Source organism: Jaculus jaculus, chromosome 12, assembly GCF_020740685.1.
Source record: "Jaculus jaculus isolate mJacJac1 chromosome 12, mJacJac1.mat.Y.cur, whole genome shotgun sequence".
Lineage (NCBI taxonomy): Eukaryota > Metazoa > Chordata > Mammalia > Rodentia > Dipodidae > Jaculus > Jaculus jaculus.
In genome coordinates this window covers 14,282,690-14,353,948 of record NC_059113.1, presented here as the reverse complement: position 1 = coordinate 14,353,948, position 71,259 = coordinate 14,282,690, and the positions used below count along the sequence as shown (strand labels likewise).

The 71,259-nt window shown below is 47.7% G+C and overlaps 2 protein-coding genes across 2 annotated transcripts; both read left to right on the top strand.

Moving 5' to 3' along the window:
* The first annotated feature begins 23,633 nt into the window (after window positions 1–23,633).
* Window positions 23,634–48,327, top strand: Nkx2-6 (NK2 homeobox 6). Its single transcript, XM_045130543.1, has 3 exons — window positions 23,634–23,895; window positions 26,166–26,736; window positions 48,054–48,327. The coding sequence occupies exons 1-3, from the start codon at window positions 23,634–23,636 to the stop codon at window positions 48,325–48,327; spliced, it is 1,107 nt and encodes a 368-aa protein (XP_044986478.1).
* A 38-nt stretch (window positions 48,328–48,365) lies between these two features.
* Window positions 48,366–50,233, top strand: Nkx3-1 (NK3 homeobox 1). Its single transcript, XM_045131950.1, has 2 exons — window positions 48,366–48,600; window positions 49,495–50,233. Exons 1-2 carry the CDS (start codon window positions 48,366–48,368, stop codon window positions 49,905–49,907), a joined length of 648 nt encoding a protein of 215 aa, XP_044987885.1. The 3' UTR covers window positions 49,908–50,233.
* The last annotated feature ends 21,026 nt before the right edge of the window (window positions 50,234–71,259 follow it).

Below are 71,259 nucleotides of genomic sequence, written 5' to 3'. Positions count from 1 at the left end.
AAAAGAAAAGAAAACATAATGGGGCTAGGGATGTGGCTCAATGTTGGAGTGATTGCCTAGTATGTGTGAAATGAAAATCAGTAGCAATGGTAAAGAATTGGAGAGGTTTTTTATCCTCCGGCTATTCAATATTGACATTTAAGGAGTTTGTAAAATATAAGATAGAGGCTGTTGAAAAAGTGTGAAGATGCAAACAAGATACCACGGGAATTTTAGAGGGTCTTGCTGTGTCCCCCAGGCTGGTCTCCAGTTTGTAAGCTCACGAGATATTCACGCCTTGGCCGCAGTTGCTGAGACTATAGGTGACAGCCACCACATTGAACTTCTAATTCCTTTTTTTTTTTTTTTTACATTTTCCTCTTATTAACACATAGTTATTTGAAACACTAATGAGTTTGATTGACATTTACCTAAATGCATCTGTGGCAAATTAATCTTGCCCAACCTCCCTTCTAAGCTCTCTATCTTTCCTCTCCCTCCCCCATCCCCACCACTCCTCCCTGACCGGCCCACCTTCTCACTCCCTGACCGTCCCTCTTCGACCTTCAGATCATCTGCTTTTAAATTTTATTATTTATGAAAGAGACAGAAACAGAGACACGGAAAGATTTTGGGAACACTAGAGACTTGTGCTGCTCAAACAAACTCCAGACACATGCACCACGTTGTGCATCTGGCTTTCCATGGGTAGTGGGGAATCAAACCCTGGCTGTCAGGCTTTGCAACGGCCTTTTTACCCCTGAGCCAGCTCTCCTGACCAGTGTTTGTTATTGGTTTCTACATGTAATAAAACACAAACATAATTTGTCTGTCTGTGTCTGTCCTATTATACTTAATTTGATGCCCTCCAGCTCCATCCATCCATTTTCTTTCAAATGACAAAATTGCACTCTGTTTGAGCTGAATAATACTGGTTTATATAATTTATCATGTTTTCTTTATCTAGTCATGGGCTGATGAGCATATAGGCTAAGTCTCTGTGTGAGTGGCACAGAGAATGCTGCAGTAAACATGCATGTGCATGCATCTCTGCCGCATGCTGATGTCTGCTCCTTTGCATATATGCCCAGGAATTGTATAGCTGGAGCACACATAGTTCTGTGTTCAGTTTGTTGAGGCTAAAATAACTTGTATTCCCACCAACAAATGACATGGGCCCTTTCTTTTCTTCATCTTCATCATCATGCATTTATTTATTTATTTATTAGAGAGAGGTACATAGAGAGATAATGGGCATGCCAGGGCCTTCAGCCACTGCAAACGAACTCCAGAAACATGCACCACCTTGTGCATCTGGATTACATGGATCCTGGGGAAATGAACCTGGGTTCTTTGGCTTTGCAGGCTAGTGTCTTAACTGCTAAGCTGTTCTTCCAGGCCCATCATGCATTTTTTTTTTGTCATGCTAACTTGAGATGAAATCTCAATGTCAGTTTTGAATTGCATTTCCCTCATGGCGAAAGACATTGAACATTTTTCCATATACTTGTTGCCCGGCTGCATTTTGTTTTCTTTTAAGAAGTATCCAGATCTTTCCCCCAATTTCTACTGGACTCCTTATGGGGTTTGATTGTTATTAGTGGTTTTTGCCAATTTCTAACTTCTTAAGATGAATTCTTAATTCATTTACTTTCAACCATACATCTTTTCCACTATAAACATTTAGATATTAATTTTCTTCTATGTTTTATAGGTTCTGATATTTTGTTTGTTTGTTTGTTTTTCAAAGTAAGATTTCACTCTAGCTCAAGCTGACCTGCAACTCACTCTAACCCCATGCTGATCTTGAACTTACAGCCTCCTGAGTGCTGGGAGGCTCCTAATATGGAATATTTTTATGACAATCTAATCATACATATTTTCTCATTTTTATTTCAATGCATTTTTAAACCTATATTTCTATAAATCATGCTATTATATAATAATATCTGAACAATAATGAAAGAAGTATAACTGGCCTTAATCCAATTCTCTAGGGCTCCACCTTAAAAGCAAGCTATCTTGTGAGTAACCAGTCAAGTTTATTCCCAGCTAAGACCAGCAGCCTCATTTTATGTTGAAAAATAATCTTTCTTGGAGAGTAATATTATCGTCATCATTATTGTTGCAAGGGAGAATGCCGCCATGAATAGTTTAAAATCTGTGGGGAAAAAAATCCACTGTGATATATAAAACAGCCTTCCTGATTTTATCTGCCTTTAATTGCCATCGGATGATTTGTAATTCCATATTTGAAGATATATGACTTTGTCCATTAAAATGTAGATTAGTTTGGTCCACTTGAATGTTACTGATTACTGACCCATTTTGTATCTATTTCAATTCATATTAGCAACCTTTACCCTCATGTCTGCTTGTGCCTGCAGGTGCCTTTCAGTTGTCTTTGGAAGAATTTTTAATTTCTTACTGTCTTCTGCATTAGTTAATAAGTTAAATAAAAAGCTTAAATCAGCTGTAAGAGTTGTAATGTTTATTTAAATGTTTTACTCTGAACATGTACTTATCCATTTCCCCTTGTAGATACAGTCATTTTTTGTTCTATTTGTTTACAATTATTAGATATATCCAAGTATTATCCCTTCCTAGGAAACTTAAAGTTCTGTCTTGCTGTTCTATGACTGCTCACTTTCTCTAGAATACTTCCGGACTCAGTCCTCTCGACAGTGACAACTGTGAGCTCATGTGTGGTCACTTGCTCCTCCAGCCTTGACCGTCACACCGTTCAGGTGCCTTCTGATGTTTATACTTTAGATAGATGCATTGCTTGGTGAAAAATACACTTTGTAGCTAATGGAATTTTATTTTCATATACAGTTTGAACATATATCCTTTGATACAAACTGTGAATCACTTGCATTTATCCTATTTGTTGATGCATTTGCATTTATTATCTTTTCTTTTTTGAGAACTTCTGGGGTAGCCTATTCTCACCTCACACGGCAGCTCCTCCGTCTTCAGCCTCCTGAGTGCTAAGATTATAAGCATGCCAGGTGTGGTGGTGCGCACCTTGACTCCCAGAACTCCAGAGGCAGAGGTTGGAGGATCACCATGAATTTGAGGCCAGCCTGAGACTACATAGTGAATTCCAGGTCTGCCTGGGCTAGAGTGAGACCCGCCCTGGAAAAAAAATTTTTTTTAATTAAAAAAAATGATTATAGGCATGACCCACAACCTGTGGCTCACTTTTATGATATTGTTTTATGTTCCCTACTTGTTCAATCCTACTTTGTTTTTCTTTTTTATTCTCTTCTTCTCATTTTCCTTTTCCTCCTGCTCCTGTTTTGATTTGTTTACCTCTTTGCTTTCTTTGAGACAGGGCCCACACTATGTAGCCCAAGCTTGCTTAAGCCTCAAGGTTCCCCACCTCAGCCTCTCAAGTGAAGGAATAATAGGTGTGTGCCAGCATGCCCTGCTAATGTATTTGGGATTTCTTTTTTTTTAAAATATTCAGTGATTGGAAGTTCTTGAACCTCTGAATGTGAGAATGATGTCCCCATCATTTCAGGAACGTTGCCAGCCCCATCTCAAGTACTGCTCTGTACGTCTCGTTCTCTCTCCTCACCTCTGAGAACTTGTACCTCTGTGATAAAAATGTATGGTACTTTTGCTCTATGTCATCTTTCCTGTTTCCTTTTTTTGTCATACTAGGTCCATAATCAGTCATCTCTCTAGTGTCCAAGCTGCAATTAAACATGACATATGGATTTCTAGCCTTTTATTTATGCTTCTTTCTTTCTTAAGGTAGTCATGATTGAATCCAGAGCCTCATGCACGTTTATCAAGTGAGCTATATCCCCAGCCCTCTTTGTCTTCTGCTTTATAGACAGGGTCTCATTAGGTTACCCAACTGGCCTTGAACTCCCCTCTGTAGCACAAGCATACCTTGAACGTGAAATCCTCCCACCTCAGTTCCAAAGTAGCTAGATGTAAAGACCTGTGTCATCAAGCCTAGCTATACTCAGAGTAGTACCATTCATTTATTTATGAGAGAGAGAGGAGGCAAAGGGTGGGAATGGGCACACCAGGGCCTCCGGCGACTACAAACTAATTCCAGACACATGTGCTACCTCTTGCATCTGGCTTTATACGGGTACTGGGGAACTAAACCAGGGTCCATAGGCTTATGTAGGCAAGCACCTTACCTACTGAGCCATCTCTCCAGCCCCCTTTTTTTTTTAATTTTTTTATTTATTTATTTGAGAGCGACAGACACAGAGAGAAAGACAGATAGAGGGAGAGAGAGAGAATGGGCGCGCCAGGGCTTCCAGCCTCTATAAACGAACTCCAGACGCGTGCGCCCCCTTGTGCATCTGGCTAATGTGGGACCTAAGGAACAGAGCCTCGAACCGGGGTCCTTAGGCTTCACAGGCAAGCGCTTAACCGCTAAGCCATCTCTCCAGCCCCTTCCAGCCCCTTTTAATTATTTTTCAAAGAGACATTATCCATGCTGTCCAGGCAAAGACTACAGAAGACACACCTGTGGTAAAACAAGTTGAGTTTATCTCCCTTGCAGTGAGAGGGAGGCACAGTCTAGGGAAAAAGTAAAAAGATGGCTCAGTGGTTAAATGTGCTTGCTTGTAAAGCCTGCCGGCCTGGGAGTGATTCCCCAGGACTCACATAAAGCCATGTGGTGCATGAATCTGGAGTTCATTTGCAGTGGCAAGGGGTCCAGTACACCCACATTTTTTCCCTCTCTCCCTTTCTTCTCTCTCGCCTCCCTTACTCTCTCTCAATAAATAAATAAATATATATATATATATATGTATATATATATATATATATATTTGAGAGCGACAGACACAGTGAGAAAGGCAGATAGAGGGAGAGAGAGAGAATGGGCGCGCCAGGGCTTCCAGCCTCTGCAAACGAACTCCAGATGCGTGCGCCCCTTGTGCATCTGGCTAACGTGGGACCTGGGGAACCAAGCCTCAAACCGGGGTCCTTAGGCTTCACAGGCAAGCGCTTAACCGTTAAGCCATCTCTCCAGCCCACAATAAATATGTTTTTTTTTTTTTTTTAGATTTAACACTTTATTGGGTGCATAAAATATCACTGTTAATACAAAAATAAAATAAATATGTTTTTTAAAAATGTTAAATATGTGATTCCTTGGTTAAGTGACTTGGGGGAGTTAAAAAAGAAAAACTGGTAAAATGGCCGCATATGAGTCACACCAAACCAGCCTAGGGAGGGATTTAAGCAAAATCCACAACAAAATACACTTTTCTTCTGAAAAGTAAAGGTGTATAGATTTTCATCAGCCACAGCGGAGAAGCAGGAGAGACATCTATCAAAAAGGAGGAAACCAACCAGAATCCGCAGAGGCGCTTGCAGCCCATGTGGATTCGTGTGCCAGCCAGGCCTGGCGCCCAAAGAATAAACAAGGGGGTTCCCAACCTCATCAAAGAAGGGGAGACCACAGATCTCAGCTAAGGAGCTGCTAACCAGGATACAGGTGGGACGGGCTGAGCAGCGCCTGTACAGCTCCAGGCTTCCTGCAGTCTCCCATCCCCCAGCGGTCAGAAGCACAGCACAACGCAGAGGGATGGAGGTGGGCCCTGAGCATTGGGGAGATCTGAAGACACCCCAAAGGAAAGGAAGCTGACTGACAAAAAGCAGGTACCTGGGTCTACACTGGAAGTGCTAATCTCAGGGCTAATCTCTCCTTCCACGTCAGGGCAGGTTACGGGGTTACATATTTGTGCTTGGATTTACCATTTTGAATTCAGCTGTATTTAGGGGTTGACGATTGTTGCCTTTAATGCTTTCAGACTCTTAGGGCCTTCCGTCTTTTTCTTCTGTCATTATTGGGGGCAGGGTCTGATTCAGACCCAGGCTGACCTGGGACCCATTTTAGAACAGAAATCTCACCCTCCCAGCTGACAGGATTGAGGATGCAGATAGAGCAACACACACCCTTAGGAATTTTGGCTTTATAGGGTTATCTGTTTGTTCCAATCCCCACACTTGCACACTCTGTGCCGGTTTTTATTGAACATGTATGTTGATCAGTTGAATTTTGGAATGTTTACAGTACATTGCTCCACCCAGCCCACTAAAATGCAGGCAATCTCAACACCTAGGATTATGTCTGTGGTGGGACTGAAGTACAAGAGCTACACTCTTGTTACCTTAAACTCCTACTCTGAAGGTACCTAACGTTGGATTTCCAAGTCTAAGAGCACCGCAGATATTTAGCAAACTCAAGCATCAAATCAACCCAGGATGCAAAAATCGCTTCGTTACAATACAAGAGACACAAAGTATCAAGTTAAAAAAAAAAAAAATAGAGCCCCATGTTGGATGTATACAGGATGTGGGAATGATCTTAATGTCTGCATATCCTAACTCTAACCTAGAAGGACAGCAACTCACACTAGCCAAGACAGGCGCGCTCAGTGAGGGTTGCCTCTCTCACGTCTTGAAAGATGTGACCGAAATGAGGGGGCTCCATTCCAACAGGCCCGGGGCCTCTGAACACAAAGGGGAACGAAGAAGGCGAGCCGATTTAACCCAGCATCATCTCTGGGTGCGTTGCCTCCTGAGTGCAGACTGGCTGCAATCAGCCACTTGGCATTCCTGCCAGCACAATGGACTGGATTCGCTAAAAGAAACTCTGCATGCCAAAAATAAACCCTTCCTTCCTTAATTAAGTTACCTCTGTCAGGTGAGGTGGCTACATGATGGCCCTTGCAGCTGGGTGGCTCTACGGAGCAGAGTGGGAAACGTTTTGAACGGCCCTAGGCTAGCCAGGCTGTAAGATAAAACCCACCTCGGCCAGTCGAGGGGCTGCTAGCATCAAGGAGTAGCTTCATACGTGTGCCTACACCCTGGGTGTCCTGTCACAGAGGTGGGGTTCCCTGCCTCTCCCTGCCCCTCCAAAGCAGGTGAAACTCAGCTGCTCAGTCAGGGGCCTTGGACTTGGTGAGCCACTGTGACATCTTCCCTGGTTTCCTCGGGACCAGAACATGCCGGCTCCAAGGAACAGAGGCACCTCGTGTCCCTCGGCGGTAAAGGCAAAATCACGGGGCGCGCGTGCAGCTCCGGCGCGGGGTGAAGGCCATGAGAAGAGTCGTGCGGGAACATTTGTCCACCACGGCTCCAAGGCGATGCGTGTTTGGAGGCGAGGTACAGCGTAAGCGTGCGTGTGCCGCAGTGAATGCAGCCCACACAGCCTTCAAACATTTAATTTTTTAATTAATTTTCTCAAGATCCTCCGATCAACTCGAGTTATGCGTTAAATAATAGCAGGAAAATGCGGGGCACGGGAGGCCTGAACAACAGTGCCATTGAAGTGCCCAGCGAGGACGCTCGGTAAATGCCACCCTCGCCCTTTCCGAGCTGGAGAAGGTGGATGGGGACCCCCCCCCACACACACACACACACAGGCTGCCGCCGGTTATCTCTAAGTCTCCGTCTCGGGGGCGTCGTGGGCTCCACCCGCGCTGGCGCCCCCCGCGCGCCCCCACCCCCCGCCCCGGCTCCCGCGGGCCCAGCGCCGTCGGCTGCGCGAGGTGTCGGGTTGCGGCCGAGCGATCGGGCCACCCGGGGAGGCTCCGTCGGAATGACAATGACGGCCCCAGGACCAAAACAAACCAACCCTTCCTCCTGCGGCGCCCGGAGGCCCGGACCCCGGCCAGACTGACGACGCAAGTGCGGGCGCCGGGCGGGGATCCGAACTCGGGTCCCGGTGGGAAACCCGGGCTCAGCGGAGCTGCGGGAAGAGCGGCTTCCCCGCCGCGCCGGGCTTCCAAAGCTGTCCTTTACGCTTGCTCTAATCCATTAACTGGTTAGTTGATGGATTTAGAGACCGGGTCTCTATTGCTCACGTAGACCTGAAACTCACTAGGTAGCCGTCCCCAAATTTAAGGCAAAAATCCTCCGGCCTCAGCCGGAATGCTGAGGTCCCAAGTCTGAGCCACCACGCCCAGTTCCTAAAAGGGTTTTGTGCCCACTCCTCGGGCACAGCTTCCCCACCACTCCGTCCGCCCTCTGTCACGAAAAGACCACCCAGCTTCCAAATGTCTCCTAGACTTTTGCAGCCGCGCGGCAGAGAGGTGCCAAGCGGTGCCCTGTGCGTTGGGGACTCGGCCTGCTGCGTCCTCTCCTGGCCGGGCTTACACGAGCGCAGGTCGGTAAAGACCGGAGCAGCCACAGGCCCAGTCTACGGATCGTCGTTGCCACGTGCAGAACCAGAGTAAAGTTGGCAAAGAGAAAAGGAACCGTTTGTTTTGCAGGAGGTACGTATGGTATGCACGTTTCGTCGTAGAAGTTCAACCCTAACTGAGCATGCTTAAATGTCTGGCTGTAATTATATGACAGTATGCGATGATTCCGTTGAAATAAAAGAATGTAGTGTGTGAGATGCAAACGACATTGTTTTTATTTATTTTTTATTTTTGCCATAACAGCCACCAACTTTACATTTTAAGATTCCAGTCATCCAGCCAGTTCTGCCTTGCTGTGTGTGAGCCCGCCTCCTAATTGTTGATTCTCGGTGCACCCCTAATTTCAATACACAACTCTTTCCCGTTGGTCGCTCCATTCCCAGCAAGACGTGTGGTAGGCAGACCCCCTTCCTGGAGAGGCAGGGCCAGGAGCTGCGAGATCCAGCCCGAGCCCCTCCCCCGGGGGGTGTGGTGTAGAACGTGGGCGCATCTGGCTGTCAACTCTAAACCCTCCTGTTTTGGGGGGTAGGATCTTACATGAATCTTTCTGCCCCACCCTCCAACCACTGGGGCTGATGGGTCCTTTACTCTGTTGAGAAAAGTTTTGCTAAGAAAACAAACACAAATAGCTACATGGATACCGTCTCACCAGTAGTAGCTCACTTAGAGCAGAGATGCGGATTAGCTCCATCAGTGGCATCCCAGGCACTAATTCAGGCTGAGTCTTGCACTTACATTCCTGCCCAGTAAATAGAAGCTGAAGTGAAGTGAACCTTTTAGGATCTCTATTAGAAAATAATGTGATGCCATTGTTCTTATCGGAGCTCACTTAATGATAAATAGGTGAGAACAACAAAATTTCACTTCTCCGTCCTCTCACCAGAAAGCAGTGATGGCTCCCTTACACTCTGCCCTAAATAACCTATCACTTTAAAAAAAAAAAAACAAAAAAAAACCCTACCTGTATATAAAATACAGAAAACATCTAAAAACGTATAAAACGCCAATGCCACCCACGCAGCTCAGGAAATGTCAGAAACTCACACGCCACCTTGGGATCATAAACCTTCCTTTCCCTGTCTTGCTTTCTTGGTAGGAATGCCATCCTAGCCTTGATGGCGTTGAACTCGGCTTTCCTGTTTTGTCCTTTAATGGTTGCATTACCGAGACATCCCTGGGGGATGGGGAGGGGGCGTTCAGCACTGTGACTGCTGTTAACACTCCATGGCAAGGAAATCATCGACTATGTGTACTGATGCATTCTGTTCATCATTTTACCTTTAGCCACCCTGCTGTGATTATCCAGGATTCATTTATTTTGCCATTGCCTGCTTTTTACTTATTATTGCATACATATTCTTCTATGTCATTCCACTGTAACTGTGACATAGTTGATGCTTAACCCTTGAATTGTCTCTGCTTTGAGGTAATTATGAGAGATTCTACTGGGAGTGTGTGTGTGTGTGAGTGTGTCTTAGCACAAATGTTCACACACCAGGGGGGTTCAGCATGCATGGGATTGTTGGCTCATAGGATGATTACACTGCCAGCATTGTTAGACATTGTCGGACAGATTTCTTATGTTCTTGCTATGCAGGAGACTTAGGGAAGAAGGTCACACATCACTCCTGGGAGCATCTGTTTGAGAATCTCTGAGTCATTTCTATATATATACTTTTTTTTTTTCTAGCAGGATTCACCCAGCACACCTGGCTTCTCTGGAAGAATTGATGTCCTTCTTTCTCCTCCTCTCCCCCGCCTTTTATAAAGAAACAATTTTAGAAGCAAGAAAATTACGTATTATAGGAAATTATCAATGTTACCTATGAAAGGGAAAGCTTGACAGAAACCTAAGTATCGTACCAAATAATCTAGCTTTAAAAGTTCAACATAAGAGCTGGAGAGATGGCTTAGCGGTTAAGGTCTTGCCTGTGAAGCCTAAGGACCCCGGTTCGAGGCTCGGTTCCCCAGGACCCACGTTAGCCAGATGCACAAGGGGGCGCACGCGTCTGGAGTTTGTTTGCAGTGGCTGGAAGCCCTGGCATGCCCATTCTCCCCCCCCCCCTCTCTCTCTCTCTCTGTCACTCTCAAATAAACAAATAAAAATGAACAAATTTTTTTTTTAAAATTCAACATAAACACATGCTATTTCATGTTGTTATTTATATAGTCCTCAAAATGATGACAGGATTGAATTTTTGCGATTTTCTCATAACATTTAAAAGGCCAGCTAGAAAATTAGATAACCAATCCTTGTTGTTTTGAAATAAACTGATTATACATTGGTGCAAAAGCAGCACGCAGATAATATCAGCCTATCTCCGGTTGAACAAATCCACTCTGTGAAACACAAGCCAGTTCCACTGTTTGCTGCACGCAAGGTTGTTTGTACCGTGGTAACTCTGGCGACATTTCCTGATGCAATCCCCAGGCTCACTCCCACAACTCATCCTACATAAAGACTACAAGAGAAAGAGAGAAAGAGAGAGAGAGAGAGATCTTCCTGGGTGTGGAAGCCCTGCCTCTGAGGCAGTATGTCCATCCTTTGGGTTTAGCCAGCGGGGCGGTGGGGGGGGACAGTCCCTCCACTAGCAACCCAACTGCTCTGCCAAGATCACCAAGGCTTGTTCTACACAAGATTCTTTTTTTTTTTTTAAGATTTTTATTTATTTATTTGAGAGTGACAGAGAGAGAAAGAGGCAGATAGAGAGTGAGAGAGAGAATGGGCGCGCCAAGGCTTCCAGCCACTGCAAACAAACTCCAGATGCGTGCGCCCCCTTGTGCATCTGGCTAACGTGGGTCCTGGGGAACCGAGCCTCGAACCGGGGTCCTTAGGCTTCACAGGCAAGAGCTTAACAGCTACGCCATCTCTCCAGCCCTCTACACAAGATTCTGACTCACTCATCGTACGTCCCATCATTCTGATTCCTTCCTTCTTTATAAGCTTCCTTCACTGGGTTTCCAGGCCACCCACCACCCTCCCTGTCTTTCTGTGCCTCCCTACAATATCCTTTATCTTCTCTCAACCTTTTTTATTTCCTGTTTTTTAACTTGAAATTAAGCAAAAATAAAAGAAAAGTACAAGAAACACCTATATATCCTTCTACAAGTCACCTATTGCCATTTTCCCACACTACTTCTGCCTCTGGTCACCAAATTCTTCCAGTGAAATCACTCCACTATTACCAAACCTAAGAAAATTAACATTGATGCTCAGCTAACGCTTTCTCAGATCTCTCCAGGTGCTCCAAAAAAAAAGTATTTTTAAAATTGTTCATTTATTTATTTGTCCACGAGGAAGGCAGTGCCAGGATCTCTTGCAGCTGCAAAGGAACTCCACATGCTTGTTCCACGTTTTGTGCCCAGTTTATATGGGTGGCTTGGGAATTAAACCCAGGCCACCAGGCTTAGCAAGCTAGCACCTTTAAACTGAGCCACCTTCCCAGAACCTCCCTCCCAAAATGTCTTTGTGGCTACATTTTTAACCCGCTGTCCAGCATCCAATCCAGGTTCACAGTCCAAGGATCCTTTCCTCTTCTTTTTTTTTCTTTTGGTTTTCCAAAGTAGGGTCTCACTGCAGCCCAGGCTGATCTGGGACTCATAATGTAGTCTCAGGGTGGCCTTGAATTCTTGGCTATCCTCCTACCTCCTACCTCTGCCTCCCAAATTCTGGGATTAAAGGCGTGAGCCACACACCACACACAACCCTTTATGCTTTATTTTTAAAATTAAGATTTTATTTATTTACTAGAGACAGATGGGGGGAGAGTGAGAATGGGCACACCAAAGCCTCTAGCCATTGCAAATGAACTCCAGATGCATGTGCCACCATGTGCATCTGGCTTATGTGGGACCTGGAGAATCAAACCGGGGTCCTTAGGCTTCGCAGGCAAGCGCCCTAACTGCTAAGCAATCTCTCCAGCACCGCCCCCCACTCCTTTACACTCTTTAAACCTGACTTAGAACATGTTCTTGAACTCAGGCCTGTTGGCTTGTGAATGGCTTTTTTCAGAATCTCTGGCCTGTCAGCCTGCCTGAGAATTGGGTTTTGAACTTTTCTTCTTTCCTATTCACATTCAATGATTTCTGGGATAGTGGCTTTCAGTACACCTATATGCTGACAACCAACTCCCAAATGTTTATTTTCAGCCCAAACTAGTCTCCTACAAGCCCAGATCCCAAATGCTGACGATCTCCCGATAGCTCACAAACGCCTCACATCTTGAAACTGAATTCCTAGTATTTTCTCCAAAGCATTCCCTTTCTACAGTGCTTTCTTCCCCAGTTAATGGCAGCTGGCAAGGGTAATTTGCTCGGATCAAGAACTGTACAACGCTCCTTAACTGTCCTTGTCCTCCACTCCCTGTCAGTCTGTCTGGCAATCCCTTTTGCTCTCCTTTACAATGCCCCCTGAAGCTGAGCACGTTTGATCATCCTTGGTCTCCATCTGGGTGTGGTCCTCACCTACTGTTTAGACTATTCCAATAGCCTCCAATGAAGCCTCCTCCTGCAGCCGTCTACCCAGAAGAGCACAGGAATCAAGAATCTGTCCCAACACCTTCCGATACACTCAGCTTCCCACACAGGGAAGGACTAAAGCCCTTCACTAGCCTTACCTCCCTGATGGGATATCCTTACTACACCCTCCCCAGTCACTGCCCCACACCCATTCTCAATACATAAATGCTGCAAGCACCCCCTCACTTCAGGCCTTCCCCTAGCTGTTTGCACCTGCTCTGAACACCAGCATGGCTCACCCCCCTATGTTAGCTTCTTCGTTCATTGCTGTGACCAAATACATGATGGAAACAACTTAAGGAAGGAAGGAGTCATTGTGGCTCACAGTTTGAGGAGATACAGCCCATCATGGTGAGGGCGCGTGACAGAGTTCGGAGGAGCGTGAAGCTTAAATTCGTCGCCATGCCTCTGTGCACTTGGGAGCAGGTAGTTCCAGTGGAGCTGGGACAGGGCTACAACTCGTGAAGTCCCAGCCCCTAACAGCACGCATCCTCCACGTAGACTCCACCCCGCAAAGATTCCATAAGTCCCACAGACAGCACCACCAGCTGGGGAGCAAGTGTTCAAACGCATGAGCCTATGGGGAGCATTTCACGTTCAAACCAAAAGACTCTCTCGCTACCATAGGGCCTTTGCTCCAGAGGTATCTTGGCAAGGAGCTCGACTATAAAATATCCCCCACAGACCATGAGGTTGAATGTTTGGTGGCCAGTTTAGGAGGTTCTGGTAATTTAGAAGGCGGGGCTTAACTGGAGGAATTAGGTCACATGCATGCCTTTGAAGGTTATACTTAGTCCCATGTCCCACTCTTTCTGCTTCCTGCCTGCCGGGAGGTCAGTAGTATCTGCATATACTCTCACTACCATGACCCTGAGTCCAAGGACAATGGACTGATGTCTCTGAGACCATGAGTTAAAATAAATTCTCATGTCCTTCAGGTGTTCATGCCAAGCATTTTATCACACTGATTTAAAAAAAAAAAAATCCTCCTAACAGAAGGATTGTAGAATGTAACCTTCTTTCTTAAAATTATAATCACTTGTCTGTGTATACACATGTTTCTGGTGCTCCTTACGCTTTCCTCCACATCCTATATGACCTCCTAACATGCTAGGTAATCTCTTTTCATTTAATAGGTGTGTTATAGCTATTTTTTTCTGCTATCCTGATCCATGTAAGTTCCCTAAGAGGAGAACTCAAGATGGTTTCAGCAGAGCTGGAGACATAGCTCAGTGGATAGAGCACTGGCTGTGTCAAGATGACTACTTGGGTTCCAGTCCCCAGAAGTCATGAAAAGCAGGATGTGGTACTATCTACAATCCCAGAGCACCTGTAGTGGGAAGGGAAGGGGGGACAGGAAACTCTGCCATAAGCCTGTGGGCCAGCTAACCTGGTGAACACACAGCTACACGATAAGAGTCCCTACCTCAAACAGGGTGGAAGGCAACGATTAATACCATATGTTGCCCTCTGATCTCCACTTGTGTGGCATGGCACACTCATGCCCACACTCACACTGGAACACACACACACACCACACTAATGCACACAGAGAAGATGGCCAGTGAAAGGTTCAGGAATGACCAAGACCACGGAGACCACTCGGAGGCAAAGATGGAAGCTTTTATTCAGGGGATGGGGGCCCACGAGCTTCCAGGACTGACTCTCTCAAAAGCAGAGCAGTCAACTTGGAGTTATAGATATAAGAGCTTTCATAGAGTTCTTTAGTTGGGGCAGGTGAGGAAGGGGAAAGTAAAAGAAAGGTTTCTTTAGGGGAGATCTAAGATAGCCAGGCTGTGACACCAGAACAGTAACCTGGTGTCCTGAGAGATAATGGGGCAGGACACCTAGACCTGGGCATTGTTTGGCAAGGAAGGGATAGTGGCTGGGTGGTTCCTTGAGGAATATAGATGACCCACACCCTGGTATCCTTCGCCCTCCTGCTGTCCTCGGTGACTCCATTTTGTCCTGACCTAACAGCCGGAGCACAGACTGGAAGAAGTCAAGGCGACATTGGAAGGAGACCTCGGTGTAGGCACAGGATTGTATAAGCACGCAGGAGAAAGGTTTGTGTAAAACAGTGTCTGGTCAGCATGGAAGGAGTACTGACCACTATTAATACTGATTTCAGCCCTTCATTCAAAGTGGAAAATAATGCTATGGATTTAAATGAAAAGCTACTTTAGGGCTGGAGAAATGGCTTAGCGGTTAAGTGCTTGCCTGTGAAGCCTAAGGACCCCGGTTCAAGGCTCCATTCCCCAGGACCCACGTTAGCCAGATGCACAAGGGGGTGCACGCATCTGGAGTTCATTGGCAGTGGCTGGAGGCCCTGGCACACCCATTCTCTCTTTCTCTCTCTATCTGCCTTTCTCTCTATGTCTGTTGCTCTCAAATAAATAAAAATTAAAAAAAAGAAAAAGGTGGGCTGGAGAGATGGCTTAGCGGTTAAGCGTTTGCCTGTGAAGCCTAAGGACCCTGGTTCGAGGCTCGGTTCCCCAGGTCCCACGTTAGCCAGATGCACAAGGGGGCGCACGCGTCTGGAGTTCGTTTGCAGGGGCTGGAAGCCCTGGTGCGCCCATTCTCTCTCTCCCTCTATCTGTCTTTCTCTCTGTGTCTGTCTCTCAAATAAATAAATTTTTAAAAAATGAACAAAAAAAAAAAGAAAAAGGAAAAGCTATTTCAATCGCATTCATTTAGAGCTACTTGGCAGGAAGGCACTGGATAGGAGAGAAAATATCACATTGAAACACAGCACATGCCTAGGAGGCCGAGGGGACTCTGGATCTCCTCCCAACAGAACCCCTGGTCTTCAGCTTCCAAGGCTGCTGTCAGCCAGGCTGCCTCGTCTCTCAAAACATCTGTTCTGTGTACTTTAACACACACAGTTGCAGCACCTCCATTCCTGTCTGTTCCCAGACGCCCAGCCAAGTAATGTTTTTAAGATTTGGATATTTAACCCTGCCATGGTAGCGCACGCCTTTAATCCCAGCACTCAGGAGGCAGAGGTAGGAGGATCGCTGTGAGTTCAAGTCCACCCTGAGACTCCATAGTGAACTCCAGGTCAGCCTGAGCTAGAGTGAAACCCTACCTCAAAAAAACAATGGATATTTAACAATTGCATAATTAATCAAAACCAAACTGTTTTGTGTGTGAGTGTGTGGGTGGTGTGCACATGTGTAGGTGTGCATATTTGTGTGTGTGTGTGCACGTGTGGGGTTGCACATGCACGTGTGTGCATCTGACTGTGGAAGCCAAAAGTCAATGTCATTCACCCTCCACCTTACTTTTTTGAGACAAAGTCTCTCACTGAATCTAGAGCTCAGGGGTAAGCTAGCCAGCCAGCAAGCCCCAGGGATCCCCGGCCTCCCAAGCAGGAGCACGCGCCCCATGCTGAGCTTTTGTGTGTGCATGCTGGGAAGCCCAACTCGGTTTGTGTAGCAAGCACTTTCCTCCCTAAACCCAGGACCAAACATTCTGTAACCTTCTTACTACCCCTGTTCCCTGATCACTCCAAATTGCCAGAACTTAGGAAAGAAAGACCGGATCCCAGCTTGACTTGGAGTAAATCTGCTTCCCTCTCATCTTCTATCTTACCCCGGATCCTCTGACCACAGATTCCCAACCCCCAAACGTGGTCCAGGCAGGCACCCAGACCCTGGAAGGGAACACAAATGACAACAGAGTCCACGGAAGTCCTGCTAAAGGGCGCAGAATGTCAAGCTCTCCAGGATAAGTTGACCCTGTTGGAGACATGAGACCTTCCCCGGGCTGGCTTGAACTCTCCAAAGCTTCCTGTCAGCGTCAGACTGTCTGGCAGGAGATGGGAGGGGGAAACACACTCGTTATCGGGACAATTTATCTAAAAGGCACCAAATACCAACATGCGCCTGCTTTCTCTAGCTTTGTCCATGTGCTGTCCCACGCCCAACCTGACCCTGAGACAGACAGGACAGTGGTCACTGGGGACAGAGAAATGGACTGTTACTCTAGCAGCTCTGTAAGCCCTGGCTCTCCCCCAGGACACAGAGTCCTTTTCCCTGTGGCTCTTCGGGTTTGTTGTTTTGAGGAAGGATCTGCCCATGTCACCCAGGCTGGCCTCAGGCTCACAATCCTCTCACGTCAGCTTCCTGAGTCTAGGAACTACAGGCATGAGCCATGAAGCTCTGACTTCCTTCCTGTGCTTTGAAGGAAGTGTCTCCAGGTGGAGTAGGGGACTCTCAGATGGGTTTCCACTTTCCCTGGTTTCCAGCACCTATACTACAAATTAAACTCCTTATATGTAAGGCACTGGATAGGAATTGGTAGACCACAGATACTTGGGAACAGGGATTTGGTCTCAGGTGCAACAGACAGACTGAATGTCTCAGGACTCCACCATGCGTGTAGAGGCAAGGTATTCTAAGGGATGGCCTGGTGCCCGCTCGCTCACTCTTTCATTCAGCCAGGAGGCTCCAAATCTAGATGATTGGTATCTAATAGGGAAACTCACTTCACAGCTGCTCATAACTCTCTTAGAACTGCTTCCAGTCAAGCCAGGCCTTCATCAACTTTGCAGGCATCTAGGTTTCCTAAGAGGTGTGCTTAAATCATCTGTTGAAGGTTAAGTGAACAATTGATGTCTGTGTTACACAAAAGGTTCCTAGTTAGAAAACTGACTCAGAACACGGGACTGTTTCTACAGACAACAGAAGTCCCGGAATGGTTACAGATGGAAATAAAGAGGATTTGGGTGTTTCATTAGGGGGAGTATATTTTTTTGTGTGTTTGCGCAAACGCACACACGTGCGCGCGTGCACACACACACACACACCAGGGCCTCTTGACCCTGCAAACCAACACCAGACATGTGCACAACTTTTTGCATTCAGCTTACGTGGGTGGCTTGGGAATTGAACTAGAAGACAACAGGCTTTGCAAACAAGTGCCTTTACCTGCCAGCCATCTTCCCAGCCCTTATGGGGATTTAAAAAAAAAAACTTAGATTCCATTTAAAATGTCCTTAATAGGCTGGGCCTAGCAGTGTACCCCTAAAATTCCAGCTACTGTGAGGCAGAGGTAGAAGGATCACAAGTTCAAAGCCAGCCTGGGCATGTAATCAAGACCTTGTCTCAAACTAAAATTAAAAGGAGGGAGTGGGGATATAGGGCCATTGTAAAGCACTTGCCTACCTCCCTCCCCAGCCCTACATAAAAATAATTAAAATAGCCCACTGTAGACACCTCCCACGCATATATCCAGTTATTTGTACACAGACAGATCTCGTACATTCGCAGAGAATAACAGTAATGACACTAGAGACCCACCACTCAGGGCCGGTTGTCAACCTCTTAAGGAGATACAACATGGAACCCAGCACTCAGCTCTATGAGGACCCCAGGTCAGACCTCTCGCTGCCCCCTCAGTAGGCTGATGGGCATAAACAAGTTACCGGGTCTCTTTGCAGCCTCAACATCTGGTCCCTGGGCTGGCGATAATGGCAGGATGTCCGCCCGGGCTTATCTCAAAGGGGCATTGATGAGCTCGCTGAAGCCCAATCTGAGCCGCCCATCAGACACTGCGATCAGCTGTCTAAAGTGTGAATCTCCCCCCTCTAAGGCCCCCCGGGGGCCTAGGGATAGTCCTGTGAGCCGCCCAGGCTTCGGAAACTCACCAAGGCTCAGCAAGATCAGTCTACCCGCGTTTGCGTTTTCGAAGAGCAGCTGCGCTGAGACGCGGTGTGACACGGATGTCTGTCATCCCAGCCCTCCAGAGGTGAAGGAGGGATGGTGAGCCCCAGGCCAGCTGGGGTTACCTTACAGCAAGACCTTGTTTCAAGAGCCCCAGCTGCGTTCAGCGGCTCCCTTGAGCTGAGAGCTGCAGCCAGCTTTGGCCTGGAGCATGTCGCTGCTCCTTGGCTTTGGACTCCACAGTATCCCCACATTGCCTGGCTAGGCAATGCTGCAAGGACCTTCAGCATCCGCCTTGAGGACACCCTATGTCTTTGATCTGGGCGCACGCACGCAAGCGCACATGCGCGCGCGCACTCATGCATGCACACAAGCGCCAAGTCTAGAGTTTATTTTTCCAGGAGTTGAGACAGGGTTGGTGGCCTGACTCTATCAGCAGCCGAGTGGAGGGCGCATGAGCTGGAATGTTAATTGAAGCCAAGCTGGCAGATAAGGGTCCAAGAGCATTGTTTCCTTCCCTTCCCCTGTCCGGGGGAGCCTCAGAACCCCGTATCAAGGAAGGCTCGGTTTTAGGGAGCCAAGGCAGCTCCCAGGCTGTGATGACCTTCTTTTTGTTACGCAGGTGAGGAGCGCGAGGGTGTCCAGGTGTCTGCGTCCGGCGAGAACTAAACTCTGATTTCGACTGGAAAGGGAGTTCTGGGGAAGATTTGCTGAGATGTCCGCCCAGCGGTAAAGTACAAGAAGATTGTAAACGATATAGATGATGATGATGATGATGATGAATGAGGAGGAGGAAGAGGAGCAGAGACAGAGACATACAGACACACTTTGCAATGCTGGGGACGGTACTTGGGCATGCTGGGCACATGCTCACTGACTGAGCTACGCTCCAAGCCCATATGCATTTTTTTCTTCAACTCTGCTGTTTAAACAAAAGATATTACTCCTCTCCATTCTCCCCCCATCCTTACACTTACCCTTCACCCAGATTTCCAGGAGTTCTCAGAGACTATCTCCAAAGTTCCACAGCGAAACCACACAAATGGTCCCAAAACCATTAAAAAAAAAAAAGAGTGAAATCTTCACAACACACACACACACACACACACTGGGATACACTAGTAAGTAACTAATAAAAGCACACAAATACCAGTGCACAGCAGCCTCGCTGTGACTCAAACCCAAAGGCAATAAAATAACATAGGTGAGTTTTAAAATGCAGGGCAAAAAGCTCTACTGACAAAGTCAAAAGATAAATGGTAAAATACTTGCAACATCAGACAGCTAAAATCATTGATACAGAGAAAACTTTTTTAAAAAATTCATCACAGGGGGCTGGGAGATGGCTTAGCAGCTAAGGTGTTTGCCTGTGAAGCCTAAGGACCCAAGTTCAATTCTCCAAGACATACGTAAGCCAGATGCACAAGGGGGCACATGTGTCTGGAGTTCGTTTGCAGTGGCTGGAGGCTGTGGCATGCCCATTCTCTCCTTCTCTCTGCCTCTTCCTTTTTCTCTCTCTCAACTAAATAAATAAAATATTTTTAAATTCATCATACAATGAAGGAAAGATAAATTAATGTGCTATTATGTGTCTATTACATATATATGTTATATACATAATACATGTTTGAATATCCCTCAAACATATAAAAACATGCTGCATCCACTAGGATAGTCTTTATTTACCAGACTATGTACAAATCTCATATGCTTGTACACAGCACCACACCATGCAAAGGCCATTGAAAGTTCTGCTGTCTAGTCTGTCTGTTGGCATTACACCTGTGGTCCCAGCTACTCTGGGAGGCTGTGGCAGGAAGATTGCTTGAGGCCAGGAGTTCGAGGCCAGACTGGGCAAGACCCTTTCCTTTAAGTAATAATAATAATAATAATAATATTATAATAATTTCATTTTCCACGCACAAATGCAAGTTCAAATAAAAGCTCTGAGGTTCCCCATTCCTCAGAGCTTGGATGTAAAGTATCCATGGGAGGCACTCGAAATGCAAGGTGAATTCTCAGCATTTGGCCTGAGTGTTCCTTTGTATGTCACCTTCATTCATTCTCTCTCTCTTTCACACACACACACACACACACACGCACGCACCTGTGCACACATGTGTACACCACACCCATATACACACACATCACCCCTGGTTACACAATGGAGGCTATATAGAGAGCCCTACCTAAGAACCTCTGGACTTGGGAGCTTTTCTGCCCTCAGGCTCAGAACTCTCTCCTGGTGCCACCGGGATACTGCAGGTGAGTGAGAACACCAGTCTCCCCAGGGCAGTCAGCCAGCCACTGAGGCATCCCCAGATGACCTAGAATGGCTGATTTGAGCTCCAGGTTTCAGTCTCTGGCAGGCAACTCCCAGTGTGCCCTGGTCCTGGAAGTGGTAAGATGAATGGTGGACCAGGGACCCCAAATCTTGAGACTTCAACTGAAGGTGACTCTGGAGACAGAAACCCACCCCCTACCCCAGCAGCAGACAGGGAGTGGAGGGAGCTGAGTCAAGAAGGCGGAGCCTCCCCCCACCCTGCCCTAGATGGAGGCCATCATGATGGGGGGGGGCTCTCATCAGGTGGACACCATAGTGGTCCTCTGAGCTCACATGCTCAAGAGCCTGAGTCCAGGCAGCTGTTTCCCTTCTAAGGATGTGGGTTCGCACCACTCAGGAGGGTTTTCTTGTCTCAACTCTTATCTGACTCCCATAGTAAAGCCTGGAAGGCAATGCTATTTGAACTCAGGGCTTGTGATCTCACGTCCCTTCAGAGGTGTCCTAGATTTCCTCAGACCACACTCCTGGCAGGGAGAATCCCACCGGGGGCCAAAGCTCTGGCAGCTTCTGGCTTTAAGATTTTCATCTACGGGTCTCCCCAACTTCTCCCCGTAGATCCTAAAGGGCCTGAACTAAAGCCATCACATCTTGGTATCCCAGAAAGGATTGGGTGGAGCTCCAGCCAGCCAGAAGTTCTTCCAGGTCTAGGAGGAGAGGTGCCTTGATGTAAACCCCCACTAGGCAGATATTTTCATGTACCTTGGGAAGGAGCTTAGGGTAGGCTCCATTTTCAGAGGATATCATCCAATGATGGACTAATGAACATTAAAATAGCTCATTAATATCTTTTCACATCTGTAACATGAGGAAATAATGAAAAATATGGACAAAAATGAAGGCACAAACACGAAAACACAAAGAGCCCCATTTACAGTGGTAAAAGAAAGGAATAAATACAGCCTGTTATGGTCATCTATAACTTTGACTTTTACAACTGTATGTCGTACTTAGAAAACTAATGAAGTACTAGGCATGCTCATAATGTAAATTTTAATATATACAAATTAGAGAAGGAGGTGTGCTAAAATGTCATCTCTGGATGTTTTCAACATTTTTCTAGTCTCCATTTTTCTGAAGTGTGCCAAATAACTCTTATGATCAGAAAAACAGGATAAATTTTAAATGTTTTAGTTATCACAAGATTTTGAAATTTCATAGGGCAAAGGATGTCTACTAAGAAAAGAGGACGGGAGAAGGAAGAAAGAGAAAAGGAAGGAAGAAAAAGAAAGGCAGTTTTAAAAAAAAGTTTACTGTTCCGGTGACATGCTGCCTGAATACTACTGCCCAGAAGCAGGGCCACCCCAGAGTCACCTCCCACTCCTTCCCCTCCCACATCTCCACTCCTGACTGAAAAACAAAATCTGGAAGTATTTGCGAAGTATAGCTTCATTGTAAAGATTACGTGATACAATGCATATGGAATAGTTACATGGTTGCTTGATAACAAAACAAAGAAATTTGCTTAAATTTTTTTCGTGAATTTTGTGCCCACTAGCAGGGGAGTTCTGTTTATCTGGATTTTAGGAAATAATAAATAAATCCAAAAGGTTATTGTAATGTTGAATCTGTATAAGAAAATGTGAGAAAAATCCGACCTGAAATTCCCGGAAAGAACTCTAGTGAGATCCTATTTTTATTTCAAACGATTAAAAAAAATCTTTCCATCTTAGGCTGGGACTTTTTAACTAAACAGTTGTTTTCTGGATCTGGTAACAGCAGCAGCGAGCATTCGTTGATAACTACATCCCCCTTATTCCAATAATTCTGGATCGTTCTGCGATTTTTACCTCCACTTACGAAAACGAAGCTCGGAGAGGTTAACACTTCGTCCAAAAACCCACAAGTAAGGGTCTCATCTGTCCCCTCTTTCACTGTTCCTAACCACTGTGCGCACTGTCTCGTGGTTCTGGGGACCCAAGTGTGCCCCAAACTTTGCCCGGCGCCGCCCTTTTAGGTGCTTGCCCAAAGGCATCCACTTTTAGGAAGGAGAAAGCGGGGGCTGGGGAGAGAAAAAAATAAGTGGAGACGAGGTGAACCGCTCTCTAACCGGCTCGCGGGCTTGAGCGGGTGTCTTTCCTCCTTCCCAACCACTCTGGAGTTGATGAGGACCCCCACCCGACCCCCACCCCCACCCCCAGCCTCGCGCCTCTGAGGCCTTTTTTTTTTTTTTTTTTTTTTTCCCTCTCTGGTGGTCTGAGGCCCTACAGCTGGAGAAACGCGAGTCGGAGCTCCGCAGAGGGACCCCGGGCTCGGCTCTGAGCGAGACGGAGTCCACTGAGATACGCGGGCATCAGCCCTCGCTGGACCAGACTCCCTGGCCCGGCCCAGCCCAGATGGACGGGCACTCAGCCTGCGCCGCTCCGCACCTCGCGGGGCTCCCCACAGCCTCTGGCTGGGGTTTCCTCGGCCAGTGTGAGCTAAGATCCCGGCAGACCGACCGGCTCGCGCTGCACAGAGAGGACCCTTCGGTCCCATCCTGCCCTCTGGGAGGGTCCCGCTCCCCTGGTCCGCATTGACCTAGATACAAGAATGGCTGCAAGCTCTCTCCAACTCCTCTTTGCCTGGGGCGAACTGCCAGTAAGAAATCCAAGTTCCCAAGAAGGTGACCGGGGTTGGGGAGCGGATTAGAAAGGAAAGCCTTCTGGGGTGGGGGTGGTGGGGGGAGAGGGAGGAGGGTGCAGGGTTAGCATGTGGTTTCTGAGGGAACCAATAGAGAACCGCGATCTTATCATCCAGCCCGGTGCCCCCCCCCCCAACGCCCTCACCCCAGCCTACGAGGATGGCCCGGAGCTAGGCGCCAGCCCGGCCCTGAGCGAGCGTGCCCACCGCGGGGCTGCCTCGCAAGCCTGCGGCCACTCGGGGGTGGGGAGGGGGGAGTCCGGGGCCCTGCAGCCCGCAGGGACCGGGCACTCGGGCTCCGTCCGGTAGGCCTTCGTGATGCGGCTGGGCCGGGTCACCTCCACCCCCTTCTCCGTCAATGATATCCTGCGGCTGGAGCGCGAGCAGAGCGGCCGCGGGGCCTGGTCACGATGCGGGCTGCCCAGGACCCCAGAGGACCCTCAGTTCCTAAGCACGGACCAGGAGCCTCGAGTGTCTGAGCTTCACCACGCCGACGGTGGGGACTGCGGCGGCGGAGGGCGAGATCCAGCAGAGCCTCCTCCGGGTTCCGGGGTGACCGCCACGGAGATGGGGGAGTCGGGTGAGTAAGCGCTCGGCTTCCTTTCTAAAGGGAGGATATTGGGAAAGAGGGGATCGTTACTGGTGGGGGGAAGTACATCGCCCAGGGTCTCACGATCACTCATTGTTTGAGGAGCTCAACCGACAGGCCTGGAAAGTAGCAGGAAGGAGTCCCTCTTCCCACGGCCTCCCCTCTAGTTCCCACACAGCGCCAAGGCCCCTTCTTGCCTCTCCCAAAATGTCTGGGGTGGGGGGAGAGAAAAGGCTGCGCTGTCTCCATCAAAGCAGCGGGAGCTCAGTCAGCTCTCTAGCCAGTCCCCACCCGCAGCCCTTTCCTAGCGCTGGGGAGTAATCTGAGCATCCCCCCCTTCCCAGCTCCCCACCTCACTTCTCCGCTGCAAAACTGAAAGGCAGGGCTGAGGTATTTAAGGACTCGGAAGTGGAAAGCTGGCTTCAGGAAGCTTGAGAGAACTGGGCCTCTCGATTCTGGGAGGTGAATGATTCCAGCGGAATCTAAAGGTCTCCTTGTGGGAACGCAACGCTGGGCTAGCAGTGAGACCGAGCACCTGCCGCTGGCCAGGAGGAAGGGAAGGGACAGGGACCCGCCTAGGGCATGTGCAGCTCCGGCAGCCTTAAAGCCTTAGGCAGAAGAGACCTGCCATTGTGAGGAAGGAAAAAATGTCACCTTCCCTTACTCCATCCTCTGAGCCTCCTGCCAAGAGTCTGCAAAAGGGGCAGAGTACCCTAGCAGAACCCACTACCAAGCCTTGACATGGCACCTCCAATCAAGGCACGATCTTGCCAGGTAAAATAAAGGCACTTCAGGGTTCTTTGCGAGTGGCCCGCAGCGCATGGCATTTTTGTGCGCTCAAGAAGAGACAGGAGCGTTTTTCTGCAGAAAATTCCCCTAGGGCTGCTCGGTCAACTTGCCCTTCATTTAGGCTCTACTGCCAAAAGGTCACAAATCCAAGGACTTCCACTGTCGCCCCCCCCCAGCCCCAGGCGTGCATAGCGTCGCCCCAAATTGGCAAACTCTTTGCCACTGCCTGGGTTGGCAAGGTCCCTGCTGCAGGCCAGAGACCCAAGGCTGTCCCTTTGGAGAAGGGACCTTTCTGGTGCGTTTCACCTCTTCCTGCGTCCCCATCCAAGGCATGCGGCCTTCTAGAACCCCAGGCAGGGAGGACCCCAGATTGTGACATCGGGTCACAAGATGCTTGGAAGGTTCCTGAGGAGCTGCATATGTAGTCAGACACTTCTTGTTTATTTGGATTTTTGAGACCAGGGCTCACTGTATTAACTCAGACTGGGCTGGAGCCGACTGACATCGAACTTGTGGCGACCCTCCTGCCTCTATCTGGCTGGTCATTTTCAAATGGGGTCTTGCTTGCTGTAGGCTCACTTACTTGCGTTTACATTTAACAACGAACCCTCCCCTTTTACTTTTTTCCCTCTTTTGGATGTCCTATGACGAAGGCAGATGACTCTGAACGATTTTCTTTCCTAAGACTTTAAAAATGCCACCACCACCCCCCCCCCCCATTCCCGCAGGAGACTATGCAGGGGTAGCTGGGAATTGACAGCTTGTCCAGTCCGAGAGGCCCCAGCAGGGCCAATCCTTGGATGGGAAAATAGCGCTCAGCCCCAGCTCCTGGAGTTTGCCTTCCTGGGGCCTCGAGATGTGTCTGCAGGGGAAAGTTCCCATAAAACCCACCATTTTCTTCCCACCCATCCTCGGGCAGAACAGGGCCAAGCCAGGAGCAGAGGAGCGGGAAGGGTGCAAGCAAAGCTGCATTTAGGTGTGCTGTAACATAGTCTGGAGGCACCGGGGGCGAAAGAACACTTGGGGGTGACCACAAGGACAGCCGCTTGCCAGAAAGACCCCAAAGTAAGAAGAGGCTGCTGATTAAAACATTAACCGGGGTTGGGGCGTGAGGGAGGGAGAACTGAAGAAATGGCTTCTCGGTTAAGGCGCTTGCCTGCAAAGCCCAAAGACTGGGGTTCAGTTCCCCAGCACCCAAGCAAAACCAGATGCACAAAGTGGGCAATTTATCTGGAGTTCGTTTATAGGCGCTGGAGGCCCTGGAGCGCCCATTCTCTCTCTCTCTCCCTCTCTCTCTCCCCCCTTGCAAATTAAAATACTTTTTAAGCTCAAAAAAAAAACCTCAACTTCGCATAGTCTTCCAGAAGAATTTGTTTTTTTTTTTTTCCAAGCCCAAGAGCTGGTCATGAAAACAATGCATGCATTGCCCGCACTGATGGTGGGTCCCCGCTTGGGTTTTGTTTTGTTTTTAGCTCCGGCTCTGGGCGCCGCCTCGCCCCTCCGCGGCGGGACCGGGACGCTGGAGCGCGGCGTGCGCGGGCCGGAGCAGCCCAAGGCCCGCGCGCGACGGAAGCCGCGCGTGCTGTTCTCGCAGGCGCAGGTGCTGGCCCTGGAGCGCCGCTTCAAGCAGCAACGGTACCTGTCGGCCCCGGAGCGCGAGCACCTGGCCAGCGCGCTGCAGCTCACCTCCACGCAGATCAAGATCTGGTTCCAGAACCGGCGGTACAAATGCAAGAGGCAGCGCCAGGATAAGACCCTGGAGCTGGCGAGCCAGCCCCTGGCGCCTCGCCGCGTGGCGGTGCCCGTGTTGGTGCGCGATGGCAAACCCTGCGTGGGCTCCGACGCTTCGGCTTTCGCGGGTCCCTACGCCGGCGCAGCCACCGCGTCCTATTCCTGCTACGGCGGCTATGCGGGCACCGCCTACGGGCCAAGCTACGCGGGGGGCTACCCCGGGGCCAGCCCCGCGCCACTCACGCCCCTGGCCAGCCCGAACGCCACCACGCAGGCCCAGGTGCCCGCCGCGATGCAAGGTGTCAGGGCTTGGTGAGGCTCCCCCACCCCCACCCCTCGGCTCAGCAATGCCCACCAGGAACCTGGTACTCGGTCCTTTCCCCACACCCCCTCGCGGATCTTGGAGCGGATGGAGGGGCCATCGCCTGAGATGGAAAACGGCCACACGACGGATGGATCACCGAGGACTGATCTGATCGCACCGCAGGCCCTGGGGCGCAGTCATCTCCGGGCTCACTCAGGCCTTGCTGGCAGGCCCTGGAAGCCAGCCCGAGAGGCTGACAGTTCGCAGGGTTAGAACGATTCCAAGGCTTGTGGTTTGGGGGCGCAACCCAGGCTATCAGAGTGCGCTATCAGAGTGAGGTCTGGGCATGGTGGAGGGGCTTGGTTTAGGGACCCCCCCCCATCCTCTCTAAGGAATAGGTGGGAGAAAGATTGAGATGAGAGAAGTGAGAGATCTAATAAGAGGAGGACCCTAGAAGTTACAAAAGCTGGGGGACTCTAGACAAGCCTTCCTGCGGGCTTAACTAACCTCGTCCTCAGAGCACCTGCCTGTACTGGGGATCCGATGGAGATGTCCAAGGGCGGCTGTTAGTGACCTCACTGTGTCTCGTCCAGTGACTCTACTAAACGTATAGGTACGTTGGTGTTGGTATGCTATGACCCGCCACTAGGACCTGTTCTCTCTGCTCTGAACATCCCACACAGCAGTTCCCAGCTGGGCGTGGCGGAGCACTTTGGTGATCTCAACCCTTGGGAGGCCGGGGCAGGAGGATTAGGAGTTCCAAGCCAGCGTGGGCCACCTAACAAGGCCATCTCCAAAAATAAAATAACTCTAGGGAGATAAAACTGATTCAGAGCCGGGCGGGATGGTACACTGCTTTATTGCTAGGACTCACTGGGGAGGCAGAGGCAGAGGCAGAAGGATCACTGTGAGACCGAGGACAGACTGAGACTATATAGTGAATTCCAGGTCATCCTGGGCTAGAGTGAGACACTACTTTGAAAAACCAAAAAATAAAAATGAAAACACTGATTTAGCCCTGGAGGTAGGCCATCTGATTTCTCCTCACTCTCCCTTCTTCCCCTGTGTACGTTTTCTGTCCCCATCGGGAAAGGCACACTTTCCACCCGCCTCTGAGGTAAATCCTTAAAAAATTAGGAAGAAACTTAAAAAGTTTGGTAGAAAACCTAACTTTAGTATCTCTAAAATTATGAAAACGTGACATCCTTCCCCACATCTGAGGTCATTGAAACTGAAGACTGAGAATAGTCAATTTATTAATGGAGACGTGGGCTTACGCAGGAAATTATTGTTGGCGGGACAAATATAGGAGAAAATTGAGCAGCAAAACCTTGTCTTTTAGTTGAGCAAGAAGGCGCACACCTTTAATCCCAGCACTTGGGAGGCAGAGGTAGGAGGATCACTGTGAGTTTGAGACCAGCCTGAGACTACATAGTGAGTTCCAGGTCAGCCAGGGCTAGAAACCCTACCTGGGGAGGGAAGGAAAGAAAAAGTATGTAACCTTTTGTTTCCTTGGATAACAATTATTTTAGACAGGGATTGAGGATTTCTCTCAATGGTAGAGTGCTTGCCTAGCACACATGATGCCCCGGCTTGATTCCCCAATACTGGATGGGGGAGAGAGAGAGAAAGATAGAAAGAAAGATAGAAAGGAAGGAAGACAGGAAGATTTTTTTTTTTTTTTTTAGATTTTTAGACAATGGGACCTCTGGTTCTTTAATCCTCTAGACAAACTGACTTTTCAAAGATTAAACTGAACAAATTTTCACGTTCAATTGAAATGTGCTGTTCTGCATGTTCCCTGTTGAATACACCCAGGCGGTTTCCACTGAGGTGGTGGGAAGCCCTCTGCTATGTTCTGTGTACGTGACGCTTCGTCACTGACTGGCAGCTCCTGCTGCTCAGGGTTAGGACGAAAGCTGCAAACAAAAGTAATGGTTCCTATTTTAAATTCACTGTTACATCCTCACGTTTCCCATTTCCTTTTGTCTTCAGCACTTCCTTTAATTTCTCCATTTTCACTGTGAATAAAAGTGTATTTAAAAATACATCACAGTGTCTTTCAATTAGTGTTTTGCTCCCCACCCCCATAAAATACACCATAGGGCTGGAGATGTGGCTTAGCTGGCAAACACAAAGCCCCAGCTCCCTCCCCAGCACCTCATTAACTAGGCATAGTTGTGGCACAGTCAGTAATCCCGGAATTTTGGAAGGTGGATGCAGAAAGATCAAAAATTCAAGGGCAGGGCTAGAGAAGTGGCTTAGAGGTTAAGGCACTTGCCTGCAAAGCCAAAGGACCCAGGTTCAATTCCCTAGGACCCACGTAAGCCAGATGCACAAGGGAACACATGCATCTGTAGTTTGTTTGCAGCGGCTAGAGGCCCTGGCACACCCATGCTCACTCTCTCTTTCTCTCCCTGCCTATTTCTCTCTCTCTTTCTCTCTCTCTCTCAAATAAATAAAGAAAAAGAATTTTAAAAAAATTCAAGGGCAAAGCCAGGTGTGGTAGCACACACCTTTAATCCCAGTACTTGGGAGGCAGAGGCAGGAGGAGCACTGGGGATAGATCATGGATTGCTGTGAATTCGTGAGTATGAGGTCACCTTGAGAGTACATAGCAAATTCCAGGTCAACCTAAGCTAGAGTGAGACCCTACCTCAAAAAAGAAAAAAAATCAAGGGCAATCTGAACTACATAGGGAATTTGAGGCCAGCCTAGGCTACTTGAGTCTGTCTCAAGAAAAAATAAATAAAAATAAAAAACAGCCCTGCAGTATTGTATCCTGCTGATTTGGCAATCTCAGTAAGAGATTTCCTCAGCGAAACTAAGCAACATCGGAGATCACTGCTAAGACCCCCAGCCCCTGAGGAGTGTCAGACAGTGTTAGGGGTACGCTTCTCCACCTCTTTTACCTTGGAAGGGCATGTGTCCTAAGAGGAGAGGACACCCGAACACTGGCCTTAGATTCAGGACAGGTGACTTTCAGTCCAATGTTGCCTCTGAGTCACATCAAATTTTTCTCTAAGATCAAATTCTAAAATAGTGTATCTTCTTAAAAATCCATTCTTGAGTGACACCCCCTATTCTGGATCTACAGGGTATCATATTACAGATCCTTCGCTGAGTAGGAAATTAATGTGTGACTCCTTCCCTCCTCTTAAGCTAGCCAAGTCACAAAGGAAGCAGGCCTGGGCCTCCGCATTAAAGTAAAAGACTCCCTCGGCCTCTCCACACCTGGGAAAGCTCTGGAAGAAAACAGATAGTCAGCGCTCTGAGGAAAGGCGGAAGCAGGCCCACATCTGTCCTTTCAAGGGCCCAGGAAACCTCTCCACTCATCACCCCTGTGCCCTCCCCGGTAGGAGCACAACAGAAACAGAACATTTGGCCAATGCCTTTGAGGGATTTATTATCTAACTGGGTTAGCCCAGACCAACGCAAGCGAGGTCTAAAAATACCAGGTGACAATACTACATGTCAAATAGGGCAGACTCGTAGGGAAGGCTGCGCAGAAGAGACGGGGGAAACGCAGCGGTGATGAGTGTGGGAGTGAGAGAGAGACACTGTTTACCCAGAGAGGCCCAGGGGCTTTGCAATGGGGACAAGCACAGGGCCCTGGCTAGAACCCAGTTCTCCACTGGCTGAGATACAAACCGAGGCGAATCCCATGCTGGCTGTGTAGTGGTGAGCCCAGAGCAGCTTTCACCCTACAGATCCTGTGAGTCTGGAAATTTCTGAATTGCATTCAGTTACTTGATTGATTTGGCCTTAGATGGGCCATCTAGGGAAATCATAGCCAGGTTTGAGGGAGGCACTGCTCACAAAATTGCATGAAGCCACCGCCCACCATAAGCACAACTTTTGATATGGTTTCCAGACTGCTGCGTCATCCCTACCTGAAAAATAACAGCAACCAAAATGAATCCATGTACAACTCAGGTGGGTTCCCCATACTTAGAAAGACTGAGCGTCACGTGACAGACACCCAAGATTCCTTTCCTTAAGGAAAAGACAGGGAAGAAGAAAACCTCTCTCTCCCTATCCCGCCATACCTCCCCAGGATTCCTCTTCCAGCCGGGCATGCTTCTAACTGTATCTGTCAGTCCGTCTCTCTCTCCCTAATTTCCCCTGGTATCCACACTGCCCCCTTTGTGAGTCCCCCCGCCCCCAAGGCTTATCCTCCTAGCCCTTTTACCTAGAAGGAGTCACTCTGTGTAAGCAATCTCGGCCTTATCTACATCGTTCAGGCCCGTCACTCCAAGTCACCTCTTAATGTTCACAAGTCCCCCAAATGGGAAGTAATTGACCTCTAAGCAAAACAAAACAAAACAAAAAGCTCTCACGGAGATCGCAGAGTTTCTTTCCCTGATGGTCCCGGGGACAGATTTCACCTAGGCCAGGTGGGTAAGTCAACACAGTCTGCAGACTTCCTGACTCCCAGTCTTTCTTCTCCAGGCCCATCCCCCTCCAGCCCATGGGTTCCCATGGTATCTGCCAATGAGAGGGAATGCAAGTCTAGGTGGAAGTTGTCAGGGTTTGTTAACATTTATTTTTTCCTGTAATATTTTCAGTAGTATAATTCTGATTTGAGGGAACACGGTTAAAACCATTAAAGCTTCCATTAAAAAAAAAAAGTCTAGAATATCTGCTCACCAAACGACCTTTTATTCCTTGTAATAAACATAGGAAACCCCAGTCTTTGACTTAGTGTTTTTCCTTCTCAGTCCATGGAGAAACAGCCTTGCTAAGCAGGGCAGGGGTTGAGCTAGGACGTGTCCCATTCTGGTTCCACTTCCTTTAGGAACATGCTTGGGGACCTTGAGTCTTTTTTTTGGGGGGGGGGGTTTCAGGTAGGCTCTACTCTAGCCCAAGCTGACCTGGAATTCACTATGTAGTGGCAGGGTGGCCTTGAACTCACAGCGACCCTCCTACCTCTGCCTCCTGAGTACTGGGATTAAAGGCGTGTGCCACCACACCCGGTTAAGTCAAATTTCTAACCTCTGTAGGTTCATACCCTTGCATGTAAAACTGAGAAGCTAGAATTCTGAGATTATTACTCTGACTTTAGGTGGTTAATTTTTTAATGCTTATTTTTATTTATTAGAGAGAGAGAGTGAGAGAGAATGGGCATGCCAAGGCCTCCAGCCACTGCAAACAAACTTCAGATGCATGTGCCACCTTGTGCATCTGGCTTACATGGGACCTGGAGAATGGATCCTTAGGCTTTGCAGGCAAGCACCTTAACTGCTAAGCCATCTCTCCAGCCCCAAGGTGGCTAATTTTTAAAATTAAGAGAGGGCTGGAGATATGGCACTTGCCAGCAAAGCCAAAGACCCAGGTTCAATTCCTCAGTACCCAGGTAAGCCAGATGCACAAAGTGGCGCATGTATCTGGAGTTGGCTTGCAGAGGCTGGAGGCCCCGGTGTGCCCATTCTCTCTATCTGCCTCTCTCTCTAATAATAATAATAACATAATAAATTAGGAGATGCATACAGCATACATCCAGAAGCTACATAAACTAACAGTTAAAGGATACAAGTTATTCCTACTCGAGGGAAAAAAACAAACAAACATAGGAGCTGGAGAGATGGCTCAGCAGCTAAAAGTGCTTGCTTGCTTATAAAGCCTGATGGCCTAGTTCAATTCCCCAGTCCTCATGTAAAGCCAGATGCACAAAGTGGCACATGCATCTGTAGTTTGTTCACATGTTTACAGTGGCAAAAGGTCCTGTGGCGCCCAAATCTCTCTGTCACACACACACACTCATTCTCTCTGTCTTTCCCTCATATATATGAGAATACATGTATATGAGAATATATATATATATGTATATAAAGTAATCTTCTATAGAACCCACTTTTCACACCCCTTGCAGTGTGCAAACCCCTCCCATTTTTGTCCCAAAGGAGGTGCCAGCTGTTGTGACCCGAGATAGGGATTCTCGGGCTTTCTGCTGTGGGTTTAGTCTTGTGGTCTCATCCCTAAGCTATGATTTAACTGTGTGCAGGTCTGCAGGTTAGGAAGAAGGACCCCACTTACAGGATTGACCCGTGCTGTGTGTGTGGGTTCAGTTGGCTTGCCTTCACTGCTGCATTATGTGGCCTGAAATCCCTGTATTTCCAAGTCTGTGCTAACAGGAAGTGAGGTTCATCAGGAACCCTCTGCTAGCAGACTGTGACCTCCTCACAGTCACAGCTGTGTCCTACAGCTGAGGTTGGTCCTGAGAGCTCTCTGGTCACTATGCGAGGGTCCATCTGTGGTAATTTCTGTTTATTTCGAAGCAATCATTTTAATTTTGGCAGTACTGGGAATTGAACCCAGGGCCTCACACATGGTAGGCAAATGCTCTACCACTGAGTTATATTACCAGTGCTAAAATTCTACTTACACCAACATTGCACTGGTCTGCTCTTAAAACTACTGTATCATTTCATTCTAGATTCATCACCTCCCCCTGATACCACGGAGTCAGCCCCTCTACATCCATGGATTCAACCAACTTAAAAAAATTTTTTTTGTTTATTATTTATTTATTTGGGAGCAACAGAGAGAGGAAGAGGCAGATAGAGAGAGAGGATGGGCACAGGGCTTCCAGCCACTTCAAAGGAATTCCAGATGCGTGCGCCCCTTTGTGCATCTGGTTAATGTGGGTCCTGGGGAATCGAGCCTTGAATGGGGTCCTTAGGCTTCACAGGCAAGCACTTAACCACTAAACCATCTCTCCAGCCCTCAACCAACTTTTAAAACATCACTTTAGAGGCTGGAGAGCTGGGAGAAGTGCTTGCTTTGTAAGCATGAGGACCTGAGTTCAGATCCAGTGCCCTCGTAAAAGCAGGAAGTGATGGCGCCTGCCTGAATACCATTTTACATAAGGGACTTGACAATTGATGTTTGCTTGCTTGTTTTTCATGGGGGGGGGGGGGTAGAGAGAGGAGTGTCCTGGAACCATTCTCAAACAAAGATACAGAGACAAAGATATGTAGAAATGACGACTGCTCCTGTCCCCAGAAGACATATCTAAAAGCCCCAAAGGCATTAGCCTCACTAAAAGTTCCCCATGGGACTGGAACTCCACCTTTGACTCTCCAGCCTCTGCTCCTGGGCCACTTTCACTGAATCCTCAACCAGGAGTTCAGGTCTTCACTTCATAAACATGAGTGAAAAATTAAAAGAGAGCTCTTTGGAAACTGTTGAGTAGATACATTGGGTTGGGGTGGTGGTGTAGCTCAGTGGTAGAGTGCTTGCTTAGTTAGCGTGGGTGAGGCCCTGGGTTTTCAACTCCCAAAACCAAGAAAAGAGAAAGCAGAAAAATTAAAAAGGGTGATTCAGAACAAGCTGCCACAATGGATGGGGAGGCGGGAGGCAAACCACAGCTCTTCCGAGTCACGGAAACTATATTTGAAGATTCTGCTTTTTCTACTCGCCTCCTCATGTTTGCCCGCATTTTCTGCTGTGCTGTGAAACTTCCAGAGACACAGACTCATGCATTCGGCAGCCAGCTCTTGGGAGCGGGAGCCCTGGGGCCCTGGACTCTTCTTCTTCCTCAGCAGCCCCCTCCAAGCAGGAAGAAAGCTTCACCGGAAAGCATGCTGCCTTCCTTCTGACTCGATTTAGACTTGTCTAGCAACCCCCACGCCTCCACCTCACCCTTTGAGAAAGAGAGACTGGATCTTGGTGACAAAGTCCAGATTCCAGTGTAGGGAAGACAAGGGAAGGCCCAGCAGCTAACTTTGCACTTCACAGCACTTTCTCGCTCTCCAGAGGCCGGTTTTATAAGCTGGTCTCTGTCAAGCTTACCTCCTCATCACCCATCTATGGGGACTCCTGTCTCCTCCTGTCATCAGCCCTAATTGCCTGAACCCTGTAGCCCAGGAAATTGGAATCATAAGTGAGGACTCCAGTGGCCTGAACCTTTCTTCACATGGCTTTTGCCTGCAGTTCTTCTCAACCTCTCTCCTCCCCTCCCTTCCACAGTCCCGGGGGAAGCCTGTCTTACGGGCCATCGTACTCTTTGAGCACCAGGTACCAAGTCCCGTTATAATGCACGCACCTCCACGTCCTTTCTAAACAAAGAGCCTCCTCCAGGCTGGGCTGTGCGTGTTTCGAACGCACCCTGAGCATGTCTCAGCCCCTTTCACTGATTACCACAGGGTTGAATGAATGCATGGGTGGATTCGGATTTCTTGCATAGCGCTAGGAATTATGCAATAAAGACCAAAGCTGGACCTTGATATTCAGAATCATGGAGAAGAGTTTTTATTTTCCTCTCTGTGAGAACAGGGGTCTAGTTTCTATTATGGGTTGTCTGAGCCCCAATAACAGAGACGCTAAGGGTTTCTGCCAATCAGAGGCCATAGCCACCAACCAGAAGGAAACCTCTTATTTTATCTTTCTGGCTGCTCTGCGTTAGGTCAGCCTCAATGAGCAAGAATCAAGGATCTTCCAGCTCTGCACTGTGGGTCAGGGGAGATACTAAAAGGCAGGCTCTCACTCTAGCCCAGGCTGACCTAGAACTCCATCTGTAGTCCCAGGCTGGACTCCAATTCACAGGGCTCCTCCCACCTTTGCCTCCCAAATCTGGAGATTAAAGCTGTGAGTGCCTTTCTTTCTGAAGCTACTGAACATTGGTTGTTTTTTTTCTTTTTTTTCTTTTTGGTTTTCTGAGGTAGGGTCTCACTCTTGCCCAGACTAAATTGGAATTCACTATGTAGTCTCAGGGTGGCCTTGAACTCAGTGTTCCTCCTACCTCTGCCTCCACAGTGCTGGGATTAAAGGTGTGAGCCACCATGCCCAGATTGCAACATTGGCTTTTGTTACAGCAACTGAACATAGATCTCAGCCAACAAAGGACACAGGCAGTAACAGAAGAACTGCTGATGTGAGTGAAATACATTTTTGCATGGCAAATAAATCAAAGCCAAGTGACCCAGAAGACACCAGCAAAGAGAAAGGGATTGTCATGTGTCTCCTTGGAAGTGGGAGTGGGATTTGGGGGAATGGGACATTTACTCAGAGGAGTGGGGGGGGGGCACAGAATGCAAAGCACATAGAAGCCAAGGACTTGGGGTGAGGGGACGTAAGCTCCCAGTTGGGAAACTCTGGGCTCAGGGTGAGTAAAAGCACACCCTGGGGCTGGGGATGCATATCAGTTGGTAGAATGCCTGCTTACCATGCACAAGGCCCTGGTTCAATCCTGAGTGCCACATAAACCCAGGGTGGTGGGTAGCACTTACCTGTAACCCCAGTACTCGGGAGGAGGAGGCAAAAGGATCAAAAAGCTCAAGGTCATCCTCAGCTACGTAGCAAGTATGAGACCAGCCTGAGCTACACAAGGCCTGTCTCAAAAAGAAATAAAATAGAAGAAAATGCCTCTCTCATTCATGTGTGTGTAACTCATCCCGAACCAACACCATGTAGCAGTCCCAAGTCCATTTGCTTTACTTGTTTACTTTCTTCACACCCTACCCTATTGCGATCATTGCAAGAAGCAGCTTCTGATGTAAGTCAACTTCCCAAGCACTCGGCTACATTTCTCAAGGACTGGGCATCCAATACCTACTTCCTGCCTGACCCTGTGATTTTTCATTCTAGCCTCTAACAGTAAATCCTACAGAAAACGACTGACTGACTCTTCAGATGTCTGACATATGTAAGATCTCATAGATGCCCGTGGGACTCCCATCCCCACTCAGGATCACCTGTGGTGAGAATCAGTCTTATAAATTCACTGCATAGAAAAATCCTTGACAAGGCCATCATTATTACTTGGGCTGGTGACAATAGACATTGCTTGCAGCACCTCTGTAGGCCACCAGGGGACGCCATTGCTTTCATTTTTTTCCCCCCCTTTAAGGACAAGGTACTTCCTTGGGATTCCACATTTGACCATGAGCAAGTTTTCCCGTTTCTCCTTCCTAACAAATCCTTAGCCTTCCTATATGGAGACTGATGATTGTAAGTGACCAAGACATGAAGCCTATAGCCAAGGGTTCCATAGACACAGTGCTTTCGGGGTCAGGAGAGCAAAGGGGGCTTTTTTTTTTCTGCACAATGTCTTCCATAAAAAGTCACGCTTAACAGCAAGGTGAGAAAGTACTGTTCTCATAGGTGATGAAATTAGAGAAATTGTGCTTCTTACCTGAGGTCACCCTGCTTTTATTATTTTTCGGTTTTGTTTTTGGATGTAGGGTCTCTCTCTAGTTCAGGCTGGCATGAAATTCACTATGTATTCTCAGGGTGGTCTCGAACTCACGGCAATCCTCCTATCTCTGCCTCCCGAGTGCTGGGATTAAAGGTGTGAGCCACCACACCTGGCCACCTGATTTTAAATCCATCAGACTATACTCCCAAAAACCCTGTCTTTTGTCAGCGGGTGACTTCATATATAGAGAGAATATAACTATTCTTTGGTGCTAGTTTGTCTCAACCCAGAATTAACTATGTCGTCCAGGCTGGCCTTGAACTCATGATACTCCTACTTTAGCCTCCTGAGTGCTGGGATTAGCCTCCAGATCCAGCAAAAATACAACCATGAGGGCTGGGGCGATAGCTTAGTGGATAAAAGTGCTTGGTGCTAAACCATGGGGGCCTCTCTGGCCGGATTCCACTTCCCAAAGCACCCAGGCTGCAGGGGCAGAGACGGGAGAATCACCAGGCGCACTGACGGACAGCAGGTCTGGGTTGAAGAGACCCATCTCCAGGAAGAACAGGATGACCCATATGAGAGGGACACCTGATGTTCCCCTCTGGCCTCCACATGCACATGCATGCTGTATGCTGATCTGTACACACACATGCATACACCACGCATCATACAAGCCACCCATCCCTCCCCCGCATGCACACACAAACACACAACAATTTGTTTAGAAATAATCTCAGAAGGGTTTGTGCAACAAATACTACCAATAAATCTGTCCATGACTCGGCCCTCCTTCTCCTTCCTGTCTAGGCTCAGGCACCCTCTAGGGAAAACTGCCTTCTGGATCAATTTCTTAACAATGAATTGTTCCTGACTCAAGTTTCTAACTGACCTTTGGGTTGAAGACATGTTGAAAACCCCTGATTCTGGTGGATGCTTGTTTAGCTCCATCACTGAGCTTTGTGACGATAGGTAACTTACTGACTCTCCCCAGGCTTCATTGTTAGGGTGGGTTGTTTAAAAAAAAAAAAGAGAGAGAGACTTATTTGGCTCACAATTTGAATGGCTGAAAATCCAAAATCAGGTGATTCTCCCCTCTTTGCTTGGTCTCTGGTAAGGACCCCCTTGACTTCATCAAGTGCCAAAGTGCTGCTTGAAACCATGCGCAAGAGAAAGAGATCAATTGTGAGCCTGGAACCAGAAAGGGGCCATGGCTCCTTTGCAACTTCCCTCTCAGGAATCCACTCCATGAGATCAGCACCAACCGTGAGAATATACCTTGACAGACATCTCCTTCTCAGTTAACCACCCCCCCCCGCAAAAAAAAAAAAAAAAGAAAGGATTCCGTGACCTCTCACATCACCACACTGGGAGCAAAGCTTCTAATGCATGAAGCTTTTCTGGGAATAAATTCAAGCCATCCCCAGAAGCCAGCACCGTGGCATGGAAACGAGACGTGCAAGGAGCGTCCTGATGACTGACACTTTCTTTGCAAGCAATGCATGAAACAAAAGATAGCAAGCATTCTTGCTCTCTCTTGCTCTCCCTCCCTCTTCCTCTCTCTCGCAAATAAGTAAGTAACTAAAATATTTTTTTAAAGGGCAGGAGAGATGGCTTAGTGGTTAAGGTGCTTGCCTGTGAAGCCTAAGGACCCAGGTTTGATTCCCCAGGACCCACATAAGCCACATGCACAGGCGGTGTGTGCATCTGAGCTAGAAGCCCTGGCTTACCCATTCTGTCTATATATATCTGCCTCTTTCTCTCTCTCTCTGTTTAAAAAAGATTATGACTATCTATACCTTTCCCTGTCTCCCTGTTTTCAAGTATCTTTACCTTTTCCTTCCTTCCACTCTCTATCACTCTCCTCTCTTTTTTACTGTTTGAAGCATTTGAGCCTGGTGTGGTAGCAAGTACCTATAATCCTAACACTTGGGAGGTGGAGGTACCAGGATTAAGAGTTCAAAGTCATCCGCAGCTACGCAGCTACGTAGAGAGTTCCACACCAGCCCGGGAGACAATGAGACCTTTGCTAGAGGTGCGGGGTCCAGGGAGAAATCCAGAAGGAGAGAAACAGGAAACAAAACAAAAACATTTGAGAGTATAAAAGAAAGAAAGCTGTGTAAGAAGAAATAATGCTGGCCTGCGCATTTACAGGTAGGGACCAAAATTCTGACTTGGTCACTAATGTGTAGTTGTAGGCAAGTCATTAACTCTCTGAATCCTAGTTTCCTCTCTTCTAAAGTGATTTCTAAGGCTTCTCCCTAGCTAATCCTGCATATTTTGGGGTGGACACTTCGTGTTTCCTGTTTCTAGGCCTATCTTTCCCCCTTATCTCCTGTTGCCACGCATGCTTCCAGTTTATCCCAACCTTCCAGCTTCTTCTCTCTCTCCTGCCTCCTCCTCAGCTCCCCGTGGGGGAGGGGTGCCTGGATAAACACGTGAACAGGATGGAAGATGTTGTCCATTGTCCGAGGCATCTCAGATACCAGGGCCCGGCTGCAGGGTGGTCTTGTTGGTCGGCCTTTCCATTCCTCCCACCACGCTGGGTGGCCACTTCCTCCCTGAGCTGTGAAAACACTAGCCAGGGCTGGCTTGTTCCACCTTCATCCTTGGGAGTCACAGACCTTGCCTCTGGGCTAAGACCAGCTCCAGGCCTCTGTGGGCCTCGGTTGGTTGTGCCAAAGAATCCTATCCAGCAGGTCTGGAAGAAAGCAGTTCTTCAAAAACATTTCTTTTTTTGATTATTTTTATTTACTTGAGAGCAATAGAGAGAGAGAGAAAAAGGCAGATAGATAGAGAGAGAATGGGCGCGCCAGGGCCTCCAGCCTCTGCAAATGAACTCCAGACTCATGCGCCACCTTGTGCATCTGGCTTACATGGGTCCTAGGGAATCCAGCCTCGAACTGGGGTCCTTAGGCTTCACAGGCAAGCGCTTAACAGCTAAACCATTTCTCCAGCCCCAAAGCAGTTCTCTTTTGCAACAACTCTGCTGGGTGACCAAGGCTCTGTCTAGGTCAAGGGTCAGTGGAATCTTCTGGAGAGCCAAGCACTGTCATGTCCTCATCTAGAAAATGGGTCTGCTGCCTTCTCAGCTGGTCATTAACACCAATAAGGATAACGAACACCAGGCTCGGACAACATGCTGGGCTTCGTGGGGTGGGGGGTGGCTCTGAGAGCTGGAGGCAGAGCTGAGTGCCCTTGTTCAGGGGGAAGGTCAGAGGCCCCTCCTCTAGACAAACAGCCCCAATGTGTCTCCCAGGTGAAGGTTTTCTGCTGAGCGGTTGAACAGACTTGGCGCTCAAGGACCGTGGCCACCCAGTTAGAGGACAGGGACACTTCTGCAGATGTGGCCCAACAGCTGTGGAGAGGGTCGAGGGGGGGCTGGTGACCAGGGCACGGTTAGGAAAATACTCCTGGGTTCCAATTGCCCAATAAATCTTCCCTCATGGCTTTTCTTGGGCAATAACCACGGATGAGGGGCATCATGAAGTGAGTTATTATCAGCCCATTGAAGTTTCCCAAACTTTTAATTCCCTGGGCCACGAAGAAAGGTCTGCAGGGAAAACTTGTGTGCCCAGCCTCAGGGCTGGAACACTGCGGGTTGAAAGGCCTGGAATGAAGGGAAGAGAGCCTTGGGGCAGGTGCGGGATATGAAGCGTGCATGACTTTAGAGAGAGGCCTGGAGCTCCTCAAGTGAACAGCAGAGCCCATCACATGGGCCCCACTCCCTCCACACAGTGACCTCTCCCTCACTGACCTCAGCCAGCCCCACCCCCCTTCAAAAGTGAGGGTGCCCGCAGTATCACTGGCCTTGCTTGGGAGCTTGCTGCAAATGCAAACTCGTAGGGGCCACCCAGACCTGCTGAGCTGGACTCTGCATTCCAACAAAGTCTGAGAAGGGCTGCTCTAGGGGCTCCTGTTGTCTCTGTCCCTGTCCCCACCAGCTCTCCCTGGCTGATGTCCCCTCCAAACCTCACGTCAAAACGTGACGGCCGTAGTGGCAGTATTAAGAGGAACCTTTAAGACGTGGTGGTTGGTGAAGTCTCTGCCCTCAGGAATGGATCCACGCTGGTACTGTGAGCCTGGCTGTCTCCTGCTTCCCTTCCTGTCTCCCTCCATCCTCCCTTTCTCTTGCCATGCAGTACTTTCTGCCACATTAGGAATGAGCGAGAAATCCCTTGCAGATTTGGCCCCTTGATCTTGTATCTTAAACTTCGCCGCCTCTAAACCATGAGCCAAATACACTTCAACTGCTCATCATTTTCCCAGTCTGTGGCATTCTGTTATAGCAGCAGCAGGGCGACGAAGACAGCAGCTGGCTTGTCTGTGCTCCAGCTACTCCCCACATCTCCCCCCATATCACCTTGTCATGTGGTTTCAGTCACTCTCCTCATTGCTGTGAGCAAGCACCTGACAAGAAGCAACTTGAGGGAAGAAGCGTTCATTTTGGCTTGCTTAAAAAAAAATTTTTTTTTGCTTTAAAATGTATTTATTTGAGAGAAAGAGGCAGAGGAGAGAGAGAAAGAGTCAGAGGAGAGAGAAAGAGAGAGAGAGAGAATGGGCACACCAGGGCCTCCAGCCACTGAAAAAGAACTCCAAATGCATGCACCACCACATATATCTGGCTTACGTGGGTTCCTGGGGAATCAAACCTGGGTCCTTTGTCTTTGCAGGTAAGCACCTTAACCACTAGGTCATCTCTCCAACCCTTGGCTTACATTCTGAAGGTACATAATGGACATGCAATGAAGTGGGAGCAGGCAGCTGCTTGCTCACATGTAGGTAGGTCGAGAAGCACAGAGGAGGCTGGGGAGACGGCTCAGTGGGTAAGAGCACTTGCCACACAAGCATGGAGGCCTGAGAGAGCTGAGTTCAATCCTCAGCTACCACATGAAAAGGAGGGTGTGGCCATCCATACCTGTAACCCCAGCTCTGCTCGGAGCTGAAACAGAAGAATCACTGGGCTCAATGGTCCACCAGTCTGCCTGGGAAAAACAAACAAAACAAAACAAAACAAAACAAGCCAACAACCAGCAGCTCCAGGTTCAATGAGGAACTTCACCTCAAAAACAGCACCGTGGGAAAGCTATAGAAGACTCCAGAGGGACTGCTCTGGCCTCCATATGCTTGTGTACAGGGTGTATGCACCTGCATAGAAATGTATATATGCACACAGCACGCTACATACTTATGTTATACACACAGAACACCATACAAACTACACACAGCTCCCTCCTTCCCCCGCCCTCCCCCCAAAAAAAGCAGAGACAGGGAACTCCTGTGCTCATCAGACTTCCTCCTTGTCCTCTCTCATTCACTCTGGAGCTGCAGCCCTGGGGATTGTGTCTCCTGTTCAGGGTGGGTCTTCCCTCCTCTCTGAAAACACCCTCACAGCCACACCATGAGGTGTGTCTCCTAGGTGATTCCTGTCAAATGGACAAGGAATCATCACACATCCTGACCCTGAGCTCTCTGTCAACCACCAGCTGCAAAATAAAACTCAGACTAACTTGAGCTTCTGGGTCGATGGCTAAGGGAATACCAAACTCTTAGAGAATTTCTACATTGACAGCCACAATAATTCTAACTTAAATGCCACATGGAGAAATATAGCGCCCAGAGTGAAATCTGGAGGGAAGCAATGTCCTTGAACCACAATGGGGAGGCAGTTGTCAATGATGGAGGCTAGCCTTTTTTTTCTCTCTCTCTCTTTTATTTTATTTTATTTTTTCTCAATTTTTATTAACATTTTCCATGACTATAAAAAATAACCCATGGTAATACCCTCCCTTCCCCCTCTTTCCCCTTTGAAATTCCATTCTCCATCATATCACCTCCCCATCTCAATCAGTCTCTCTTTTATTTTGATGTCATGGTCTTTTCCACCTCTTATGATGGTCTTGTGTAGGTAGTGTCAGGCACTGTGAGGTCATGGATATCCAGGCCATTTTGTGTCTGGAGGGAGCACGTTGTAAGGAGTCCTACCCTTCCTTTGGCTCTTATGTTCTTTCCGCCACCTCTTCCGCATTAGACCTTGAGCCTTGGAAGGTGTGATGGAGATATTACTCAGCACTCCAGTCACTTCTTTGCAGCACTATGATACCTTCTGAGTCGTCCCAAGGTCACTGCCATCTGAAAAGAGAAGATTCTCTACCCAAAGTGAGAGTAGCATTAATATAAGGATATGACTATTAATAAAATTGCTTACTGGGCAGTTTGATAAGCATAGTATATGCATTTATCTAGACATCAGCATATGTTACACCCCTAGGGCTCATGACTACCCCTGTTTTAAGTTTTCAGTATGAGGGATGTATTCCCCCCTTGGAGCGGGCCTCCAGTCCAATTAGAGGGCAGTTGGTTTCCACCATAACAGACGTGCCACTATTGCACCCATTGGCTCATTTGGCCTGGCTGGCCAATTATAAGGCTTGCAGTGTCCACTGTTGAGTATCTTCACTGGTGGTATCTATTTCTCGCATTGAACTACATGTAGAATGGCTTCTTCCAGCTTTCTGTCAGCTGCTCTACATGAAGGAGGTTATCAGCTCAATTCCAGCAGGATTTCTCAGTGGCCTTGCAGCCCAAGTATATGCAGTCTTCAGCAATAGGGTCTTACCATCTATTCCTGGTGGTAAACCAAGGGCCTTGGCAAAGGCCTATAATGTTTTGGGGGAATCAGGGACCTCCCTGGCCAACAACTCACTGGAGGTATCCTATCCCTGGCACTGAAAATTTTCTGACAATGATCTATGGCTCCTGAGTGTTCCATTCTCCGAAACTGGAGGATTCCTTATGATTTATTTATATCCTCTTAGATTTTGATTAGCCCTCCCTCCACCTTTCCTTTACTCGATCTCTTCCCTGAGGCTAGCCTTTCAAGGGTGGGTTCATTGACCCCTCCCCATCCTTGACCCTCTTAAATAATTTTTTATTTATTTGAAAGAAAGAGAGTGGGGTTTACATTTTGAAAAAGAATACCATGATGTACAAATGTGCATATTCTACCCACCCAACACATCACAGACGTTATATAATAACATCTGGGAGCATTAAACTGTGCCTTGACTGGCAACCTGATTGCCATTTTTAATTTGCAGTGCAAATGTTTTGTGCTGATATGTTTTGGAAATATTAGATGTATTCTCAAGAAGGTATTGTTTTTAATGTTTTATTGACAACTTCCATACATATAGACAATGCCATGATCATAATCCCCTCCCACCTCTGTCATTTTCCCCCTCTTGAATTCTCCCCAACACACACACACACACACACACACACACACTGAATCCCTTCTTTCCAACTAGTCTCTCTTCTGTTTTGATGTCACCGATCTTTTCCCGTCCTATCATGCAGGTTGCGTGTAGCTTGCATCAGCCACTGTGAGGTCATGAACACCACTGCCCCTTTGTGCAAAGGTGTTCTAAGAGACAGACATGGGCTGGGGAAGTGGGTCAGGGGTAAGAGTGCTTGCTCTGCAAGTATGAGGGCATGAATGGGCCTGCATGTGTCTGGATTTTCTCCCCAGCACCCTTGTAAAAATGCTGGGTATGGACACATAGGCCTGTAGCCCCAGTTCTGGGGAGTGGAGATGGGAGAGTTGATGGAGCTTTGCTGATCAGCCAGTCAGGCTGAAAACAGCTCCAGGTTCAGCAGAGACAAAAGAGAGTGAGTATAGTCACACCAAGACCTCGAGCCACTGCAGATGAACTCCACATGCATGCGCCACTTTGTGCATCTGGCTTTACATGGGTACTGGGGAACTGAACCCAGCCCACCAGCTTTGAAGCAAGTGCCTTTAACCACTGATCCATCTCTCCAGCCCACTGTTCTATTTTTACAAATACTTTCATTTAATTATTTAAGACAGAGTGAGGGTGAGAGAGACACAGAGTGAGATGGGTGCCCCGGGACCGCTTGCTTCTGCAGGCTAACTCCAGATGCACACATCACGTTGTGCACATGGCTTTCTGTGGTACTGAGGACTGGAACCCAGGCCGTCAGTCTTTGTAAATATGCATTTTTAAGTTAGTTTTTCAAACCTGGGCATGATGACACACACCTTTTTACTTTATTTTTATTTATTTATTTGAGAGAGAGATGCAGAAATAGGCAGGGAGAGAGAGAGAAAGAGAGAATGGGCACACCAGGGCCTCCAGCCATTGCAAATGAACTCCAAATGCATGTGCCCCCTGTGCATCTGGCTTACATGGGTCCTGGGGAGTTGAACCTGAGTCCTTCGGCTTTGCAGGCAAGCACCTTAACAGCTAGGCAATCTCTCCAGCCCCAAATAAGCATTTTTAACCACTAAGCCATCTCTACGGCCCTAAATTTGTGGCTTTAAACAGCACATATTTATTATCCTAAGTTCTGGAAGTCATAGTCCCAACAGGGTCTCACTGATCTAATGAAGGTCAAAGCAGAGCTGAGTTCCTCCCACAGGCCGCCGCATGTGGCCATTTCTCTCCTTCTCCAGCTCCACGCTGCTGTGCTGGGATGCACATGCAAACTCGACACAGCTCATGGGAAGAAGGGATTTATCCGAAGCTTGCAGATCCAGGGGATCTGCGGCATAAGAAGCTGGCTTCCTGTCACCGGTGCAAACAGAGCAACACAGGCCAGCAGCCAGCACCGCAAGAAAGTACAGCACCAGGGACCAGGCCGGAGGTCAAAGCGCTCTGCACACCTTCAGGCTGGGAAGCAGGTCCACCCCAAACACACCATGGGGCTGGACTCCAGCATCCACCCACAGTGACACCTCTTCCAGCCAGGCAGCTAGAAATCCGAACTGCCAGCTTTAGTAACACACCTGAGTCTATCGGGGGCGTACAATGTACCTACCACACACATCTTACTCTAACCCAGGCTGGCCTCGACCTCACAGTAATCCTCCTACCTGAGCCTCCCAAGTGCTGGGATTAAAGGTGTGAACTCCTATGCGTGGCTCATCTAAGATTTTCTTTAAAAAATAGAATTTTGAGTTTTCTAAGTGGATCCACTGATTATTAGCTCATTCACAATCTTGTGAGGAAGCAGGACAGGGGAAGGCTAGCATTCAGTTGCCACCCCCCCCCAACAACTTCATCAAGGAACTGAGCCTATGGAATGGTACCACCCACCCACCAGGGTGAATTTTCCCACCCCAGGTAGCCCTTTCCGGAGCCACAGGTGTGCCACACTAATGCACTAGGCATTTCTGGATCCAGTCGTTAGTAAGCATCGCTCCAGCTCCACTTACCACGTGACCCGGCAATTGCACCGACTCCAGAGAAATGAAATTTGTCAGGTTTCTGTCTCACATGGAAGTAGCACAGTGTGCCCCCCTCTGCCAGGAAGGGGAGGGGGGAGAACACTAGGGCCCCACAGTCCCTTTGGGGGGTCATGTCCTCATTTTCCAAAGGACCACTCAGCAGGCATGCCCTCTTAAAGATCCAAAGCACTAGCCAAAGGTTTCACCCTGAGGACCAAGCCTTTGTACGCTTTAGATGGGGCCTTTGAACGAAGCTATAAAGTACAGCACCGGTGTTCACACAGGCACAAACCCCCGTAAGAATGCGTATAGCAATTTCATCCACCACACCCCAGCACTGTCACCAGCTTAGGTGTTCTTCAGTGAAGACAGAATGGAACTAACTCTGGCGCACACAACGGAATGGTACTCAACATAAAAACAGCCCGAGCTATTAATAATGCAGGCACCTGGGTGGGCCTCGGGAGTGCAGTGCCTGGTGAAGGAAGCCAGTCCCCAAAAGGCTACATGCTATACGATGTGGGAGTCTGCTTGCGCATCAGTCCCTGCGTCGTGAAGCCTTTGGGATGGTGCACAGATGTGTGGTTGCTGGGCTCAGGACTTGAGAAAGGTTTACAGATGCAAAGAGGCAGTTTGAGGTAGGATTTTAAAAAATTATTTATTTTTATTTTTATTTATTTGAAAGCAACAGACAGGGAGAAAGAGAGAGAGAGAGAGAGAGAGAATGGGCGTGCCAGGGCCTCCAGCCACTGCAAACAAGCTCCAGATGTGTGTGCCCCCTTGTGCATCTGGCTAACGTAGGTCTTGGGGAATTGAGCCTCAAACTGGGGTCCTTAGGCTTCTCAGGCAAGCCCTTAACCGCTAAGCCATCTCTCCAGCCTTGAGGCAGGATTGTTGAGCTTTGGTTGTGTTGGCCACGTGAACCTACACCCGAGATACAGTTGCATACAGGTACGCTCCCACATGTGTGCACACAAGTGAATTTGGGCTTTTAAATGGTGAAAATAAAATGAGATCTGAAATCTAATTGGGAGCAATATACTGACGTCCATCTTTTGCTTTTTACGTCTTCATTCAGGTGTATGAATTAATGGAAGACACTAGACTTATTATTTTTGCAACCCCCTGTGAATCTATATGCATTTCAGAAAAACTGCGTTGTTTTTTTGTTTGTTTGTCTCGATTTTAAAGGAAAAGAAGTCTAGGGAAAGCGAGAGAAAAACTAGCTGTGTTTCTACCGTCATGCCACCCTCAATGTGCCTGATCTCGGAAGCTAAGCAGGGTTGAGCCTGGTTAGTAGTTGGATGGGAGAAAAATTAGCTTCGCTTAGTTCTCTCCATTGCCCACTGCAGTCTGCTTTGGCAGTTCCCCTCTCCTCAATGACTTACTCCCTTTCCCACCTCCGAAACACAACACCATCTTTTTGAAGAAATTCCAGTTGGATACAAGGTACCTTAGCCCCACGACAGACACAAGATGCGTGTGAGTAGTTCAAAAGAACATCAGCACAGGTTTCTCCTAGGCTCGTTAATTGTTGATATTTTCGCCCATTTGTCTTATCATATGGAGTCTACCAAACTCCGTCACTGTTCCTCAAGCACCCGAGAGCTAAGCGACACACATCGGTGCCTATGCACTTACAACCTGGGTGTTTCTTTCCTAATAATGTTCTGCGCGACCACAGTACCTGTCCAAATTCAGTCCCCTTGGGGTATGAGAGGGCGCTGAGAACCGAACCCGGGGCCTTGTGCTTGCTGGAAAGCGCTCTTCCATTGAGCTCACTGCCCAACTTGAGTAAAATGTAACCACATCACTTTTGCTTCTGGCTACCGCTCAATTAATGTTTAGCTGGAAATCCTGGTTGTCATTCATAGCTCAGAGACCCTTACGTCCCATCAGCCCTGCTCCTTGATCTTGCTCCTGATCTCTTCTAGTGACAACCAGAATTCTGGGGTGAGCGGCAGCGACTGGCCTGCTTATTATTACTCGGTGAGCAAAGGCGCTTCGAAAGCGTGCCCGAGAGCTGCGGGAGCGCTGGCTTGGGTGGCGCGGCGAAGGCGAAGGCGAGGCAGCGCGCAGAGAGGGAAGACGCTGGGAACTCGCCTTCTCCGCCGGGGTCACCTGGAGCGCGCGGGAACCAATCCGCGGGCGCGGCCGGGTCGCCGCAGCCAATGGGAAGGCGGCGCGGCGCGCGCCCCGGGGCTATAAGTGCGCGCGGGCGCCGCGGCCCGAGCGCAGCCGCCGGGATGCTCAGGGCGGCCGAGCCGCGGCCCCGGGAGGCGGAGGCCGGGGTTGTCCCGCCGACGCAATCCAAGCCGCTCACCTCCTTCCTCATCCAGGACATCCTGAGGGACTGCGCGGAGCACCGGGGCACCCCACAGCCCGGCCGCCAACCCGATCCGAGGCGGGACCCCGAGCCCCAGGGAGGGAGAGACCAGCTCGGCGCCAGACCCCGCACCGTACCCGGGGATGCCGAGCCAGGTAAGCCCGTGCAGCCCGGGACACCCCGCGGAGACCGGGCAGGCCCGAGGGCTGATCCGGGAGTTTAGGATGCAGGGATGGGGCGGGGGTTGGGGGAGGAACCAGCTGAGACCACTTACGGTTCCCCCCGCCTCTGGTGCACCCCGGAATCAACCCTGGAGCCCCAAAGCCAAGATCTTGACTGGGCACACCTACTCCGAGGGGTTCAAAAGCCGGTTGCCACGAAGCGATTAGAATTAATGATAACTTACTGATATTCATCTGCTCGGGTTATCACTGCGGACTCCCTTTTTCGTCTCGAGCTCACTAGCGGGGGGCGGGGAGGGGGATTACATCTGGAGTCCTTTGAGGTCTTAGGGAGAAGCAGCACCCAGTACGTTTTGTGGTCTTTCCCACTGCTTCTCTTGCAGTAACCCAACGTTTAGAGAAAGGGGGTAACTGTGAAAAGGGATTAATGTGCGAGGAGGAGTCCAGGCCCCCTGGCCCGGTGAAGCCTCATTCGCCCACCAGCACGATCCCCATCCCGGGACGCCTCCACAACCTTCTTGCAACTTCTCCGCTCGCTCTCTTCCCCACCTGTCCCCGCTGCACACGTCCACGGTCCTTCGTTGACCTCGACAATATCGCGGAACGCTCAGCCACTGTTCGCCGTAACTCCAGGTTCCCGCCACTGATTACTAGAAAACAAATACAAAATAATAAAAATGTACTCCCCTCCTCCCTGGAGAGCGTTCCTTCGTCGTGCGAAAACAGTGCAATGTATCCAAGACAACAGTGGGTTGTTTGTTCGCTGGTTAAAAAGCATGCCAGAGTGGAGTGAACGCCGGGCTCTCATGTAACTTTTGTCTTCCTGTTTCCCTCTACCTCCTCCTCTCTCTCTTTTTTTTTTTCCAGATGTGCACTTTGAGGGTTATCTTTTGGACTGTGAACACACACCAAGCCTGCCCCAGACTCCCAAGCGGCCTCAGAAGCGCTCCAGGGCTGCCTTCTCTCACACCCAGGTGATAGAGCTGGAGAGGAAATTCAGCCATCAGAAATACCTGTCCGCCCCTGAAAGGGCTCACCTGGCCAAGAACCTCAAGCTCACCGAGACCCAAGTGAAAATATGGTTTCAGAACAGACGTTACAAGACTAAACGAAAGCAGTTGTCTGCGGACCTGGGAGACTTGGGCAAGCACTCATCTTTGTCCTTGCCAGCCCTGAGAGAGGAGGGCTGCTCCGGTCCTTCCCTGCTCTCCGTGTACAATAGCTACCCCTACTGCCCCTACCTTTACTGTCTGGGCAGCTGGAGTCCCACTTTGTGGTAATGCCAGCTCAGATGACACTGCCTTCCCCAGGTGTCCCTGGCGAGGAAGAATATCTGGGACCAAAACGTGCTGGGGAGCAAGAAGTGTGCAGACGCCAGCTGTTGGGAGTGTGCAGGCTACTCCCCTATTCTTCACTGGTGGGGCAACGAAAGAGCCAAGGCAGTAACTATGTTAGTATCTAAATAATTTCTAAGGTGGACGTAGGCTGCTGGTGTCGCCCTGTCTGAAGAAAGAGCAAGAGAGAGAGAGAGAAACTCAAGGACTGTTTCCAGCATTCTGTATACTTTTCCATGTGACCCCTGTATCCTGGCTATGAATTCTGTTGCTGAAACGCCCCCTGGGGTAATGGAGTATCTGCTCTGAAAGGACAAGCAAAGTGGGTGGGGGGAAGGACACCCAAGATGAAGATGTCACCTACTGAAGTAAACTTAAGTTCAAAAGATTTTTTTTTTTTTTTTTTGTTGGCTTTGGACTATGGCCAAGGTTTCTCCCAGTGCTTGTAAAAGTGAAGGCAAATAGATGGTCCGAGACTCCAGGCAGGTTGGCATGGGACTCGGAGGGGGGTGGAGGCGAAAGTATTAGACTGTGATTCGTTTTCAGTCATATGCCAATTGAAGCTTCACAGGACGGTGTGCAGAGCTGGACTGCAGAGGGTGGGCTAGCCTGCCTGGCCTTTACAGAGCAGGAAGGCCTGTGCCAGCCCACCCGCCAGCCTTGGCTGGAGAAAGAGAGGTTCTTGGAGTTTTCCGGCTAGAGTTTGTACTTCATTACAGCAGAATCTATTATTATTTTTTTGGGGGGGTGAGGTAGGGTCTCTCTCTAGCCCAGGCTGACCTGGAATTCACTATGGAGTCTCAGGGTGGCCTCGAGCTCACGGCGATCCTCCTACCTCTGCCTCCCGAGTGCTGGGATTAAAGGCGTGCGCCACCACACCCGGCCCATAGTCTAGTTTTATTTTTTGCTAATGTCTTTCCTTCCCTCCTGCTGATTTCTTCTTGCTTTTCTACAGCTGTCACCCACAAAAGGGATCCCCCATTGGAAGCTTTAAATCCATGCATGTCCGGCTCATTTCGTCTGGTGTCTGGCCTCCCTGCTCCCTCGGAGGCTTTATCTTTCCTGGTTTCATCCTTTTTTTTTTTTTTTTTTTTTTTTTTTTTTTAACTAGCAACTCCTCTATTATTTTCCTTTACAAACAGAACAGAGCTGGGAAAAGGCTCAGCAGTTAAGAGCACTTGCCGCTTAAGCACGAGGGCCCCTCGAGTCAGAGCCCATCCAGCTGGACTCCCCAGAACCCATGTAGAAAGCTGAACATGGCCATGCATATCGGTAACCCCAGTCCAGAGTGCGGGGGAGGTGAGGCTGGTGAACCACTAACAGACACGACAGCATCTTTGGGGTGACGGAGACCCAATCTCAAGGGAATAACATGGATAAGCAATTATTGAAGGACATCCAGCATTCTCCTCTGGCCTCCACCCAAACACATACGGGCCATGTGCATCTGCACACATGTGCATACACCACATATCACACGTGCAGATGAGAAAAAAAAAAAAACACCCCAGCATTAAATCCCAAAGTCTAGTTCAAGAACTGACAGCTGAAGGTGGTCATGACAGCTTTTCTAGGACTTTCTGTGGCTGTGTTTACAATTCAGAGTCTGACAGCCTGGAATCCCTGCAGCCTGAGGAGGTAAGGAGGGTCTGGTTTTTCACACAGAAGGAAGACTGCAGAGCAAAATGTAGCGCAGGGCTGGAACCACAGAGGGGTTCAGGAGACGAAGGGTTCTGTGGAGCGTGGGGAAGTAAGCAAGCCAAGGCCAACCAGCAAGCCCAGAGGCAGAAGGAGAGTATATAAAGGAAACCATCTTCAAAATGCAACGGTGTGGCTTCCGTCACTCCCCCCCACCAACCCCATAAGCTGTCTTAAGTATTTCGGGACAGTGTTCCGTGACTTAACAATGGGTTGTCTCCCAGAGAGCAAAAGAGAAATTTGCCCTTCCATTTCTATCCTGCTAACTCGGGTGACCTGCCAGACAGGAGACATCAGGGAAAACCCCCACAACTCTTACTGATGAGATTCTCTGAGGCCCGGAAATCTCTTGATCCCACTATTCAATTCTGTGCGGTAAGAAATCTTCCAATTTCCTGCTATTAAAAGGGCCAACTTACTGCTGATGGCAAAGCTGCCAAAGTGAGCTGAGAGAGAGTGAGAGTTGGCCCTTTGCATCCCATTTTTCTACAGTGTGGGCTCCATCTTCAGTGCCACAGGCTGCTGACCCCCCACCGCCGTGTTAGACCACAAAAGGCTGAGGCGCCTGAGTCACTTTCTCCTTTTATGTTTTTTATTTATTTATTTTTTTTCCTTTCTCCTTTTAAAAGCCATGTCAGGGCTGGCTTTTATTCAGTACTTTCCTTCCCACCCTCTGAAATGAATTCTTTCAACTTGCGCTCCATCCAGGGTTAAACATTTTACTGCGATGCATATCATGTCACAAAACAAAAGTTTGCGTTTATGAATTTGGTTTATGAGTCCAGCTTGCTTTACGTTGACTGAAGCCAGTTCTCTGCTTAATCTGATCTGGTGGAAAATGTCGGAAGAACTAGTCTATTAGTCACTGACAGGTGAGTGGGACTGTTTCACCCCGATGGCCTGCTTCTGTCCTGTTGAATAAAGTAGTTAACACACCCCACTTTGACCTGTAATATGAAAGTCTGTGACTTGAAGTTTGGTAAAAAGAAAAAAGAAAAAAATTATTTTTCTATGTATTTTTTGCAGCATGTGAGCGTTGTTTCGTTTTTTTTTTTTTAAATAAAGTCTATATGTCTTTATTGGACATCTGTTTGCGATTTTCAGACTCCTAAAGACTGAGACCTGTTCAGCTTGCATACTTCTGGTCACAATGTTCTCTCATCTGGCCTGACTCAACTATGGCCACCAAATCGGTCAGAGTTGTAGTGAGGCCAACAGCTTCCCCATAGTAATGGACTCTTCTCCCATCCTGGTAAATCATGAGAGGGAAAACACATTTCCATCTCCATTCTAGTGATCATTACAGCCAGATGGGGTGGTATACATATATCAGTCAGCCGAGCACTGGGGAGTTGAAGGCTGGAGGATGAGAAGTTCAAAGTCATCCTCAGTTACATGAGCTCTTGGCCAGCCCTGGCTACATAAGACCCAGTCCTAGAAGCCTCTCCTTAAAAAAAAAAAAAAAAAAAAAAAAACCTGCTTCAGTTCCCAGACACCTTGTGTGACCATCAGACATTTAGTAATATTTCTGAAAGATTCTAAAAAGAACAGGGAGACCAAAGTGATTCTTAAAAAAATCGCCTTTCCTGTCCTGCCTGCCACAACCACCTCCCTGACCCTCCCAATCCTGCATCTCCCTAAAACTCCAGAGTCCCATTAGCCTCTTGCAAGACACACCTCTGAGGAGTCCCACATACTGAAAATAAGTTTTATTATTGTGCTGAAATAAATCTATAGCACACTCTGTATTTCCCTGCACCGACATCTTCCTTAAGTCTCCCACGTTCCTTGTACACCTGACTCAGGAAATTGGTGCGCCCCTCCCTCTCTTCAAGGAAATAAAAGATTCAAGGGGAAGACGCTTACCTTGGGTAAAACATATCATAATTTCAAAGTGCGCTCTAATCCCTTAAGTACATTGTACACACAGGCGGGGCTTCTCACCGCAGGCTCACACCATAGGTTTAGCCCTGCACAAATCTGCCATCTTCCCTCCCCCTGAAAGGCCAGTAGCTATCCAATTACAAAGGTTCTTAAAGTGAATTAACAGATGTGGGTTTTTAAATAAACCATTTAAAAGTAATCCAGGAAATTAAAGTCTCTCATCTCTTAAAAAAAAATAAAGCCCCTCTGCCTTCTTTTGTCCCCTTTCCAACCTTCCCTAATGCTTCTGCTAATCTCTCAGCCATCTTCCCCAGAAGTTCCCTTTGACATACCACAGGTCATAGTATTTGGCACTTTTTGTCACTCAACCTTTCATTTTACTTCTGGAATAAGTTTTTACAGTCACAGATGTGGGAGGACTTTTTTTTAGAGGGCGCTGCGTGTGTACATGTGCGTGTGTGTGCATTTTACACATCAGTGTGCATGCAGGTATGCATGTAGAGATCACAAGACAACCTTGAGAATCACTCCTCAGGAACACTGACCTGTGTGTGTGTGTGTGTGTGTGTGTGTGAGAGAGAGAGAGAGAGAGAGAGAGAGACAGAGAGAGCAGGCCTGCATGTGTGAACGGCACATATGTGGAGGTCGGAGGACCACTTTCCACTCAGACCTTGCCCCCCCCCCCCACCTCCTATCAGGCAGGCCTTCTCTCGCTGGGTCTCACTCTGCTGGTGTTCTTTGCTGCACTCACCCAAGCTTTGGGGACATCCTCCCATTCCTGTGTCCCATCCCTTTGTCAGCATATGTCATTACGCACAACTGTCTGCAATAGCTTCTGACTTTTTTTTTAACTTGGGGTTTGGAGAGGATCAGACTCAGGTTCTCAGGCCTGAGCTGTGAGCACTCTATCCACTGAACCATTTCCCTAGTCCCTCCTGCCCCTCATCTGCCTCTTTTTAAGAAATATTTTATCATTTATTTATTTATTTATTTTGCACAGACAAAGAGGGAGAGGTTGGGCACACAGGGACCTCCAGCTGCTGCAGACAAGCTCCAGATGCATGCGCCCCCTTGTGCATCTGGCTTACATGGGTCCTGGGGAAATGAACCTGGGTCCTTTGGCTTTGCAGGTATGCACCTTAACCACTAAGCCATCTCTCCAGCCCTCATCCACCTTTTTTGTTGTTGTTGTTGTTTTTGTTTTTGAGAAAGGGTCTCTAAGTGGCCTGGAGCTCATTAAGTAGCCTAGACTGGCTGGCCAGTGAGCCCGGGGGATCCACCCGTCTCTGCTTTCCCAGCGCTGGGGTTATAAGTGTGCACTACCATATCCAGTTTTTACTTTCATGTGGGTCCTGGACGTTGAACTCAGGTGCTCACCCCGCCTAGCAAGTGCGATGCCAGCCGGGCCACCACCCCAAGCCCTGCAGCCGGTGCGTTTTCCCCTCGGATGCTGCTGCTTCCGCCTCAGTCTTCTTCGCAGACTCACTGCTGCGAACAAAAAGGGGCGGCGTGTCAAAGACACTTCCCGTGACTGTTGTCCTTCTCACCACAAAGCCCATCGCTTTTCTGGGGTGGTGCTAATTCAATGTATGACAAAGCTCACATCGGAGAGAACAGTGGTCACGAAGAACACTGGAAGCAGACCACGCGAGGGTGTGAGCTGCGTAAGGAAATGGCAGCGCCAGCGGCTGCACCCAGAGAGCACCCGGAAGACAGGGTCGAGAGAAATGGATTCACCCCGCACCCACTGCTTTGCACAGCTCCCAAGAAAACGTGTCTCCCTCCGAGGAAAGCGAACTGAGCATCTGATCTCAGGACCAGCTGCCTCCTGACAGTGGGAGCCACCTGAGCAGCGCAAGGTTTTTGTGCGTAGAGCGATGCCCATCAAGGGACATGGTGACAAGTCACTGCTCCATGGCCACATACCAGTGGTAACTGGTGTGTGTGTGTGTGTGTATGGTGGGGGAGGAGCTCAATTCCATGTGGGGAGACCCAGTGGAGCACCATGGGATGTAGTGCAGGATAGCAGAGCTTTCTGGTCACTCTCAAGGCTGTGGTCACCGCCACGTTTTGCAGTGAGGAAACCGGTGTCGTGTGGGTCAGGCCAGGACTGGAGCTCTGACTTCTGCACTCAGACATGCAGACTCTGCTCCTCCCAGAGCCATCGGGAACGTGTCACCCAGGCATGTTTTCTAAAGCCAAGAGAAATTTACTGCCCAAGAGAAAGGGCAGGAATGAGAGCCCCGGGACACGGAGGACTCCTAGTTTAGCCATGGACTTGGCCTCCCGGCAGACTTTCCCAGACATAGTAGCCCATGAAAAGGCTTATCTAAAGTCAGCACTGGAAAAAAACAAAGAATGCCAGTTTCCACAGTACATCCTCCCCTCACCTCCACAAGCCTGCAGGTGTCACCTTGACTATTGTCCCAACTTGTGCTGGGTGGGACAGAGGGTTGAGGATAGAGATTCGAGAGCCATCCTCTGGGTAGCTTCTTTCAGCTGGATAGTCTCCGCTTGGTATTAGCTTGTTCACTTGTGAGAGAATCCTGACTGGGGGATACTTGCTGGGCCCCACAAAAGCTCATGTTCTAGAAAGTCGGTCCCCAGTGTGGCAGGGTCAGAGTAACAGCAGTATCAAGAGGCAGGTACCGTGAAGGATGGTCGGGTCAGGGAAACTCTGCCCTCACGAACTAACGCTGTCTCCAAGGAGAAGGCCAGTGTGAGGCTTTGATCCTGGCCCTTCCTATTTCCTCACGTGGCCTCACACATTCTGCCATGCCATGCCACCTGCCACGAGTACCTCATTAGAAGCCAAGGGTGGCACTGTACTCTTGGGCCTCCAAAACCGTGAGATGAAATAAACTTCCTTGCTTTATAAAGTACCCAACCTCAGGTATTTTATAATAGAAACAGGAAAAAAATACTAAGGCGGTACTTTTACTGACTTGTTGGTGACTGAGTCTCACATCGCCCAAGTTGGCCTTGAATTGGCTAGGTAGCTGAAGATGACCTTGAATTTCTGAGTCACCAGCCTGTCCTCCCAAGTGATGGGATTAAAGGTGTATGCTACCATCTTTAGTCAGACACATTAAAAAATAAAACATATAGATATAATTATAGATATAGATATAGATGATATAGATAGATATAGATATAGATTAGACATAGATGTAGATATAGATATAGATATAGATAGATATAGATATATTTAAGAGAGAGAGAGAATGGGCATGCCAGGGCCTCCTACCACTGCAAATGACCTTCAGATGCTTACACCTTGTGCTTCTGGCTTTACGTGGGTACTGGGAAATCAAATCCAGGCTGTCAGGCTTTGTAAGCAAGTGTCTTTAGCTGATGAGCCATCTCTCCAGCCCCAAGTCATATATTTGTTTTGTTTTGTTTTTCAAGGTAGGGTCTCACGCTGGTCCAGGCTGACCTGGAATTAACGATATAGTCTCAGGGTGGCCTCGAACTCTCAGCGATCCTCCTACCTCTACCTCCTGAGTGCTGGGATTAAAGGCCGGCCCCAGTCATATTGTTAACAGCCTGGAAATGTACGGTGATACCTGGGAGGATGAATGCTGGGTTTTGCCTTCCAGTAGCGCTTTGTCCCGTGTGACAGTCGTGCCACACTGTCCTGTGCACTGTCAGGGTGTACCCAAGCCCAGCACCTGTCAGCAACTCCCGGGAGCCTTTAGAAAATAGAAAAACAAAGCAGACAAAAGTCCAATTCTACTTCACACCCACTATGAGGTGAGTCCTGGGAAGCAGGACTCAGGTGCCCATATTTGTAAATTTTTACTGCTGACACGCACAGTGACCGCCTTACCACTGGATTGGCTCTTCAGTGTTTCGGCTGCGGTGGTACCAGGACAAGAAAGAGCGCCCTCCACCCACCCTCCCACAGGCTTGCTCTTGGAGCAGGTGCACCCCTTCACCTTCTTTCTGAGCACCCTCCATTGGGATTTCTTTTTTAAATAGTTTGTCTGTTTGTTTGTTTATTTATTTATTTATTTATTTATTTAAGAGAATAAGAGAGAGAGGCATTTAAAGAGACAGAAAGAGAAGGCTGTGCCAGGGTCTCTAGCTGTTGCAAATGAGCTCCAGACACACGTGCTACCTTGCGAACCTGGCTTTATGTGGGTACTGGGGAATCGAACCTGGGTCCTGAGGCTTTGCAGGCAAGCGCCTTAACCACCAAGCTATCTCTCCAACCCCTCCACTGGAGTTTCTGACATCACTGAGAGGCCTTCTATAACCTGCCCATTCCAGCAAGTCTCTCACTCAAAGCTCAAGGTACCCAGGCTGTGCAGGTGTTTTGCTAACCGGGGAACCCAGATGCGCTCATGATCCATCTCCACCCCCAAAGCACTCAGAATGACAACACACCCTTTGTCTCTTGAAGGAAAGAAGAAGAAGTCCCACCCGTAAGTTTCCCCTTTCCTGGAGCCACACAGCCTTGTTTGCGCATGGCTGGGGACAGCAGGTGCCATTTATCCTCTGTCAATTAGTGTCACGCTTCCCTGACAACTCATCTATCAGGATTAAAATAGCATCTTACTGCTGACATAACATTTACACTTCTTCTGCCAAACCGGTAATATTCAACTTCTCTTTTCTTAAAGCACATATGCAGACATAGATATGGGTGGAGGCCATTCAAGAAAGGGAAGGAATATGCCTGTGGCTTGTGGTTTTTGACTAAAATTTGCATGTAGTACAAATGCACAGTTGGCATTGAACTCCAGCCTGAAGCCAGAAAAGCTTTAACTTGACCTAAATGACATGTGAGGACCAGAGTGATAGAAATGAGTTAGTGCCAGCAAAGTCTTTTATTGAGAGGAATAAGGGGAATATTCACAGTGGATGGGGAGGGACTGGCATCCTCCCATGGAAAAGTTTGGAATCTCTCTGTTTCTGCAGGCTGGGAGCTTGTTTATAGTTAGGTCTGTCCTGCAACACATCAAAAGCTAATGCACTCAGGTCCTTGTGACTTACAAAGACTTGGACGTTGAGGGAGCATGAGAAATGGGTGCCGGGGATTATAAAGGCTTGCAAGTGTGGGGATTGCTGTGAGTGAAGCCACATGCAAAAGGACTTAGCTTCAACACAGCTCCAGTTAAATGGTGTTCAGCCCCTTTCTGTGTGTAGTGGGGGGGAGAGGAGAATCAAAGTCATAGACATACAGCAGATAGATTAAAAAAATACTTTTCATTAATTATTTGCAAGCAGAGAGGGAGAAAGAGAAAGCCAGGGGGCTTTGGCACTGCAAAGGAACTCCCGATCTATGTGGCCCTTTGTGCATCTGGCTTTACATGGGTACTGGGGAACTGAAGCTGGTCAGTCAAGCTTTGCAAGCAAGTGCCTTTAACTACGGAACCATCTCTCCAGATCCAGATAGACTTTTGAATTTAATTAGAGAAGCAATTTCCACATAAGTCTGAGGCATGTATCTGGAGTTCATTTGCAGTGACTAGAGTGGAGGCTGGCACACCCTTCCTCTCTCTCTCTCTCTCTCTCTCTCTCCACCCTCTTTATCTCTAAAATAAATTTTAAAAAATTAAAAAACTTTCTCTGAATTACAGGAGCAATATTCTTAGGGGCCACAGTTATTTCCTGAGCTGCCCCTCAGGTCCGCGATGCGAAGCTAGGGCAAGGTCTCCCAGTTCCCCTATAGCTCCCACATATGAACTCTGCGCTTTAACATTTTTCTCATCTGTGGTATGGAGAGATAAGATCCCTGTCAATATGCAAGTTGCAGGCTGGAGAGATGGCTCAGCAGTTAAGTGCACTACCTGCTCATAAATGAGGGCCTGAGGGAGCCTGACCACCCAAGTTGGAATTGCCAGATTTCATCTAGACATCTGGACAGAGCCACTCGTGTCTGGATCCCAAGTCTTGCAAAGGGGAGCAGAGACCAGGAAATCCCCTGGTCTCTCAAAAAACAGCAAGCGAAATGAGAACAGGGAAAAGAGGAATGCAGCTGCACCCCGACATTCTTACTTAGCCTTTGGGCACATGGGGCCCTGCAGGGGTGCATACATGGCACACATCATAGACACGAGCAAAACAATTTGCAAATCACATGAAGAAATTCTTGTGGAGGCTAGAGAGACGGCTTAGCGATTAAGCACTTGTCTGTGAAGCCTAAGGACCCTGGACCCTGAGACTCTATTTTCCAGGACCCACATTAGCCAGATGCACAAGGGGGCGCACATGTCTGGAGTTCGTTTCCAGTGGCCAGAAGCCTTGGTGCACCCATTCTCTCTTTCTCTCTCTCTCTTCTCTCTCTCTCTCTCTGCCTGTTTCTATCTCTGTCTGTCGCTCTCAAATAAATAAATAAAAAAATTTTTAAAAGAAATTCTTGTGGAAGGAGCAGTTTAAACAAAGAAAAGAAAGTCAAGAATGGTGTTTCACTCCTTTAGTCCCAGAATTCAGGAGGCTGAGGTAGGAGGATTCCTGTAAGCTTGAGGGCAACTGAGGACACAGAGTGAGATCTGCAAACAGGGGCTAGTATGAGCCAGAAAGCACACATTAAAAATACAATCAAGGGCTGGAGAGATGGCTTAGCAGTTAAGGACTGAGGTTTGATTCTCCAGGACCCACCTAAGCCAGATACACAAGGTGGTGCATGTATCTGGAGTTTGTCTGCTGTAGCTAGATGTCCTGGTGCACCCATTCTCTCTCTATCTGTCTCTCTCTCTCTCTCTCTCTCTCTCTCTCTCTCTCTCTCTCTCTCTCTCTCTCTCAAATAAATAAATAAAGTTAAAAAAAAATGCAACCAAAGCTGTGGGCGGTGGCACATGCCTTTAATCCCAGCACTTAGGAGGCTGAGGTAGAAGGATCATCTGAGTATGAGGCCAGCCTAGGGCTACAGAGTGAGTTTCATGCCATCCTGGCCTAGAGTGAGACCTTGCCTCAAAGACCAAAAAAAAAAAAAAAAAAAAAAAGCCCAAACCAAAAAGCCACACACAACCAATAATAGAGACTTCAGCCTCCTCAATAGAGTTGCCTTTGAGGTCCTGATTTCAACCCGAGTCCCTGGCTGTTTCTTTTCTTTCCCCCCAGGCAGTTCAAGTTCAGGAGCAGAGCAAAGGAGAGGGAGGTGTCTGAAGCAAGGGGGAAGGACTGGCTGGGTAGTTTTCCACGGGCTCTGGAAGCATCTTGACACACACGTGAGTGAGCTCACGACTCCTCTCCTCGGCTCCCAGATGACGCCTGAGTGCCCCATGGCTCCGCGTCCCGGAGATTAGGTTTTATTGGAGACAGGCCGGGGGGCCCGTGCCAACGCTGGCTTCAGGAAAGAATGAAAGCTGGAGTGGGATCTGAAGAGCAGTATCCAGGTTACAACCCCCTTGGGTTTTATAAGGTCCTGCACCAGCACACATCCTGGAGAAGCAGGCTGGCTTTGCACAGACACCAGGCCGGTGTTGCCCACAGAAGCAGCTCGCTGGAGAACAGGCTCCAGATTTCCCAGGAGGCTGTGGGACAGAACTCAGAAGAGCCCAGAAACCATGGCCGATTTTATGATGAGCAGCAACCAAAAGTATCTGTTGTTCTGAGCAAGGAGCTAAGCACTCCTTTCCTACTCTGCACCAATCAGACAGAAGCCCCACCCTGAGTCACGATGTGGCTGCTGAATGAATGAGTCCCAATCATACCTGGGATTGCTTCTAGGCACCTTATTTTCAGAGACACCCTAGCAAGTTCAGAGCTTCACTGGGATTGTGGAAGGGCTACGAAAGCAAGGCATGAAGACAGAGCTGAAGAAACCAGTGGCACTTAACCTGGAAAGGGGAAGCCAGGACCCAGATGTCCTCTGCTATGTCTTGTTCTAGGTGGCTCCTCAAGGTGACAAAGGGGTCGCATTTGCAATGACTGCAAGATCACTGGGCTGCTGTCGCTGTGCATTTCTGTCTTTGGGAAGGCCATCTGGGGAGGTCATGAGATGGGCGGGTGTGCATGACACATCTCTAAGATCCTTGCCAGCCCCCCACCCCGGTTCTTGGATTCTGCAGAAAGAAAGTCCTTGGGCTCTGCCTGAGCTCCGTCTACTCACTGCGCGATGAGGCAACCCACCTCCCAGCTTCTCAAAGTTGTTATGCTACGTTAAAGGTACAGTTCCATCCTCTGGATGGTCATTAAAGCACATGAGCCCTGCAGCTTTCACCTCTGACTGTCAGGGAAGCAAACCACCAACTGAGTGGCACCACACCTACAGACCCGTCCTTGACCCTTAACAATTCATCTTCGGATCAAATATCAATACTCCTGGGAGAAGTAATGAGTTAAACAAATTGAATCATTTACCTATAATATGAGTAAGTTCACCAATTTCAACACACACACAGCACAGGATTGGATAAGAGGCCCCACTCAGTGGGAGGGAATTCGTACCTGATATAGAGAATCAAACCAAAAACTTGTGGCTGGGTGGAGCTATGGCTTAGTGGTTAAAGTGCTTGCCTGCGAAGCCCAAGGACACAGGTTTGGTTCCCTAGTACCCACATCAGCCAGATGCATAAGGTGGCATATGCATCTGGAGTTCCTCTGCAGAGGCTAGAGGCCCTGGCATGCCCATTCTCTCTCTCTCTCTCTCTCCCTCCCTCTCTCTCTCTCTCTTCCTTTCTCTCTCTCTCCCTTTCTCTCTCCCCCTCTCTCTTGCTCTCTCTCAAATAAATAAATAAAATAATTTTTAAATTTTTAAGAAAAGAAATTCTATGGTTTGGAAGGCCATAGACCTCGGAGGGAAACATCCATTGTCTTTTGGCTAAACAGAGACATCATGCCCATCAAAAAGCCTTCTAAGCGTGCATGTTCAAGCCCTTTTCATGGATGGCAGCAGATACCAGGAAGACCCAAGTCTCATAAGAATGACAAGAGGAAAAGGCCCAGGGCTTAACACTGGACACATCACCTCTGTCACGTCTGCCAGGGCTCAGGGGACCCTGCAGAAGTAGTAGAGTGTAAGTCCTGCCCTCACTGCGAGCCAGAGAACCTTTTCTGTGGGGAAGGAGATGGACATGGAGGAGACAGAACCCATCCGAGCAGAGGATCAGAGGCTGCTGGGAGCTCACCACTAAAGGGGATTTCTATCATGCCCTTCAAGGCTCAGGGAAAATTGTGGAAGAGGGAGAGGAAAGAATGTAAGAGCTACCGGGTGCACAGGCACACTTTAGGGTGCTGTTCTCCTGACATGAGCCAACTGGGGCATTCATGACCCCGCAGTGCTTACTGATAACCCCATAGACCCATCACCATCGTGACATGGAGAACAGAGGAGGCCAAAAGGAATGAGACAACAGAACAGAGGAAGGACTACCTTTAAAGGGAAAGGTCCTCACTGGATGCAGGGTGGGGGACAGGGGGGGAAAAAAAGCATAAATGGATGGGAACATAATCAAATTCCTGAATGTTCATATATTAAAGTTCTCAATAAGAAAAAAGAATGCTGGAGGCTAGGGCAGAATAAATAAATAAATTTATACTTCAAAATGTCATTTAAGCTTAGCCCTACTAAACTAGAAGTTAAATAATTCTTGTTGTCTTATTGCTTAGTCTTACATTCCAAGCTTCAAATTTTGCCCTCTTCTCTTGGAATCCTTTCGACTTTAAAGCTCAGAATGCGTAGACTGTTGCCTGGGAGAAATGACTATCCCAAGAGAAGCCCACTGTTGTAGAAGCAAAAGGCTAGATGGGATGATGGCTTCTTTGTATTGGACAATTTATATGAAATTGCTCCTAACTCAGAAATGAATCATCCATGGAGGTGTGCAAATATATCCTCATATATATATATATATAAAATTCTATTTTCTAAAATATGTTTTATTTACCAGGCATGGTGGTGCATGCCTTTAATCCCAGCACTTGGGAGGCAGAGGCAGGAGGATTGCTGTGAGTTTGAGGCCACCCTGAAACCACATAATGAATTCCAGGTCAGCCAGGACTAGAGCAAGACCCTACCTCAAAAATCCAAAACATAATTTTTTATTAGTTTATTTGAGGGAGACAGAAGGAGATATTACAGGCATTCCAGGGCCTCCTGCCACTGCAGAAGAACTCCAGAGGCATGCTCCACTTTATGCATATGGCTTTACGTGGGCACTGGGGAATGGAACCCAGGCAATCAAGCTTTGCAAGCAAGTGCCTTTAACTGCTGAGCCATCTCTCCAGCCCTGTATTTTTTTTAAATTTAATTTATTAGTTTTCTTTTCAGTAAATACAGGTAGTTTGGTGCCATTCTTTAGGCTCATCTGTGGTCTACCCCCTCCCATTGGACCCTCCTTGTTGATGAAAATGGGTCGTGCGTTGTGGAGTTAGCCCCCAGTTATTGGTATGATAAATGTCTCTGAAAATCATGACCCAACATGTGACTCTGACATTCTTTCCGCCCCCTCTTCCGCAAAATTTCCCTGAGCCATGTTGGGTTCATTTTTGGTCTGCTTCAGTGCTGAGGTGTTGGGGGCAAGCCCTGTATTTTCATTTTTAACCTCAAGTGCTATTATTCTAAGCCCTCACCTAAGTCAATATTTGTACAAGTCTCTCTAAACGTAGCGTGGCACAATGTGAGCATGGATTCTCCTTTCAGAGCCCTGGGCCGCCCTCTTGCGCCTTCATTTCGTTGTGTGACTTTAGACTCAGGGTCTTCCTCTTCGCGTGGAGATGGCAGTGCTTATTTGCAGAGGGGCTCTGACCCTTCAGTGAGGTAGATGGAGTGTACATCAGAGCATCAGGAGTTGCCAGTTCCCACTTTAGGTGACTTGAAGATAATTCTTATTCTTCTACTGGCCTTCCATGCCCTCCCCCTTTAACAAATATATGCCTTGCAGATTTTGTAAAACCTCCCTAAAGTTCTAGGGGTGGATTGAATTATACTGCTAAAATAAACCCTCACAGTTCAGTTTTCTTTTTTTTAATTATTCACTTTTTCTAAAAATATATTTTTTATTAGATATGGACATACTTAGCATGTAAACCACACATGTTGGTACAATCATTTCCTTCCTCCCTGCCCCTTTTTCAAAGAGACCCTCCTCATTGGGGATGCAGGTCAACCCCATGGGGACTGTGGGTCATGCATTGTAGGGGCAGCTGTCAGTTATGGGGGAGAGGCAATGTCTTTGTGCATAATGTTCCAACCTGTGGCTCTAACAAGCTTTCTGCCCCCTCTTCCACAAAATTCCTTGAGCCATGTTGGGTGCATTTTAAGTCTGCTTCAGTGATGGGCACTTAGGAGCCTCTGGATCTCTGATCTGATAAGTATTGAGTGTCCTCAGTGTCTATCTCCTTCACCCTTGTGCTGATATCTCACTTTTATTGTTTGAGAACATGCACAAACTTTATCCAAATGTATGCATGTCCCTTGCTTTTATTAAATATATAGAAAATCCAGCTAACATATTTTGAGGGGAGTTTGAAGTCTGGCATTTTGTGTGACCACTCAATATACTAGGGAGTTAATACTATCATATACAACCACCATGTGATTGGACATGGCGGTGCAGATAAGTAGATGGGTAGGGAGATGGATGTATTTCAAAAAGACTCAGGAAGAAATGCATGAAAGACAGAAACATTGTCATTAACAGAAAGGTAGACAGATACCCATGCCACAGTGACTTCCCCTGGGCTGAGCTATAATTCCATGGAAGGACTTGTCCCCTGAGTAAGTCCATGTGGGCCTTTCCCAGAAGGGAAAGACCTATCCCCTGAGTTTAAATCATTAGCTGGAGGCTAGAGACTGGAACTCCTTGCCTCCATACCCAAAGCTGAATTACAAAAATACAGACAAAGAAAATAAATCAACAAAAATAGCTAAGAGGCATTTCTAAACATGTCTAGCCTCTGAAATTTATAGCTATTCGCTCTTGGAAAAAGGTCCTTTCAGATAAGACCACTATTTTTACAGAAAACAAAAACGAAACACATATCGATTGGTTTTCAGCTGACTCTCCAAGTCCTGGGAGAGGTGCGAAGTGGGAAAACCCTGCCTCCAGCTTGCCTCTTGCTGGGATCTCATCTGTGGAAAGTGCCCTCCCCCCAAAAAACTGTTCTTTGATCTAAACAGAGGAATTCAGAAAACGCTGAAGTCCGGGGCTTCACGACCTTGTAGACCATTTCTTTTACTCCATTTCTTCATTGTTTTATGAAGGAGGGGAAGCCGTCCACAGACATAAACATTCCAACCTTTTGTGGATTTTCTCTGCACTATTTTTGGGTCATGGTTGTCCTCAGGTAAGTGAAACCTCAGCAAGGGAAACTAAGGATGGGGAGGAACTATTATAATATGAAGTATCTCCATTTTTGCAGCTTGATACATAAAGATGATGGACTACATTGCTAAGTCATAGGCTAAGGCTTTGAGGGAGACATTTTGAGACACTTGGTCCATGATGGACCAGATAATCTGCTCACACCAAGAGTTATCCTGGAAAAGGAAAGGGCAGTCAGTGTCTCTCGAGTGTCCCAGTGTCTCTCCTAAAATAAGAGAGAACTCGGGAAATTTGGAAGTGGTGTTGGAATGTTCTAGATGTCAGTGGGCAGACGGAGAACTCTAGCTCTCTGCAGGAAGGTTTGAGTCAGAGAAAGGCAAAGGAGCTCTACACCCAGAAGCATGGGAATGTATAAGGCTCAAGGGAAATGAGGTACGAGTGACATCTACAAGGCACTTTCTATGTCTAAGCAATGTGTTTATCTCAGAAGAATCCCCTGGGTTAATCATCACAGCCTGCCTTAGGGAGGTGGAGTACCTGAGGACCATTGTCATTTCTGTTTTTATAAAGAAATTAAGTCTCAGGGAGTCTTAATACATTTTCAAAAGTCCTTAGCAGACTAGCAAATGGTAGAGCTAGACACTCATCTGTCTCCAAACTCACCCTCTTCAACATAACACTCTCCTCCCCAGGCAGGTCAGAGGACTTGTGACCACGGGGGACTCTAGTGACATTGACAAGGCCGTCTGTCCTCAGCTGTACTTCAGTGTGACTTGGCCAAGCCAGAGAACATGGAGAGCCCTCCAGCATGTGGTCAGCTCCTCCTTCCTAGCTCAAGCAGCAAAGCTAAGAACACATTCCCAGGACAGTGGTTTGAACCTGTTGTATCAAGGTCATCTTGATCCCCTCTGTTTATTCTCTCTCTGAGCCATTTCCTGGGCAAACTGGCTCACGTACCCATCCAGCCCTGTGCATTCTTAAACCAGTTACCTAACCCACCCCCCCACAGGCTACCTGCTCCATGCTCTTTCATGACTTTGCTGATGAGCAGGGCTCATGTTTCTGTCTGAAACATTGCTATTCTGGGAGTAAACTAAGAACCCAGCATGACCTGGAGTACCCAAGGTGGGATCAAAGACCCCCCCACTTGCCAGGTAAGGAAAACTTGCCTGTACTCCTGTCCTGTGGGTTGTTTTTCCCCCAAACTCCCTCGGGTTGTTCTTCAGGGATCCATGGATTTCTGAGACCTTGGGCTCACGTCTTCCTTTAAATCCCTTAAACAAGGATAAGCCCAATGATTTTAACACTTCAATGACTGCTTCAGACTTTCTATGTGAGCTCTGCTGGTATATGACAGAAAGCAAAGTCATCCGGCTTGTCCAGAAAGCCCCAGTGGAAAACAGTGACCATCCAGGCAAGGAAGATGGGAGGAAAGGAGCAGTCTGTGAGCTGGAGGGCCCTGGAGTGTCAGTCTCCACTTAGGCTCATCAGAGCACGCTCAGGCCTTGGCGTTAAGAAAGAAGCGTGCTATAATTGAAAATTTAATTGTACACACATTTCGTTTCAACAAAAAATTTCATCGTGTAGACAATCTATGTCTATTCAAAACTATGAAGCAGAGAGATGGAGAATGTAGCTCGATGGTGGAGAGCTTACCTGGCACACACAAAAACCAATCAAACAAATATCAACTAAATGAATCTGAGCATTGATTCAATAAGCACAAGCTCTTGAGATTACTTTGGCAGAACACAAGTTTCCTGACTTCAACTAGCTTAGTACATGGGTGGGCTCTGGATCTGAAAATAGTTGCATTGGGAGCTTAAAGGGCTCAGCGTGTAAGCACCTTTTAAGACTGAGCAATAGCAAAATATGTCATACCAAAACTTGTAAGTAGGGCGAGAGAGATGGCTTAGCGGTTAAGGCACTTGCCTGTGAAGCCAAAGGACCCAGGTTTGGTTCCCAGTACTCATGTAAGATGAACAAGGTGGCATATGTGTCTGGAGTTCATGTGCAGTGGCTGGAGGCCTTGGTGCACCTGTTCCTTCTCTGTCTGTCTCTATCTCACATAAATAAATAATTTTTTAAATCTCGTAAGTATAACCCATTGGAATAGAGAGGTGTTTAGTTTAAAAGTAAATAGTGAGGAAAAAACATTAAAAATGTCAATAATCATTGACTTTACGTCTGGTCTAGAATATAAAAAAAAAGTAAAACAAAAATACCAAAGGAAGAAGAAAGATATAATAATAATAGCTGACACTACGATTCAGTAGAAGATCCACAAAGCCACAGGTTGGGTTTTTTTTTTTGGGGGGGGGGAATACATAAAAATGACAAACCTCTAGATAGATGGATCACTAAAAATTCAAGAAGGAAACTGAATATATAAAAAAAAAACTGTGATATTAGATAGAAAGGGAAATGTGACTGTAGAAACTGCAGGGTCTAAGAAGGCATTAATAAGAAACTTATTTCAATAAACTGAAAACTTTAATATAACACATTTCTAAAACAATCATATTACAACTCTGTCAAGAAGAAAGAGAGATCCTATACCTATTCAAAGAATGTCAATGACTAAAAATTATTCCACACACACTTCCTCAAAGCATCAACATCAGATCCATATGATTCTCTCAAATACTCAAAAAGAACTTCAGCCTTAACCAAAATTATTCAGAATATAGAAGAAAAGAGAATACTCCTTAAATCGTACTAAGAGATTAGCATAATGAAAAAAAATCAAAACCTGAGAAAGATACCATGAGAAAGGGAAACCTCAGGTAAATCTTATTCTGAGGTATAGTTTTGTGAAAAAGTAATACTGGCAGCAACTTAGCAAATAAGCTTTATAAAAGGAAGATAATGGGGCTGGAGAGATGGCTTAGCAGTTAAGGGATTTGCCTGCAAAGCCAAAGGATCCCAGTTCGACTCTCCAGGATATACATAAGCCAGATGCACAAGGAGATGCACACATCTGGAGTTTGTTTACAGTGGCTGGAGGCCCTGGCATGCCCATTCTCTCTCTCTTTCTCTCTCTCTGCCTCTTTCTCTTTCTTAAATAAATAAATATTTCAATTATATATATATACTTATAATAATTAATTATAAAACAACTATAATAATTATTTGCATATCAATAATATATAATAATATTTATATATTAGTAATATATATATAAAGAAGATAATGCATTGTGACCAAGATTAGTTTACCCTTAAAATCTATGATTGGCTTAACATTATAAAGCCAAGTAATATAATTCACAGCATAAGGGGTTGAGAAATAGCTCGTCATCCCAATACATGCAGAAAAGATGCAGCAGCTTAACACGTCCATAATGAAAGCTCAGCCAACTAATGAAATGAAGGAATAGACTTCCCTGAGTAAAATGAATCCTATAAAAGCAAAAGGCCAATTGTAAACATGAAACTTTGAAATCTTTCTCACCGAGAGATGTAACAGGAGTGCTATATCTATAGAGCACAGCAAACAAGTAAAGGTATACATGTAAAGCCAGATGTGTCTGGAGCGCATTTGCAATGGCAAGAGGCCCTGGCACACCCATACACACAGGCGCAAATAAATAAGTAAATAATTATTGTAAAAACAGTCGGAGTTGTACCTCAGTGATAGAATTTATGCCTAGCATGTTTGCAGTCCTAATTTTAATTCCCCGTACCATGAGAAAGAAGGGGGGAAAAAAAGAAAGAAAAGGAGAAAAAAAAGGAAAGAAGCAGGAGTGAGAGAAGGAGAGAACTACATTGACAGATACATGGTATTTGTGGAGGGAAAGAACTGACAGCCCAAAGCACGTCTTCAAATACGATGATTTGATCTTCGGGAAGTCAGTGGACAGGAAACAGCTTGCCTGCGTGTGAAAAACAAAGCGGGACTTACCCTCTAAACCTCAGGAATCAATATGAGCAACATGACAGCGGATAGGAAATTGACAAACAGAACAAATAACAGAAACTTGATTCAGGAGGAAATTGACTGCAGAACAATGGGGGTGACGGTACTGAGCGGATATCTATAAGGAAAAAAATTGAAAGTGGACCCATGTCCCACATGATTCACAAAAATCTATTCCAAGTGATTAAAGACTTAAAATGAAAGGCAAATCTATAGCCTTCCCAGGGGTACTCATGGGATAATTTGTGCGTTGCCTCAGAAGAGGGGAGGCTTGCTTAAAATAGAAGCAAGAAGTACAGACGAGAAAAAATATTAACATCGCTAAAAGCTGGGCAGTGCCATGCACCTCTGTAACTCCGGTCCTGCAGGGAAGCAGCGATCCGAGAACCACTGGAGCTGGCAGGAGAGAATTTCCAGCACCAGTAAGAGACTCTGGCTTAAATAAGAACAGGCTGAGGCACAATCGAGCAGAACACCCAGTGGTCTGGCTGCGTGCAAGCGCCCCCAGCCACAGGCCAGCACATGGGCGCATCAAGGGCGGCTACGCACACACACACACATCCACACCACTCATGTCACATAGCACACGTATGCATGCAGACAAGAAAGAAGAGACATTCCCACAGTATCAGGTGACGGGATACATAAGTGTACACGTACAAGTGAGCACAACCCTGAACCCTGCACTGCTCAGGGATTCTAATATTTTTTGTAAAACTAAGAAAAAGCAAAAGATTTGATACAATAAATTTTCCAGGTTGTAAAGTGATTAAAAAAAACATAGATATGACTCAGAAAGATGTATGGAGAAATTTCAAAGATGAAGCCTGCAATATTATTTTAAAAATATTTATTTATTTAAGAGAAAGAGAGAGAGAGAGAGAAGGGGCACACCAGTCCCTCTTGTGGCTGCAAAGAAACTCTAGATACGTGTGTCACTTTGTGCATCTGGCTTTATGTGGGTACTGGGGATCAAACCCAAGCCACAGGCTTTGCAAGCAAGTGCCTTTAACCTCTGAGTCATCTCCTCAGCCTATGACATTATATTATTATTATTATTATTATTATTATTATTACTATTATTGGTTTTTTGAGTAGGGTCTCACTCTAGCCCAGGGTGACCTAGAATTCACTATGTAGTCTCAGGGCGACCTCGAACTCAGAGCAATCCTCCTACCTCTGCCTCCAGAGCACTGGGATTAAAGGCGTGTGCCATCATACCCAGCTGGCTTTGTTATTTTTATTTTTATTTGAGAGAGAGAAAGAGGTTGGGGGGGGGTGGGGAGAGAATGGGCATGCCAGGGCCTCCAGCCACTGCAAATGAACTCCAGATGTATGTGCCACCTTGTGCATCTGGCTTACGTGGGTCCTGGAGAATTGAACAGGGATCCTTTGGCTTTGCAGGCAAACACCTTAACCACTAAGTCATCTCTTCAGCCCTGGCTTTGTTATTTATTTTTCATTTTATATTTATTATTTATTTATTTATTTGACAGAGAAAGATGGAGAGAGAGAGAGAATGGGTGCATTATTATTTTTAATTAAACTGTTACCAGATAAGATTTGGCATCCATTGTACCTGT

What these genes read in the sequence shown, in the direction of transcription:
- Nkx2-6 (XM_045130543.1), top strand. Translation starts at nt 23,634, where the DNA reads ATGCGGCTGGGCCGGGTCACCTCCACCCCCTTCTCCGTCAATGATATC. An exon ending in CACGGAGATGGGGGAGTCGG is followed by an intron (nt 23,896 to 26,165) that starts GTGAGTAAGCGC and finishes TTTTGTTTTTAG; the next exon opens with CTCCGGCTCTGGGCGCCGCC. An exon ending in ATGCAAGGTGTCAGGGCTTG is followed by an intron (nt 26,737 to 48,053) that starts GTGAGGCTCCCC and finishes GATCTCTTCTAG; the next exon opens with TGACAACCAGAATTCTGGGG.
- Nkx3-1 (XM_045131950.1), top strand. Translation starts at nt 48,366, where the DNA reads ATGCTCAGGGCGGCCGAGCCGCGGCCCCGGGAGGCGGAGGCCGGGGTT. An exon ending in ACCCGGGGATGCCGAGCCAG is followed by an intron (nt 48,601 to 49,494) that starts GTAAGCCCGTGC and finishes TTTTTTTTCCAG; the next exon opens with ATGTGCACTTTGAGGGTTAT.